General features: G+C 39.6%; 2 protein-coding genes across 2 annotated transcripts; both read left to right on the forward strand.

Annotated features, from left to right (window-relative positions):
* Positions 1 to 17736: 17736 nt before the first annotated feature.
* On the forward strand, positions 17737 to 18214 carry LOC130741041 (uncharacterized). Its single transcript, XM_057593812.1, has 2 exons — positions 17737 to 17992; positions 18051 to 18214. Exons 1-2 carry the CDS (start codon positions 17737 to 17739, stop codon positions 18212 to 18214), a joined length of 420 nt encoding a protein of 139 aa, XP_057449795.1.
* Positions 18215 to 58999: 40785 nt separating this feature from the next.
* LOC130736245 (uncharacterized) lies at positions 59000 to 62004 on the forward strand. The gene is made up of 2 exons (XM_057588088.1): positions 59000 to 60096; positions 60935 to 62004. The coding sequence occupies exons 1-2, from the start codon at positions 59412 to 59414 to the stop codon at positions 61564 to 61566; spliced, it is 1317 nt and encodes a 438-aa protein (XP_057444071.1). The 5' UTR covers positions 59000 to 59411; the 3' UTR covers positions 61567 to 62004.
* Positions 62005 to 72089: the final 10085 nt, after the last annotated feature.

The raw sequence follows: 72089 nt of genomic DNA on the forward strand, positions 1-72089 counted from the left end.
TCACAAAGACGATCTTGTGGTTGTGATGATAAGGATCAACAGTTTTAATGTGCGGCAGGTTTTTTTGGACCAAGGGAGCTCCGCCGACATCATCTATGGGGATGCATTTGATCAATTAGGATTGACGGTCAAAGATTTGGTAGGCTTCTCGGGTGAGCAAGTCTGGGTACGCGGATATGTAGATCCGGACACAGTCTTTGGTATCAACGATAACGCCAAGCTACTCCGTGTAAGGTATCTTGTATTACGGCACACCTGGCGGTGAAATATCCGTTGATAAGTGGAAAAGTGGGAAATATTGTAGTTGATCAAAGGAGGGCGAGAGAATGTTACAACAACTGTCTCAGCTTGTATGGAAAGAAAGGAAATGGTGAGGGACACAAGTGTCATGAGGTTGGGGTCATCCAAGGTAATCAAGGAAGGCAGGGGGGATCGAAGCAGGGGGTTGACAAGAAGATTGCAAGATCAGGGAGCAACACAGGACATGTCAGGGTAGATGGCAGGACGGGTAAGGATGGACAGTTCACGGAAGCTCATGCAGAGGAGCGCTGGGCAAGTGTGATCGCAGACTTAGAAGCGTATGAATTCAGCAGGGGTGTTGGCGATCGAGCCCAGGCTCACGGTTAGTCAGGAGAGACGCTTAGAGAAGCTGGTAGAGGACAACTTTGACCTCTTCAGCTGGAGCTCAAAAGATCCAGAATTCTGGGAATTGCCGATGTTCTGGAAATCGAGTCTCTCGAGTTCAGGGCGAGATGAGGAAAAGGGAAAGAGAATCACGATTCAAGAAATGGACCAGCGAATCATCCAACAGGGCAGTGGCGAGAAAAGAGATGATAAGGCGCGCGAGTTGTAAGACCCAAGATTTTAGAATTAAATAAATAATTAATTTCCAACTCACGCATAGGATTATGTGTAAGCGTGAGAGGAACTTGACTCGTGTTTAATGTTTGGATTAATATTATGAAGAGGAAGGTTCAGGAAATGGTTAAGAATAGTTATATAGTCGCTATAAGCTATAGCACGAGTTTCATTCACCTCCGCCTTAGGGCGAAAACGTTAGTAAACGACTAAATTGCACTTAAAGACACGATGGAAACTAATTCCAAAAATCTTCAGAGAAATGTTAGAACTTCTCTTAATCCTTTCATGACAAGCGTTTCGATACGAAACCCTGGAATGTACGAACGTCCGATTCTAGTTCTCGGAGGTTTGCCGAAACTAAAACCCTGATAGCTCAAGAACCTAAAATAAACGGTCGATGAAGACTTTTTCTATTCGGAGCTTCAAACGAAGATTCCACACGCGTACACCTATTTCTTTCGAGTTTTCCAATCTTTCTTCAGAAAGAAGTTTTCTCATCCGATATCAACTGCAAAAAGTAGTTTTTCGGGTAAAATCGATTTACACCGACTTTGGATCACTTGCTTAAATTACAAGAAACCTAGTTTGAGTTCTGGAATTCTTTCGCCGGATTCTATCTTAGAATTCACAGAGGACGGCACAGGAAAAATCGGAATCGCGAAATTTTCATTTTTCCGCGTTTTCCATTTCCTATAAATAGCTTGAAAAATGGAAAAAAAAAACAAAAACCTCACCAACACACACACCCAAACCCGCGGCTTCAAGAGGAGGAGGAGGAGGAGAGTTTTTCGCCGATACTTGCCTGATCGTCCCACAGTTCGTTGCTACGCGTAGGCCTTAAGGTACTGATGTTAATCCTTACTTCTGATCGTCAATTCTGTCGCTTTTCTCTATGTCTTTATGTGCTCTAAGTTTTGAGCTTTTTGCAAAACTATCCAAATAACTTCATCTTTCTATCTAAACTTATTCCCTGCGTGCCCAAGAGTATGTTTAGCGGATTACATTTCGCCGATTCTCGCCGAACTGCCGCCGAGTTTCAATTCTGCTTGAAATACCCATTTTTGGCTAAAGTTTCACCCTTTAGGCTGAAAAATATCGACTGAGCTTAGCGTTAGTAGGATTAGTCGTCATAATCGTCGTTGGTGTCGACCCCATCAAGTTTAATTTTCGAATTTCCAATTTTGAAATTCTGAGCTAAAAATATTGACCAAAATACCCCAACGACAGTTTTCGATTCGATAATTTTTCTGAGAGTTTCCTTGGCCTAGATATCGCCTAAGAATACCTAGGAATCGATTTAGATCGAAGAAAAAGTTCGGAAACCCTATTTTTGAGAGTGGCCGAAACCTATTGGTTAGGGTACCGTGTCCAAAAATAATTTTTGGGTCTCTATGACCTGAGCTATGGCGTAGCTCTTTCGATTGTCGAAATTTTTGCGCTGGTTTCATGTCATTCCGAGTTCTGTAGCTCGAGTTATGCTCGTTTTAGCGAACGAAGTTCTGTTGTCAATTCGTGCCTATATAGGAACTCCGAAGCTTTAAAGCCTTCTTTACGATTTCGATTAGCGTTATTAGATAGTGTTACTCCTAGTAGGGCTTGTGTTGATGATTGTGTTTCCTTGTTCTAGGTTCACAACTTCCATGCGCAACTTCTACTCACGAAGGTAAGGGTAACTCAGTTTTAGAGCGTCTTTGAGTCTTGCATGCTTTTATCGCACTACATGCGTTTGAGATGAAGTTGTTTTAAACTTGATTGGAAATTGATTGAAATGTTGGTATGCTTTCAATGTTGCATGCTTGCTTATGTTGACTGTTTCTGAGGCTTATGCCAAATGTTTTCTGAAGGCTTCGGCCGAGTGAACTTATTGAGACGTGTGTCTCCGTTTTCTGAGAGGCTTCGGCCGTTTACTGGTTTCTGTCATTACTGCTTCCTAGAGGATGGAACATGTGGTTACTTTGGATTGGTCCTTTGTTGTTGTCTGACTTGGCATATAGGGCTTGGGTCAAGTGGCGATGAGGAGGTGTGTCCTATCATTGTCCCGTCTTGTGTGACGTTAAGTGGAGATTAGGAGGTGTGTCCTATGATTGTCCCGTCATGTATGACGCTATAAGTGGCGATGAGGAGGTGTGTCCTATCATTGTCCCGTCTTGAGAGACGATTTTGATCGATCCATTTTGGTAGCAGCATATAGTTGCATTATAGGAAACTAACACCTGACCCTATGTTGTTGGATTCTAGTTATTGGTTTATTGATATCTGATTTGATGTTACATTGTTGAGGTTATTATTATCTGAGTTCATCTATGTTTAAGTTGTTGATATATGAGTTGAGTTATGTTGCTAGTTATTTACCATGCCAGGTAACTAAATTTGAATAGCATGATTTTCTCTTTTATACATGGTAATTGTATGGAGTTAACCCTTTCTATTTGCTACTTGTTGTTTGGGCGCTTAACGCTATTAGGCGATGGAGATCCTTCCACCGAGGCTTAGCTGCTCGAGTTGGAGATCGAGTTGTAAGCGGTGGAGTAGAGGTGTGAGAAGTAGCTTTGCTTCTCTTCTTGTGGACTGTGTTTGATGTCTCCTTTTCTATAAGAGAACTCTGTTATTAAAGCCTTGCTTCCGCCACTGTTAAAGTGCGCATGTTTATTCTGAACCTTACTTATGGTATTGTAAACTATTATTACTGTATATCGGGAAAAAGGTTATTTAAATAAAGTTATAATATGTTTCCAACCTTTTAGCTGAAGTGTTTAGTTGTTTTTCAGAAAAAAATTCCCTTGGATTTTAGGGTTTGCAGGATAGTCCTTAGACTTTGTTAGGTTACTAATGTGACTCCTCAGTTGAGAAATTGGGGCGTTACACGAGTGGTCTAAGGACAAGAAGAAGGCGAGGAGAAGGAAACCAGTGAGTCGTCGCCCGGGTAAAGCAAAAAGAGAGTCAAAATACTGGGAGCCTGTGGGTTCGGTAGTTTTCAATCCAGGGACGTCCAAGCACGACAAGCAGAAGGGCAAGATGGGAGAAGTTCCTCACCACCACGAGGTGGGCATGGAAGGAAACCAGCCCAAAAATGACGGTGAGTGGCTAGCAAGCACGTCTGGCTCGAAAGATGTGGTGATGGGAATGATACTTTGACCCGAGGGGCTGGGAGCGGAAGCGTGTAGAAGGCAGGGCCGAGGACGCGGCAAAGGAAGCAGGAATGAGGACACAACAACAAAACCAAAAATTAGGACCAAAAATAAAGATGCACTCTTTTTCTCCGCCACGGGAGTTTTTTAATGAGGCATTGATGACCCGAGATTTAAGGCTATTTTTCTAGTTTATTTGCATGCATTTTAATATATTATTTAAGATATTTTAGTCATTTTAGGACACTTTAGGTTTATTTCATGCATTTTAATATTTTTATTAAGTTTTAGTATTTTTCTATATTTTATATTATTTTCTAGATATTATTAGGATTTATTTACTTTAATTTAGGATTAGATAAGTTTATTTTAAGTTGTTATCTTATTTGTATCTTCTATTTATTTTATTTTATTGTTATTTTAGGAGAAGATATGAGAAGAGAGAGAAAATCAGAAAAGAAAATGAAAAAAGAAAAGAATTTCGTAGCAGCAATGGGTTCCGTTCCGTGTGCCGCGTGTCCTCCGTCTTATCACGTACCCTCGCTCGGGATCGCGCCACGTTGCCGCCCTAGTTATCCAACGTCCTGATTCACGCGGGTGCACCGTGTTACGGTGCACCTGACCGCACCGGATCATCAGCTGCTGCAGAAAAGAAAAAACGCACAGATTACGAGAAAGCACTATAAAATCAGTTTTTAACCTATTTTTTGGAATCTTTTTCATCTTTCTTTTCTCCTAAACCCAATCAAAAAACCTTTGGGAGACTTGGAGGCAATTTCTTGGTGGAGAGGAAGGCTAGGCCCTTGAGGGCCGGTGTCAGGGCCATGGAGGAGGTGACAGCTTCTCCGGACGTCCATGGCTCCGTTCTATTTTGGGTTTTACTTTTCTTTTTACCTATTTTTGTGTTGACTCTCTTTTAGTATTTGAGATGATAGAAATTGATTTGTCTCTTATTCAATATACTTTTATGCAATCATAGGTATGGATTTTCATTATTTGGTGTTTCTCTCTATGTTTAATGCTTCAATTGGTTAATTGGTGATTTAAAGAGCCTATATTAATTCATAAATATATTGAGAAATTGATATGAGTTAATGTATGTTTAGTTCATGGAAAGGGGAAAAACACCTATGTCTTAGGTTTAATAATTCTCTTTGCGCGTTCATGTATCTTTTGCCAACATGATGATATTTAGGATTTGCATGACAATTGAGAAGTTGGTGTGAATTTAGTTAATGAGAGAAACCACCCTTGCATCAGTCATCTTAAGAAAGGCATGTCTTAGGTAGGGTTGAAGTTTTCTAGGTGACAATAAGAGACATTAACTCTTAGGTATGAATATCATGAGTTGGAAAAGAGGTCTAAACCGGGTAACAAGTCAGGATACTCACCTTTCTAGGATAGAATTATCTAGTAGGAACTATTAGGATTTATTGAGTGACAGTTAGAGATTCTATCCACTAGGACATGAACTTCTTGGGTTAGGAACAAAGCTTGGGAATGTCTTATCAAGTAGGTATGTGCTATAATGCTCCTTTTATGATCACTAGGGCTTAAGAGATTAAGGCTAGGTTCTTAATGGGTAGATTCGCTTAGCTAAGAAATTAGTGGGTGAATAGCTCTTATCGGCATCTTAAATGTTAATTTCATCTTATAAGAGTATATTGGTTGAGAATAAGTTGTAAATCAAATGAACTCATTTTCGAAATACATTTTCTTCTTTGTTTGCCTCCGTGAAACTTCTTTTATCGCTTTAATTACTATTTTTCTTTATTTAAATAAACTCATATTTCGCTTTCTAAACCGCTTATCCAACATCTAGCTAGTGAGATTAATACGTAGCAACACAATCCCTGTGGAGACGACAAAACCCGATACTATACTACGATTGAGTCTTGAAATGGATTTGATAGTAGTTAGTGGAGGAAAACCTCTTCATTAAATATCCTTTCATCAGGCATCCTTCCCATGTAAAATTTTTACAAATCAAATACAAAAGGATATTCTCAAGTGATACTCCTAGCTGGACTACTATACGATGGTCGCTCGGTGGGAAAAAATCCCCGAAGGTGGCGACCCCAACACGACCTTGATGTCTGGGGATCGCTCCGAGAAAGTCTGACACGAACCGCTGCTACCCAGAGAGCAATTCAACTAACATGTCACGTTCGCCCGGTGGGAAAAATTCCCTGAATGTGGCAATCCCAACACGACCTTGATGTCTGGGGATTGCTCCGGAAAGTCTGGCGCGAATCGCTGACCTCTCGTTGGCGATGTGTGCGGATAGGCTCCTTGTCCAAGGGCAGGCAGTCTATCCCAAAAGTCTCCCCGAAATATGAGCAAACGAGACCTCCCTGAAATATGGGCAACAACAAAAACTAGGCATAAGTCTGGGTAAATCTATATGGCCATTGGGTCCCTAACAATCGTAAGCCCTCGCGCGGGATAAAACCGGCGAAGCCACACCTGCTCTTACGCGAAATATTGGTGCGAGAAGAAAGCCTCAGCCCAAGGCTGAGCTAAAGTCCTAGTTTCGCTAGCACACATTCAAAATCGCTACACGAGCACAAAATGCAAAGCCCGAAGGGCACGAGGGCGAACGAGGAGAAAAATAAACAAACGAAATCACAGCAAATTTTCATTAAATAACGTCGGGCGATATTAATTACAAGAAAAAAAGGGCGTAAGAGAAAAATCAATACAAAATATTCACATTCCACTACCTCGCATTTTCAGCGGCCACGAAATATGCAGCATTGAAGCCCGGGGGATTGTCCGGACCGACCAATCCATGGGGAGTGACCTTCTTCAAGGCTCTCGTTCCGCTGAGGTCGATCCCCTCATAAAGATATTGAACTTGAGCTCTGGCGAGGAAGAAACCGCGACCACGCTCTTCCACGGCCTCAATAGCACCCTTGGCCGCCAACCTTGCCCGGAGAGTTTTGGCCTCAGAATCCGCACGGTATTCCGCGTCCACAATAACTTTGGCCTTTGTTTCCAATTCAGATCTCACCTCGGCGAGGGATTCGTTCGCCGACCCCAACTCACTACGGAGGAATGCCATCTCTTTGTCTTTGACAAGGCAAGCAACCCTGCCCGCGACGATCGCCTCGGCATTTGCCCTCAGTTCCTGCTGCAGATCGTCCCGCTCGTGCTCCAATTCCTCCGCTCTACCTTCACAAGCGAACAAGTCAGCCTCGCGATAGCTCATCTCGATACCCAAATTGTTTAGTTTAGTCATTTGGGCCGCTACCTAGGTCAGCAATTGGTCACGCTCGCCATGCGCTTTGAGCGTAGCGTGGCGATAACCCTCAGCCCTCTGACAAAGCTCTTCAACTTCAGCGGCTGTGGCTGAGTCCTGTGACAGCTTGGCGAAGAGACACCCCGCACGCAAAAGGCTCGAGATGGCTTCCCGCGCCACATCATCAAGGTCGGGATTCTCAATTCCCCTCATGCTGGCAAGGAAAGGGTCAGTTAGCATAAAGTCGACAGGGGAAGGCTGCTGATTTGAAGCAGCAAAGCACGTCTGCTCGTCAACAATCGGATGGCTAGTGATGGGGGAAGAACGTTGAAGCGGAAGCGGGGCGGTGGGGGTTTTATCTCCACTGTCGTGACTCATGGTGGAAACGGGGGAGGCCCTAGGTGAGCTTTCTCCGGCTTGATGACGCGAATGGTCAGGAGAGAGGGTCGTTTGGGGGACGGAAGAGGGAACGTCTTCAGAAGCATGCTGATCAGCGATGGCTTCCTCAGGATAGGGCGAGGACTCCACATCGCCCGTGGGGTTTGGCTTTTCCCCGCCCACCAGGTCTTGGCGAGGGGAAGATGTGTCGCCAGCCCTGGGTCTCTTGGTTTTCATCTTCTTCTTTTTCGACTTTTGAGGCGAGGGAGTCGCGACCCTTGACTTTCCATCTGCGCCAGGGGCGACCCTTTTGGATTTCTGGGGTTTTCTTGTTGGGGAAGGTTGGTCAGTTTCGCCGGTGGACATCAAAGCCGGTTTGTCCATCTCCGGTGGAAGGATGGAGTCTGGTATTGGCTCGCTAGGGATGGAATCCGGTATAGGCTCTCTAGGGATGGAGTCCGGTAGTGGCTCGCCAGACCCCGTGGCAACGACGTTTGGGGCCACCACGACCGTTTCAGGAGGGGCAGCACCAGATCTTCTGGTCCGTTTCTTTAGATGGAAGGCGGTGACCTCGGCATCAGCATCCGCGACAGCACGTTTCCTCTTAATCCCGTTAGTATTAAAAGTGGGAGGAAACTCAAGCGAGTCGGCAGCTAGGGCGCGCTTGAGCGCGACTTCAGTGAAGTTCAACCCTCCTAGAAATGAGCGGAGGGTGTTCTTGCGGGCGACTTCAAGCAGCTATGAGCACTCAAGGATGGGAAGCCCAGCGAAAAAGCCAAGGATGGCTTTATCTTCATCACTCAGCGATGTGTCGGACGACGCCGGGACGTCGCGAGGACTCTCAGTCCAGTAGAAAGGGAACAGAGCAATCTCGTCCAGGCGAGTTGTCTCGGCAATAGACTTATCGGTGGACTGCTCAGAAGGTTCGCAGATGGCCTCCTAAGTGGGGTCTTGAGTTATGGACTGGGGCAAGGTGGCGAAGATTTGATGCCAGAAAACATTCTTTTCATTTTCCATAAGGGGAAATCCCTCGGGGGGGAGGGTTAACCGGAGAAGGAGATGCGGGAGCGGCGCTGCGGGATCGAGAGGATCCTTTGGTACGGCGTTGGGAAGTCATCTTTGCTGAGAGGAAGGATAAGGATGAGAAAAGAAGGGGGTGCTAGTTTATCAATTTAAGTAGATTGTGGGAATTCATGGCGAGACGCTCACTCAGGATTTTAAATTTTAAAGCTTTAAAATTACCAAGCCATGTTGGCAATTGCTCTTTATTCCCGTGCCTTCTGTTTGGCATTAGCTAGTTTCTTATGTCCATCGCCCTATTTCTTTTGTTTAAAGACACACTTAGCTCTCATACTTTGAGCTCGGTGTCTTGTGGACTTGTGGATTGGGCGAGACCCCAGGGTCCCTCGCCTAGTGGCGCTGGCCTAAGGCGAGGAGCGCATCAGGGACTTGGGCCTTTGTCCCGGAGGCCCAACTGGCCCATTAGGATGACTTAGAGGCGCTAGGCCCAACTCCCCCGTCTATAAATAGGGGAGGGGTGCCAATTGTAAGGGACTCTTGGCTCATTTGAGAAATAACAAGCTTGAAATTCAGTTACTTTCTCTCTCTAAGCGGTTACGTTCTCATTCTCTCTAGGAATCTCACATCACGCTCCTTACACTCTAGGCACTACACCTCATCTCAATGTTCATGATGGAACAATCATTCATAAATATACATGCTAATGCTTGCTAGATCACACATATCCCATAATACTGGTGTTCCGTATTCCTTTTTTGTAACACCCCGATTTCGGTGGCGTCACTTTAGTAACAAAAATAAACTTAAGGCGGAAAAACGTGAATATTTTTTTTTATAATAACTAAGACAAGACTGAATTAAATAAAACCCAAATGCGAAAAGCAATAAAACTAATATACAATATATATAACAGCCCCCGCTGTAAGTAGCAACCTCGTCACGAGTAACCTCCAGTGACGGAAAGAAAAGTGTAACGCCCGTAGGCAATATGTACAAACCAAATATAAAGGTGAAGTGTCCGCAACACCATCCCTCAAAACTGAGAATAAGCTGACCCAATGGTCTGAAAATAAGACCTCCTAAGTCCAACCAACTCTCTGTGATTCCCGTAAGGAAACCACACAAAAAGCTATAGGCGGAGCTACCCTGTCCCCAAGGAAACAAATGAAGCAATGACTGTCAGAGCTAAGACTCTACTCCTACACTAATCCTATCTTGAGGAGCTCACACAAGCACACAAAACTATGTGCTAGCATGATCGTCGTCTGAATCAGAATCCAGAACGACCAAGTCTACAAACACTACCCCGCCCCCTCTCGCAACAGCGATGCGCTCCGGTGCTGGACTAACGGGCTTTGGGCCCGATCCATGATCATCAATGATCGCAGCGGTGGGTGCACTAGACTCTGCCGAAGGCACTCCCACTGGCTCCTCCTCTGAGGGATCCTCGTCCTCTGAAGATGACGGTGGTGGTGGTGGTCCTCCTGCTCCTGGTCTGCAATGCACACCCGGTGGCAAGTTGAAGCTAACGGAGCACCTCCTCAGCACTCCCTCTACCAAGAGTCCTCCCCTATCTACCCTATCCTCCATGATCCTCCCGGAATAGGTCGCGCGGTGGCTAGCGGGGTCTACCACCCACGAACCGGGGTCATCCTGGTCAATCATCTCGTATCTAATCCCCCCCGAAGGGTGGACAATTGTGAACCAGTCCGCAATGGACATCTGACAAAAGGCGTTGTCCGCCAAAACACACACAGAAGACGCGAGGGTCAACTCCAAAGAACTATGTAAATATTAAACCCAATAGGTACAGATAATAGAATAACCACTTAGGCTTATAGCTAGGGATAACATCCTAGGGTTGCATATTCCATAATGAATGTAACGACAGTAATAACAATTAGCATGCTCCAAGTAAGATTAACAAGTAACAATCACACCCAACAACTAAGTTAGTATGCATGTTGCATGAAATGCAAATGACGGCTAACCCAGTTAACCACATGCATTCCGGAAAGGGATGGACATCAAACGGATCAGCCCTAACACCAGCCACGGTGGGACCATTTCGGCCCGCGTGCCTCTTACTCCAACAACCACACGTATTCAGATCAGCAGTAAACCCGTAGGTCTGCCATTTCGGTCTGCTACAAGAGACGTCTACAAACGCTCTTACACGGCATTCCGGGTCTTATGACCATTTTGGAAACCGACGAGGTCCAGAGTACGTCCTGTGTTAATACCTCATTAATGTTGCATGAATGCAGGATGATTAGTCAAACAACGTCTCGGAATCTCACTCGACACGTCGCCACGTGTTCTAGGTAAATTAAAGTCTCTAAAAATTACCCTAAGGTAAAGTCGATTCTGCGACAAAAGACACTTCTTCACAACAACACATAACCCACGATGATCTCCAAATCATCCGACTCATCTCAATCCGATGGTCACAACTGCTCAACGAGCACAGAGTATCATACTCTCGGAAACTAACGGTTTCCCGGACTTATCCCCAGGATAGCCCAACAACACATAGATGCTCCAACAGCACAAGAGCATCAACATACTCAACACAGCTGCTCCAACAGCACAAGAACATCAACATACTCAACACTTCTCAACTTCCTCAACGATTTGGATCCGATGACACTTCTCGTTTTCCAAAAACTAAGATTTGCATCCGAAGTTTCCTTTCGAGTTTGTTATCCTTATTTGAAGATTTAGAGGTTGTTTAATGTCTTATGAGTTTTCTTTTCAAAATAATATCCTTTTTAGTCTTATCGCAAATCCTATAAGTTCTCGGGATCTCCAAATCCCCAAATGACTCCAGAGAATGTCTCGATCCATAAACATCATAACAAGGTCCGAATCTCATTCGTCCTATCAAACTTTCTCAAAACTCTCAAATAAAAATCGGCATGACCTGCCCGCTATTCTCACCATTCAGAAACTAAGATTTCATTGCAAAAGCATAATTAACTCAGCACAATCAATCAACATGTCATATATCAACATATTAAGCAATAACCACATAGCACTTAGCATATAAGACATGCATCACACATCCTAAATTACCCAATTAGCACTTAGCATGAAATTCAATCTCAAAAGCATTCAGTAGATGAACCATCTACATTGTCAGCTGAAGCCTCAGAAAACGTTTTTCCAATCAAACACAAACAAGTGCATAAACAGTAAACAATGTCGAAAGCATCGACCCTAATCATTATCTAGAGATTCAGTGAGAAGCCCTCACCTGTAGGTTCTCCAGAGTGATCTTCTAACGCTTCCACACTGTTGTTCCTTTGTTGTCATCAATTTTGTTAAAAACAACCTGATGTCCTAGCCGATGTTGTGACATCTGCCTTGGTGAAGGCCAGGACATCCGCCCCTGCTGGCGTGCAATGTGGGTCCCTTTTGTTATTGGTTTGGAGGATGTGATTTGTTATTACTTGAGATTCAAGTAACTTATTAAAGGGAGATATACGCGGGTTGTTTATTGTTGGAACAAATCAGTGATTGGAGATTTGTTTCTATTCTTAAGTTGTTAATCACTCATATCATATCTTGGAAGATTCTGTGCTGATATGAGTTGGATCAGAGTTGTTCTTCAGCCCAAGAAACCCTAGTGCCGCCTCTGCTGAAGTATAAATAGAACAAAGACCTAAAACGTGAGCCACCAGAGCTAAGATTGAAGATCAAGTGTTTTAGGATTGTAAGTTGTGTTTTGTTCCTGTTATTTGTGAACTGTTCTTGCTCCCTGATTCTATAAAGCAAGTTTCAGTTCTGTGTTGTGTTTGAGTGTCAAACAAACTCTGTGTTATTGTTGTTCACCAATCACTGTGGCAGTGATTGAGAGAAAGTGAGAGGGGCTCTCATACTTAGGTTGAGATTCTAAGTAGAAATACACTGGGTAGATTAGGAAGTGAACTATGAACTGAGTTGTTCATGAGTGTCTGTAATTCCTGAATCTTGAGATAGTGGATTTCCTTTCTTTGGGTGCATGCAAACCCTCCAGACGTAGGTGAAGTTTCACCGAACTGGGTTACCAATCTTCTGTGTTCTACTTTATTATTTTTCTGGTTTTGTTACTGTTAGTCAGTTGTCGAACCGGTTGTCCCAGCATCGCGTTCGACATCTGTCCTGTGCGAGAACCGTATTTTCAATTGGCATCAGAGCAGGCACCCTATTCTGTTGGGTGAGCTCCAGGGAATATATACTGTTCTCAAGGACAACATTATGGATGGAAGAAGATCAATCTATATGCCACCAATTTTGGATGGTACCAATTATGACTACTGGAAGGCTCGAATGGTGGTTTTTCTCAAATCTATGGACAGTATAACATGGAAGGCAATAGTCAAGGGGTGGAAACATCCTGTGATAGCATCCACAACTGAATTGAAGCCTGAAGATAAGTGGACAAAGAAAGAAGATGACGAAGCTCTTGGAAACTCCAAAGCCTTGAATGCCATTTTTAATGGAGTTGACAAAAATATGTTCAGGTTAATCAACACATGTACTGTGGCTAAAGAAGCATGGGAGATTCTCAAGACTGCCCATGAAGGAACATCAAGAGTTCGTATGTCAAAGCTTCAGCTTCTTACAACTCAGTTTGAGACTATGAAGATGAATGAGGATGAATCCATATATGAGTTTCACATGCGTATAAGGGATCTAGCCAACTCTTCTTTTGCCCTAGGGGAACCCATGTCTGAAGAAAAGTTAGCAAGAAAGATTCTCAGGTCTCTCCCCAAGAGGTTTGATATGAAGGTAACTGCCATTGAAGAAGCCCAAGACATCAGTAACATCAAGGTTGATGAACTCATTGGTTCCTTGCAAACCTTTGAGATGTCTCTTAATGGTAGATATGAAAAGAAGGCGAAGAGTATAACTTTTGTGTCCAACACTGAAGAAGATGAAGATCAGAGGGACAAGGATACTGATGCAAACATTGCAGAAGCTGTATCATTACTTAACAAAGCGTTGAAGAGTTTGGGCAGAATGTCAAATACAAATGTCCTGGACAATGTGTCGGACAATGTGAAGAATACTGAATTTCAACTCAAAGACAAACATGAGAATGATACAACCAAGGCTATTCATGTAAAGGCTCTCATTGGGAAGTGCTATTCTGATGCTGAGTCAAGTGATGGTGATGAGCAAGAACTAGTTGAAACCTACAAATTGTTGCTGGATAAGTGGGAGGAATCATGTACGTATGGTGAGAAAATAAGAAAAGAAGTCAAAGATTTGATTGCTGAGAAGAAGCAACTTCAGAGTAATAACTCCAGTTTGCAAGAAGAAGTAAAGACCATCAGCAAGTTGCGTGAGGAGAATGAGAAACTTCAGATCACTAATGTAAAACTGCAGGAGGAGGTAACATTACTGAACTCAAAGCTTGAAGGTATGAAAAAGTCTATTCGTATGATGAATAAAAGCACTAATGTGTTAGAGGAGATTCTGGAAGTTGGGAAAACAGTTGGAGATATGGAGGGGATAGGCTTCAGCTACAAGAGTGCAAAGAAGTCTGCTTCATCTGAAAAGCAAACTAAGCAACCAATGTCAGACCCAATGTCGCATCATTCTGTACGACATGTGTACCCTCAGTTCAGAAAATCCAAGAAATTTACTTGGAAATGTCATCACTGTGGCAAACTTGGTCATATAAGGCCCTACTGTTACAAGCTATATGGATATCCTCAGTCTCATGATCAACCAAGGACTAATCCACAAGTAGCTTCATCAAGGAAAGAGTGGAAACCTAAAGAAGGAGTTAGAGTCAAGTTCTTCGGCGAGGAAGAGATGTCTCCACAGCCATCTAGGGTGAATAGATCATATTCAAAGGATGTTGCTCTTCTTAAATCTCCGAGTTCTGGTGTAGATGTTATGAAGGAATGGAGGAAGAAATTTGTTGCTGCAAGTTCTCTTGAAGTCTCAAATGCACCAGCAACTGTTCATGCAAGCATAGGTGAATCTGTAAGTGCAGATCCTAATGATATTGTGCCTAATGTGATTCATGAGATATCAGTTGAATCTGTTTCTGTTCCCAATGTTGAACCTCATGTTGAGACATTAGTTGAGACTACTTCAGATGAGAATATGGAACCCTCTGCTGGAAATCCAAACCCCATTGTTGACACATCTGAACTTGATCTCCAAATCCATCAATCTGCCTTGGGTTTTGAACCATCTACCGTTTGTTAGAAGTCAGTTATTGAAAGTGTTCATGAATTGTTGTCATTCTGGTCTTAGAAGTGATGGTTTGTTTATGATGTGCTACCTTTGCCAAATTTGTGGTAAAAAGGGGGAGTAGTTTGGTGAAGAATCTGTGTTGTTTCTGTTGCTGTGAAGACTATGTGTGATTTGCAAGTGTTAGCTTTGGTCTGTAATAAGTTGAAGACTCTTTCAAGACAAGGCTAGTAACTGGTTTATGTTCAAGCTGCTACTGTTCAAGTTGCTACTGGTTTTCTAGTTTACACTTATTGGATAGTTAGTGTGTGTGCTGCTATGCATATGGTATTTATACTTCAAGCAGTCTACATGGATGCATCATTTGAGGGGGAGTTTTTTTTTCCGCTGCTGACTCTATGTGATTTACCCTCTCTGGTTGTGAAGTTGTTTTTAGACAAAATTTGACAAAGGGGGAGATTGTTGTTCCTTTGTTGTCATCAATTTTGTTAAAAACAACCTGATGTCCTAGCCGATGTTGTGACATCTGCCTTGGTGAAGGCAGGACATCCGCCCCTACTGGCGTGCAATGTGGGTCCCTTTTGTTATTGGTTTGGAGGATGTGATTTGTTATTACTTGAGATTCAAGTAACTTATTAAAGGGAGATATACGCGGGTTGTTTATTGTTGGAACAAATCAGTGATTGGAGATTTGTTTCTATTCTTAAGTTGTTAATCACTCATATCATATCTTGGAAGATTCTGTGCTGATATGAGTTGGATCAGAGTTGTTCTTCAGCCCAAGAAACCCTAGTGCCGCCTCTGCTGAAGTATAAATAGAACAAAGACCTAAAACGTGAGCCACCAGAGCTAAGATTGAAGATCAAGTGTTTTAGGATTGTAAGTTGTGTTTTGTTCCTGTTATTTGTGAACTGTTCTTGCTCCCTGATTCTATAAAGCAAGTTTCAGTTCTGTGTTGTGTTTGAGTGTCAAACAAACTCTGTGTTATTGTTGTTCACCAATCACTGTGGCAGTGATTGAGAGAAAGTGAGAGGGGCTCTCATACTTAGGTTGAGATTCTAAGTAGAAATACACTGGGTAGATTAGGAAGTGAACTATGAACTGAGTTGTTCATGAGTGTCTGTAATTCCTGAATCTTGAGATAGTGGATTTCCTTTCTTTGGGTGCATGCAAACCCTCCAGACGTAGGTGAAGTTTCACCGAACTGGGTTACCAATCTTCTGTGTTCTACTTTATTATTTTTCTGGTTTTGTTACTGTTAGTCAGTTGTCGAACCGGTTGTCCCAGCATCGCGTTCGACATCTGTCCTGTGCGAGAACCGTATTTTCACACACAATCAAAGCCTTGCTCCGCTGGGAATTCCTCAAAATCACCTTTAGAGCAAAAACACAGAAATACTATCAGAATCTATCGGAAACTAAGCTATCAATACATCACTAAGGTTACACGAAGTAGTACATACTCCGAGGTACGATAATCTAGCGCGAAAGGACAAGTTTTCGAAAAAGGAATTTTCCTCCTCCTCCTCTATAGGGCTCGGCCACTTTTCACAATTGTGGGATTCGATTTTTCTTCGATCAAACTTGGTTCCTATGCTATCATTAGCCGTAACTAAGGGTATTCTAAACTCGGAAAAATTATCGGATCAAAAACTGTCGCAGGGGTATTTTGGTCGTGATTTTTAACTTAGAGTTTCAAAACTGAAATCCCAAAAAGCAAATTTGACAGGGACGTCACCAACGACATTTATGACAACTAATCCTACTAGCACTAAGCTAAGGCGATAGTTTTCAGCCCAAAGGTTGAAGCTTAACTCCAAAAATGGGTATTTAAGGCTAAAATTGATTCCGGCGGAAATCCGGCGACATTACGGAAAATCTAATCCGGCAGAAGTGATCTTGGGCATGCAAGGAAGATGTTTAGAATCAAAAATGGAATATTCAGGATAGTTTTGCAAAAACCTCAAAACTATCAGCTCAGAAAAGTCTATAGAAAAGCTATGGAAAAAGCGATCAGAGGTAAGGATTAGCGACTATACCTCGAAACCTTGAAGTAGCAACTATCGAATCGACGATCAAGCAAAGATTGAACAAAAACTCTTCCTCCTTCCTCTCCTCTTGTGGCCGCGGGTTTGGGTGAGAAAATGGGTATGGTTTTGTGTTTTTTTCTCATTTCTTGGCTATATATAGAGGTTGGCAAAACGCGGTAAAATGAAAGTTTCGCGAATCTGATTTTTCCGGCTTCATTCTCCATGAATTCTAAGATAGGTTTTGGCGAAAGAATTCCAAAACTAAAATGAGGTCTCCTTGTATTTTTGGCAACTAATGCAAAGTCGGTGTAAAACTATTTTACCCGATAAGTTACTTTTTGCATCGATTGTCGGAATAGAAAACTTCCTTCTGAAGAAAGATGGAAATCATCAAGAGAAATGGGTGTACGCGTGTGGAATCTTCATTTGATGTTCCGAATAGAAAAAGTCTTCATTGTCGAGTGATTCTAGGGTTTTGAAATACCAGGGTTTCGGTTTCGGCAAACTTCCGATGATTGGAATCGGACGTTCGTAGATCCTAGAGTTTCGCCTCAAAACGATTGTGATATATGGAAAAAGAGAAGCTCTAACATTTCTCTGAAGATTTTTGGACCAAAATCCTACAGTGTTCCAAGGGTGGAACATAGTTTGATTTTCCTAAGGTTCTTGTCCTAGGTTTTTAAAGCGAATATCGATCGTGCTATAACTTTTACCGACTTTGGTACAATCCTTAGACTTTTCCTGAACCTTCTCCTTCATAAATATATTTCATTTAAATAAACTTTTGTTCAGGTTTCCCTTCACATTACATCAACCCTAATCGTGAATAAGAATTTATTCACTTAGCATAAGTTTAAAAACTTGGGCCTTACATTTTTCTTTAGAGAATGGCTGAGAAAAATAAATATTATGTTGTGTTCAAAGGCAAGAATGTAAGAATTATCAAAGATTGGATTAGTTGTCATGCACAAGTAGTTAGGTACAATGGAAGGCTATATGATGGGTTTGAGATGTTTGAGGAGGCTGAAACAACACGTATGAAGCTCTACAAGGATGAGATTATACCTCAACCCATTGAAGATGTCAAGGAGTCGCAAACATGGAATGCTAGTGCAAGTAGCAGTGAGGAAGTGTCATTTGAAGGTCATTCAATGGATATCGGCTTTCATATGGTTAATTTTCAATTTTTTATTTATTTTAGAAATATCATTGCTTGCGAATTTATCATGTTTTGTAACTGGTTTGGATTACCTGAAAGCGCTTGTAGAGACGAAACAGACGGGCATCCAAGCCATTGAAAAGATGAGGACATCGTGGTTGAAGTTAGCAAGTAGGATTTACTGTATCATGTCTGTCATAATCTAGGGTTGCAAACACCATAGTGGTCACGGTAAGATTTGAAAGAAAGAAATGAGGTTTCTTTTTTCAAGTACACTTTATCAGTGGCATGTGGCTATCCCGGGAAACCAATAGTCATGTTCAGCAAGTATTGCGCCTCACAAGAGGATACTTGCAAGTATGTGTCCTATAAGATGTTGTAGTTCGTACTTCGTATGCATGGAAAGAAGGTGAGAGACTGAAGGTATGAAAAACGATAGAAAGGGGGGGTTTGAATAGCGTTTTCAGAATAAAAACTTCCCACTTAAGATTTTAACAAATCTTTCGAAACACAAGTAAAGTGCTTAAGATAAGAGATGAGAAAAGCACACAAGGATTCTATCCTGGTTTACTTGATGAATCACTCAAGCTAGTCCAGTCCACCCGTGAAGGTGATTTCTTCCTTCTTAGAATGAAGGCAATCCACTAATCAGAGATTTGTTACAACTGCACTTGAAACCTACAAGTGACTAACAATTCACTGACTTAGCTCACACTAAGATTCACTCTCTTAGTCTTCTCTAGGATCCGATCAACCTTGATCTCCTAAAGGTAAACTAAACAACTATTTAAAGAATATTGTTTACAAAGAAATTGCTTCTGAAAAGCTTATAGTAAACAAAATGAATTCGATGAAGAAAGATTGCTTAGAAGATTTGAATATTGCTTGCGCGTATAAGTTTCTTCCAACTGCATCTTTTAGTCTTCAGCCTCTATATATACTCAAAGGATTAGGGTTTGAACATTGCATGAGAATGCTACCGTTGGAGGGCAGATATGGGATTTCCAGCTTCTGTTGTGGTTGAGAATGTTAGGTTAGGTCGTCGGGATAGTACACTTGCTTTTGTACTTTGGATAGTGACCTGACCTTTAACCTTGTTGACTTCTGATCAAAGGAATACTTCGTGTTGGAACTTGTGAAGCTTGTTGATCAGAGTTAGAGGGAAGCATGGATCCTCTGACCGTTGTACCTTTTGATTCTGAACTCAGAGGAGAAGTACTTGGTCTTCAGAGCCATTTTGCTTCTAAACTTCAGAGTCTTCACTTTTCAGCTTCTGGATCTTCAGAGTCTTCTACACCATCAGAACTTCTGAGCCTTCAGAGTGTCTGGGTTATTAGAACGTCTGGATCTTCAGAACTTCAAGTGAGTTGAGTCCACATCAGAGCTTGATTAACTTCAGATCTTCTGAAGCTTTTCTACTGTTCAGATTGAACATAGATATTGCGAAAGCGTTGCTAGGGTCACTCTTTAAGCAAAGTGCTTCTGATTTGTGTGAGATTATGTTAAGGTCAGAGCCCATTAAGAGCACACTCAGAAAACACGTTAGAGTACCATAATTGTTCATACTAAAAGGTTAACTTGTAATCATCAAAACATAGAGTTGTACTACATGATCAAAACTTGATCTTACAGAGACTACAAGTTGCAAGTATGTGTCCTTTACTTTGATCATACTTTAGTTGTGATGTTATCATTTGTTTTCCTATCCCATACGTGTATCCACTCATGCATGCAGTTATTCAAGTGGTTTTGGGTTTTGTTTATGATCTACGAATGGTATGCAAGTTGAATCTAATTTATGTTTCTTTATTTGTAGCTGCAACTTATTATAGTACCTGGAAAATTTTGTCACCCTAAAGCCAAAACAAGTGATTGATTGTATATTACTGTTAAGTTCAAACGCATCATAACGTTTTAAAATCTTATTTTGATCATAACAATTTTATAGTAGAAGTTTCATTGAAAATTTATCTACTGATAACGTTCTCAATTTCAGGAGAAACTTGGCGATATGTCACACGCTTCAACGTTCTATCAAATATTAAAAGGATATTTTCCTCAGAAAATAGAAGTAACTCAATCTCTACTGTACCCCGGTGAAGACTCAGACCGTTCAATGCCACGTCATCAGTCAGATATATCAAGAAGTATTTTGAGCGCCAAAGTCATAGTTTGATTACAACAGGTTGTTCCACATTCAAATCCAATGACAACTATTTGAATCTCATTCAAACTAAAACACATGAAGACAAATTACTTCAGCAAAAGGCACGCTGACCAACAAGGGAAAGTACAAGCCGTCAACGTCAAATTGCCAAATTGTCTCATGTCTGAAATGTAGCCCAAAGTCTATCACCACCTACTAGTTGACAAACATCACCTTTTAAGCTAAAGGATAGACTTGCTTCAGAAGTAACATTTAATGAAGCTACCAACCAAGCCTTTTTAATCAACGATCCGATATCAACCTTCAACAGCTATCTCAACGGTTGGATTTTATCTCACAACGGCTACAACACTAGCAAGCAAGTATTTAAGACACACTTGAAGATCCGAAGAAAGCAGAATTAACTCTGAGAATTCAAGTATTCAAGCATTCATTTTCAAACTTTTCAACAACATTCAAAGCTGAAGCAGATATTCCTAAGCGTCAAACACAAGCTATAAATTCTGCCAAGTGAAAGAGAAAACCTCGTACCTTAAAAGAGTCATATCTTTTTATTCTCTTGACACTTTTGTAGTAACTCTCAAGTGATCCAATAGTTAGATCTGAACCCAAACACTTAGAGTTCCAGTGCTTTAAAGTCTCTACCTTTACTCTTGAAAGAAGAGAATCTCCGTAGAGTGATATAAATCTTTGTAAAATTTTAGGAGAAGTTCGGTACAATACTTATAGGAGGAGTCCTGCATAATACTTGGAGAAGTCCGTGATAATACTTGGAGAAGTCATGTCTAATACTTGTATTGGAGAAGTCCTTGATACTTGCTAGTGAAAATCTTGGTGGTGGCAAAGTACTGGACGTAGCCCAATCGTTTAGGGTGAACCAGTATAAATCTCTGTGTGCTGATCGTTCTGTCTTACTTACTGTTTAACTTTCGCTGCACGGAACAGTTTACGAAAAGTCATACATAAACATTTTCTTAAAAGAACTAATATTCTTTTCATAAAACAAAGTTTTTAAAATGTAAATTTCAAGAACACAATTCAAACCCCCTTTCTTGTGTTACTTATTTGCAACTCAATTGGTATCAGAGCATAGTCTCTAGAAACTAACATCTTAATAGGTGTAGAGTAAAGATCCATGGCAGAAGATTTAGCAATAGCTACTGGCTCATCCACCAACAAGCCTCCATTCTTTGATGGAACTGTATCCTTATTGGAAAACTCACAAGCAACCATTCATTGAATCTACAAACTACAAGCTCTTGGACATCATTGAAAATGGCAACATCGTTCACAAAGATGAGGCTGGAGAACCAATAAAGAAGGATCAACTGACAGAAGCACAACGCAAGGATTATCAACTTAATGCTAGAGCTAAGTTATTCCTACTGTGTGCTTTAAGCAAATCTCAGTTGGATAAGGTTGATGGCTTAGCAACGGCCAAAGAAGTCTGAGAAGCTCTAGGGTTGGCATATGAAGGTACTGCAAATGTCAGACAAGCCAAAGTAAGTTTACTCGTGGCTGAATATGAAACCTTCAAGATGAAGGAAAACGAAAGCATTGATGACATGTTTGGAAGATTCCAAACCATCGTCAATGGCTGAGGAATCTTGATCGTAAATACGAAAATGTTGATCAAATCACGAAGATTCTAAGATGCCTCCCCAGAAGATGGAGACCCAAGGTCACAACCATTCAAGAAGCTAAAGATCTCAGCACCTTGAGATTGGAAGACCTCCTGGGATCTCTGAAGGTTCATGAAATAGAGCTGGCTCATGACGAAGGATTGAAGAAGCAGAAGAACATTGCTTTCAAAGGCCATTCAAACAAAAGAACAATCTGAAGAAGAAGAATCCTCAGAAGAAATGTGTAACACCCCGATTTCGGTGGCGTCACTTTAGTAACCAAAATAAACTTAATGCGGAAAAAACGTGAATATATTTTTTTTTCCGATAATAACTAAGACAAGACTGAATTAAATAAAACCCAAAAGCGAAAAGCAATATATAAACAGCCCCCGCTGTAAGTAGCAACCTCGTCACGAGTGAACCTCCAGTGACGGGTAATAGAAGAGTAGCGCCCGTAGGCAAAAGTACAAACCAAAAGAAAAGGTTAAGTGTCCGCAACACTATCCCTCAAAATGAGAATAAGCTGGCCCATCGGCCTGAAACAAGACTTCCTAAGTCCAACCAACTCTCTGTGATTCCCGTAACGAAACCACACAAAAGCTATAGGTGGGAAACTACCCTGTCCCGAATGAAACAAATGATGTTCAGAGCTAAGACTCTACTCCTACACTAATCCCATCTCGAGGAGCTCACACTAACACTCAATCCTACATGCTAGCGTGATCGTCGTCCGAATCTGAATCCAGAACGACTAAGTCTAGGTACATCCTCCGTCCTCCGCTCGCTATCGCGATGCGCTCCTGTTCCAGCATCCCAACTCTAGTTTCCCCCGAAGGGTGAACCGTCGTGAACTAGTCCGCTAAAGACATCTGACAAAGGGCGTTTGTTCGCCAAAGCACACACAGAAGACGCGAGGGTCAACTCCAAAGAATTATGTAAATAATAGCAAGGATAGATACAGATAATAGGATAGCCACTTAGGCTTTTAGCTAGGGATAACATCCTAGGGTTGCATATCTCATGATGAATATAAACGACGATAAATCACAGTTAACATGCCTCAAATAGAATTAACAAGTATCAAACACACTCATCACTAAGTCAGTATGCATGTTGCATGAAATGATATGCAGGTTAACCCAGTTAACCACATGCATTCCGGAAAGGGATGGACATCAAACGGATCAGCCCTAACACCAGCCACGGTGGAACCATTTCGGCCCGCGTGCCTCTTACACCACACAAAGGTAGCCAGATCAGCAGTAAACCCGTAGGTCTGCCATTTCGGTCTGCTACAAGAGACGTCTATAAACGCTCTTTCACGGCATTCCGGGTCTTATGACCATTTTGGAAACCGACGAGGTCCAGAGTACGTCCTGTGTTAATACCCCATTAATGTTGCATGAATGCAAAATGATTAGTCAAACAACGTCTCCGTCCTCACTCGACACGTCGCCACGTGTTCTAGGGAAGTTAAAGTCTCTAAAAGCTTACCCTAAGGTAAAGTCGATTCTGCGACCAAAAGACACACTTCATAACGACACATAGCTGCTCCAACAGCACCACAACAAACGCTGCTCCAACAGCACAATAACAAACGCTGCTCCAACAGCACAACAATAAACGCTGCTCCAACAGCACAACAACAAACGCTGCTCCAACAGCACGACAACAAACGCTGCTCCAACAGCACAACAAACAAACGCTGCTCCAACAGCACAACAACAAACGCTACACTTGGATCCGACGACACTCCTCGTTTTTCCAAAACTATGATTTGACTTCCAATGCCTTCCTTCGAGGTTGTTATCATTACTTAAAGATTTTGAGGTTATTTAAGGTCTTATGAATTTTCTTTATAAAAATAGATTCCATTTTGTCTTATCGCAAGTCTTATACATTTTCAGGATCTCCCAATCCCAAGTCGCTTCCAGAGGATGTCTCGATCCACTAAACAAAATTAAGGCCCGAACCTCGTTCGTCCTATCAAACTTTCTCAAAACTCTCAAAATAAAATCGGCATGACCTGCCCGCTATTCTCACCATTCAGAATCTCAGATTCCAGTACAGAGCATATTTAAATCATCACAATCAAACAACATGTCATATATCAATAAATCGCATCATAAACACTTAGCACTTAGCATATAAAGCATGCACCACACATCCTAGATTACCCACATAGCACATAGCATGTAAGACAATCTCAAAAACATTCAGTAGATGAATCATCTACATTGTCAGCCGAAGCCTCAGAAAACATTTTCCAATCACACACAATCCAGTGCATAAACAGTAAACAATGTCGAAACATCGACCCTAGGCATTAACTAGAGATTCAGTGAGAAGCCCTCACCTGTAGATTCTCCAGGACGATCTCCTAACACTTGTTCACAATCAAAGGATTGCTCCTCTGGGAATTCCTCAAAATCACCTTTAGAGCAAAACCACAGAAATACTATCAGAACCTATCGAAAACTAAGCTATCGATACTTACTAAGGTTACTCGAAGTAATCTATACTCTAAGGTACGATAATCTAGCGCGAAAAGACAAGTTTTCGGAAAAGGAAATTTCCTCCTCCCCCTTTAATAGGTTCGGCCACTTTAGGTAATTAGGAGACTCGATTTTTCTTCGATCAAACTTGGTTCCTATGCTTTCATAAGCCGTAACTAAGGGTATTCTGAACTCGGAAAAATTATCGGATCAAAAACTGTCGCAGGGGTATTTTGGTCATGATTTTTAACTTTGGATTTTTCAAAACTGAAATCCCAAAAATAAAATTTTGCAGGGACGTCACCAACGACGTTTATGACAACTAATCCTACTAGCACTAAGCTAAGGCGATAGTTTTCAGCCTAAAGGTTGAAGCTTTACACCAAAAACTCCAAAAATGGGTATTTTAGGCTCAAATTGATTCCGGCGGAATTCCGGCGACATAACGGAAAACCTAACCCGGCAGAAGTGATCTTGGGCGCATAAGGAAGAGGTTTAGAATCAGAAATGAAAGATTCAGGATAGTTTTTCAAAAACCCATAAACTATCCGCTCAGAAAACTCTACAGAAAAGCTATGGAAAAAGCGATCAGAGGTAAGGATTAGCGACTATACCTCGAAGCCTTGAAGCAGCAACTAACGGATCAACGATCAAGCAAGTAATGAAGAAAATTCTTCTTCCTTCTCCCTTGGATGAACTCGCGGCCTTGAGGAGAGAAAATGGAGGAAAATTTGAGTTTTTCTTCCTTTCTTTGCTATATATAAAGGTTGGAAATTCGCGGGAAAATGAAAGTTTCGCGAATCTGATTTTTCCGGCGTCATTCTCCGTGAATTAATAGATATGTTTTGGCAAAAGAATTCCAAAACTATAAAGAGGTCTCCTTGTATTTTTGGCAACTAATGCATAGTCGGTATAAAACTATTTTACCCGATAAGTTGCTTTTTGCATCGAATGTCGGAATAGAAAACTTCCTTCGGAAGAAAGATTGAAATCATCAAGAGAAATGGGTGTACGCGTGTAGAATATTCATTTGAAGCTCTGAATAGATAAAGTCTTCATCGTCGAGAAATTCTAGGGTTTTGAAATACCAGGGATTCGGTTTCGGCAAACTTCCGATGATTGGAATCGGACGTTCGTAGATCCTAGAGTTTCGCCTCGAAACGATTGTGATATATGGAAAAAGAGAAGTTCTAACATTTCTCTGAAGATTTTTGGAATTAACTTCCGTCGTGCCTAAAAGTGAAAATTAGCTATATACTAGGGTTTCTGACCTAGGTTTAAGCGTAAAACGATCGTGCTATAACTTTTATCGACTTCAATACGAACCTCAGACTTTTCCTGAACTTTCTCCTTCATACATTTATTTCATTTACTAAACTCTTGTTCAGGTTTCCCTTCGCCATGCATCAAACCTACTGGTGAATAAGAATTTATTCACTTGGTATAAACTGAAAAACTTGGGCCTTACAAAATGTCAGATGATGAACAAGCCCTCTTCAATAGAAAGTTCAAAAGAATGTGGATCAAACAACAAAAAGGAAAAGGAACATCAAGGAAGGACAACAAAAGGGATTCAAGCATGAAAAAGAAACCGTTCACTCAGAAAAGTGAAGGTGGCTCAAACTTAGATAAAAGCAACATCACCTGCTTCGAGTGCAAAAAGCCAGGACACATCAAACCGGGCTGTCCAAGACTTGCAAAGAAATCAAGCAAGAAACCCTTCTACAAGAAAAAGAAAGCGCTAGCTGCTGGATGAGATGAATCTGAGGACAGTTCAGAAGATGAAGATGAAGACGAAGATGATGATGCACTCTTTGCTCTTATGGCATCTGCAGAGAGCTCAGACGATGAAGATGATGAGGTAAAACCTGAAAATCTCAAAGAAGAATTTAATGAATTACTTGAGCATTCATATATTCTATCTGAAAAGTACAAAGCTTTGAAGAAACAGTTTGCTAAATTACAACTTGAGCATGAAAAAGTTTTAATAGAAAAAGATCATGTAGTTAAAGAAAATACTGCTTTAAAAGAACAAGATTCTGTTAAGGAAGTAACATCTCTAAGGAAAAGAGTTAAAGTATTAATAGATGATTTATCCACGTTCACTATAGGACATGATAATCTGGTTAAACTTTGTGGAAATAATCGTGAACTGTATAACAAAAGTGGACTAGGATTTGATAGTGAATCAACCTCATCCAGTGAATGCATGTCTGATATATCTTTTACATCATCTGAGTCTAGTCAAAGTAAGTTTGTTGTAAACTGCAAGATTGAGCGAAATGAACGAAAAACTTCTTATGAGAAGAACGTTCCCTCAAAAGTTACTGCTAACCCCTCAGGACCCAAGAAAATCTGGTTACCTAAAGAATCAATTATCTCTGTTGCAGATCTATTTAACAGAACGAATGAAACGCCAACAATGGTACCTGGACAGTAGATTCTCGCGTCACATGACGAGAGAAAAGTCTATGTTCCCAAAGATCCAAACTAGAAGAAATGGTGGATCGGTTACCTTTGGAGGAAATCAGAAGGGACTCATTATTGGGGAAGGTAATGTTGGTAAGGAACCTCTTCCTGTGATCAATAATGTTCTGTTAGTTGAAGGATTAAAACACAATCTACTTAGCATAAGTCAATTATGTGATAGTGGGTTCACTGTTTCCTTTAATAAAGTGAAGTGTAGTATCACTGATACCGATGACAAGATCATCTTTGAAGCTCAGAGACAAGGGAATCTCTATAAGACGAACTTGGAAAACCTAGAAAATCAAAATGTAACATGTCTAGTATCATCAGAGGTCAATACATGGCTTTGGCACAAGAAGCTAGGGCATGCTTCCTTAAGGACCATCACTAAAATCATAAGTAATGACTTAGTACGTGGTCTGCCAAAACTTAATATCAAATCTGATGTTACATGTTCTGCTTGTGTTCAAAGCAAACAGCATCGTACCTCCTGTCGTGCTAAAATCTTTGTTAGCACCAGCAAACCTCTGGACCTGTTACACATGGATTTGTTTGGTCCTACTAGAGTAGCTAGTATTTCTGGAAGAAGATACTATCTTGTCATAATCGATGACTACACGAGATTTTGTTGGGTATTCTTCCTAACAAGTAAAGATGAAACCTTCCGAGCATTTAAGATATTCAGCAAAAGAGTTCAGAACGAAAAAGGATACTGTATCACAACCATTCGCAGTGATCGAGGAGGAGAATTTGTAAACGAAGAATTTGAAAAATTCTGTGAACAAGAAGGCATTACTCATCAATTCTCTGCTCCCAGAACTCCTCAGCAAAACGGAGTTGCTAAACGAAAGAACAGGTCACTTCAAGAAATGGCAAGAACGATGCTGAGTGAAACTTCTCTACCCAAATATTTTTGGGCTGAAGCTATTGAAACTGCATGCTACATTCAGAACAGAATATCCATGCGGCTCATGCTGAAGAAAACTCCTTATGAACTCTGGCGTGGAAGACGTCCTACGGTTTCGTACCTTCATCTTTTTGGGTGCAAATGCTTTATACTCAATACTAAAGACAACGTTGGAAAATTCGACAACAAATCTGATCAAGGAATTCTCTTAGGATACTCTACTCATTCTAAAGCGTACAGAGTTTTCAACTCTAGAACGAAAGCAGTAGAAGAATCCATCAATGTCAAGTTTGATGATCACTCAACCGAATCAACTGATCATTTAGAAAGAGACTTTCTAAACCTTGACCTATCTGATCAAGAAGATGATGGTATCTCCAAAGAAGTTCAACCTTCAGACATCTCACCTACAGTACAGTCCACTGCTCCATGTTGGTCAATCTGCAAGTGCACAAATATCTCCGGGTTTTAAAATATCGAACCACATGGATTGTGAGTGAGAATTGTTGATTTAAGTCTAAAGTTTGCAAGTTCTTAAAAAGTAAAATTCAGAAATTGGTTTTGGTTAATGGTGACAAAAGTTTTGCAAAAGAGCAATGTTGGAAAATGTTGAAATTAACAATTGATGGAAAATTGCCTTGGGTTGTTGATCATCTAATCCACTTTAGTTTACCTATCCTATGCATGTGACATCTTGATTTTTCTCTTGTTGCTTTAGCCTATGTACTTACTAGTTGATTCTTCACAAAAGTAATTCTCTCAAACTGAAAGTTAAGCCTAATTCCTTGTGTACTTAATCATTCATAAGAGGTTTTTAAGCATACATATTCAGGCCAACAAAACCCTACCCTCACTCTATGCCTAGAAGCAAGTATAGAAGGACCTATTCCAATTCATGTCCCTAAATCATAACAAACTTCCATTTGATTATAATCTAGCCTATAGCAAGGGTGCACCAAAGCTAAACATGCATAATGGAATTGAAATACAAGGTAAATCAAGAACTCATGCATAGAGATAGGATTTAACAAACTAAAACTTCATAGAATCTCTTAACCCAAAGCAATAAAGGGAACTAGCCACTCATGGCTAGTGAATTCATAAAGAAAATGCAAATAGAACCTGAGAAAAATACAAGTTGGAAGCCTTCCTACAGCCCCAAGGTTCTCCTCAGCTCTCAAACTTGATCTAAAATGAGTAAAATGACTAAGTGTTCTAAAGAAATTGGCCTAAGCCTTATTTATAGCCACAAAATACGAGTCTGGGCGCTCAGGCGCCAATTCAGAGCGCCTGAGCGCCAATTGCATGCCCAAAACATGCTCTCTAGAGCTTATTGGTGCCTAGGCGCCAATTCCAAAAACCCTCTGAAAATTGTACTAGCGCCTAGGCGCCAATTCCCAGCACCTAGACGCTCAAGCCACGCTGGAATGAACTTTTCAGCTTCTTGTAACTCCTCTTCAGCCCTCTTTAAGTCCTCCTTCAATTCCATGCTTCTTGGCCTTCTATTACCTTCAGTTTCTGCTCTCCAAACCTAACCAACAAGTCAAGGAAGAATCTAGAAGCTCAAAGAGCTCATTAGCACAAGAGGTCCTTCATGTAACACAACAAAACCATGCAAGTCCTAAACTTACTTAAAATGCAAGAAAAGTCCCTATAAAACTACAAAATTACCAAAATAAAGTAAAGACTCCAGAAAAGAAAAAAATGCATGATAATGCATGAAACACTACATGAGACTCAACAAAAAGACTCAAAACAAACAAAGAAATGACCCTAAAAACACTACTAAAATAGGGTCATCACTCCACAATCAGAAGCTCAAGAACAATCCGATCAAGTCATGACCTCAAGTGGTATTTCTCTACCAAGGGAGTGGAAGTACAAAACAAATCATCCACCAGAGTAGATTACTGGAAGAGTCTCAGAAAAAGTCAAGACAAGGTCAGCCTTTAGAGAAGAATCCAACAGTGCATTCATTTCAGAAATTGAACCCAAAACTGTAAAAGAAGCCCTACAAGATAAAGGATGGATTCTAGCCATGCAAGAAGAACTGAATCAATTTGAAAGAAGGGAAGTCCGGACACTTGTACCCAAACCAAAAGGAAAATCAATCATCGGTACCAAGTGGGTTTTCAGAAACAAGATGGATGAAAATGGAAAAGTGACAAGGAACAAAGCAAGACTGGTAGCTCAAGGATATAATCAACAAGAAGGAATTGATTACACTGAAACCTTTGCTCCAGTGGCCAGAATTGAAGCTATTTGTATTCTCTTAGCCTTTGCATGTCAACACTCCATTAAACTATATCAAATGGATGTCAAAAGTGCTTTTCTAAATGGAGTAAAAGAAGAAGAAGTCTATGTGAAGCAGCCTCAAGGCTTTGAGGAACCATCCGAGCATGTGTTCAAACTCAAGAAAGCCCTCTATGGACTAAAACAAGCGCCAAGGGCTTGGTACGATCGCTTAAGCAGCTTTCTCATGAAGAACGGTTTCTCAAGAGGACAGATTGACAACACCCTATTCAAAAAGCAACTGAAAGATGACTACATCCTTGTACAACTATACGTCGATGATATCATCTTTGGAGCTACTAGTGATAATCTAAGCAAAGAATTTTCAACTCTCATTGACGAACGCACTGTCGCGGGTGCGTGTCAAAGTATTCTGCTTTGAATACAGTACAAGGTGTTGAACACCAGGATCGATCTCACAAGGACTCGGTGAAGTATTAATTGATATTAGAGTAAAACAAAAGCAAATCAATAAAAAGGGGTTTGGTTGAATTGATTGAAAAGTAAGCAAACAGAAATTAAAAGAGATTTAAATCAAATAAAAGAAAGTGTTAGTCATCGGATTATAACATTCAAGTGCAACAAACCTTCATTGGTTACAAAAGATTAATTCTTCCTTATTGTTTCCCTAATTCGTGAGAGTTGATTAACTAAGCGAAAATCAATTCACAGTTTCCTAAACTAAGCGATTAAGAAACAGTTACGAACTAACATGAAATAAGCGAACATGCATCAACTCTTATTTCTAAAACTACGGAATTAAGCAAACCCTAGATCAGAAATAGAGATGAAGAGAATTAATAAAGAAGGAATTTGCATTAAGAACAGAACCTCAAGTTTGCAAACACAAGAATATTAAAAATCCTAAGACTAACTATGGAGTTCAGCAACTCATACTAGAAAAGATGGAAAGATATGAGAGGGGAGGAGGTGAGGTGGTGTAATGGTGAGGTGGTGAGGTCTAACAAAAGCCTAAACTCACTTATTTATACTAATAAATAAACTTGTTCATCAAGTAACAATATTTGTTATCTAAATCTTTTCTAAATCTTCACAAAATCGGGCCCACATAAATGAGTAAGCTGCTGAACAATCAGACATTCGCGGGTCCCACAAGAAGTCTGAATCTTCAATTGAGGTAAACATGAGAGTTGTAGCTCTTTAAGTCAGCTCCGTGGGCCTTCAATCGGATCCTAATTCGGAGTTCTGTAACCCAAGATACGATCATTTTAGTGCAGATTGTTCCAGACTCGCAGGATTAGCGACAGCAACTTTTCAAGGACATTTTGACCATGTTAGAGACTTGTTCTTCAATTATGCTGAACATGAAAGTTGTAGGGCTTCGAGTTAGCTTTCCAACGACATATTATGGGCCTTATTTCGATATTTCTAGCTCCATATTCAATCTGTTCTAGCAAAACAGTCATAGAAACTAAAAGTGTAGAATTAAGCTCTTTTCCATGAATAATCCAAATAAACACTAATGGTCAAAACATGGCTAAGTCATAAAAATTAAGCACAAAAATGTATATAATGAAGCTTAGAAAGACACACGTAAAGTGTATCAATTATGCACTTATCAAATACCCCCACACTTAACCTTTTGCACTCCTGGGCAAAACTTAAATTCAAAGAAGATTCAGAAAATCAATTATGATAACAAGTACTTCCTAAAACATAAAAACTCAGCTCACACTTATCTTTGAGAGGTAGAAATTCAGATTTATGAGCAAGAAAACAACCACTTCATTTTCCACAAACATTGGACAAATTAGATTCCATCACCTACATTCCAAGCCAACAAGAAATTTCAAATTGAACATCAAAGTTGGATGCAAGTGTTATACTCTCTACTCTCAAGTGTTTGGGCTTGTGTTTAATCATGCTTAAGCAACTCTCATCATCTCATGAAAACATGCATCTATCATAGGCTTGACAAGATTCTAACACACCAATTAAATCGAACAAATGCATACAAAGATCAAAGGACTTTTGAAGGTTGTAATGAGGTTAAGGTCAAGGAAGGAAAGATTTATGAAAGATATTCCGAGTTAAAACCTTAGGAAAAATAAGAGCAATGGGGAAAAATTTAAATTAAACTCACTCACAACCCCAAGAATTAACACATTCTTCCTTTTACAACTTCATTTTTTTCAACTTCCACTTCCTTTTCTTTCTTTATTACCTTCCTTTACTTTGTAAGTTCTTTTTTTTTTTTTTTTACTTTTTTTTTTGACATTTGCATATTTTTCTTTTTTTTCTTTCAACTTCTTTTCAGCTTGCTTACAATTTATCCTCAAGGAAGGCACCTATTTTGAGCAACTTAGACCATGCATTCAAATAAATCACCCCCGCACTTGTTGAATACTCATTCCCAAGTCAATTCCAAAGCTCTTACATTTCCTAAGGTAAGGTATCATCATTGTTTTTCACTTAGGCTTGTAATGAGCTACAAAAGAATAGAGATATTAGGCTCAAAGGGGTTAAAACAAAGGTTAAAACATGCAAGGTAAGCTTTTTAGGCCAATAGCTTATTGAAAAAGAATGCCTTATCACATCAAAGTATGAAAATGAACAACAATTTGAGTTAGAATCAAGTCAAGTTCTGTAGTGCATATAAACATGAGGAAATCACACAAGAAAGAAGAGAATCATGTCAAAGATATTACCATTCAAGTGTTTGGTCCAAAATCTCACAAGGTAGTCTCACATGGCAAGCATATAACACAATGAATCCAACAAATCAATTCTCAGTGCAAATCATGAGGAACTCAAAATGCAAGCAACTTCATCCAAGAGAGACATGAAACTTAACAGAGAAGTGGTTACATAGCTCACAAACTCAGCATCTCTAAAACTCATTGAAAAAGTGTGAACTATTTTATTGAAAAGAATAAAAACAAAGCAAATAAATTAAAATAAAATTGCAAACTATCCTAACTGAGGTTCTACTACTCCTAAATAATATTCCCACCCCCACACTTAAATCACACATTGTCCACAATGTGAGGCACAAATCATCAGATAAATTAGACAAGTGTAATAAAAGATAAAGGTTAGGAAAAACCAAGGATCAAGGGAGCTAGCGAGACATGAAACCTGGTAATGCTCTGAAAATGCTATCACCTGGGTCCGGTGGAGGCCTTGCATTAAGCGGAAGCTCATAGTCTTGAGGCACAACAACAACAATCCACAAGTCAGGTGGTTTTGGAGGGATCTCATCTACAACAATCTTAACAAACCCAAACTGTTTTCTAGCACCTTCAGCATGACTCATGACAATGCTCAGCTTGAGTGAAAACGTTTTTCGAGCATGTGTCCAACCTGAAATAAGAGTAAATGAAAAATCAGTACATTCAACAATCAACTCTTTGTCTGGGGGCTTCGGTAGAGGTTTCAAAACATATTCCTCCATGGAAATTGACTCCTTGCAATCAACAAAGTCTCCAATAAGCACGACTTTTTCAAAAATGTCTAGATTAATTAAAAGCGGCTTATGTGGAAATATTGCTAATTTAGATCCACGCTCTACATCCATCTTCTTAACTTCATCCCTTGCAAAACATTTCTTGAAATAATCCAACAACTTATTTTCTTCTTCACCATGATACATCTTCTCACTCTCATAAGTTCTCTGTGGAAGAGGAAGATGTATTGCTTGTTGGTTGTCTTCATCATTAGAATTAGCATCAGAAGCAACATTGGCTTCAAACTCATTAACATCACAAGAACCATCAGTGCTAGCATCAAGATGAGTATCAACACAAGGATTAACTTCATCATCAATCTCCGCATCAACTTCATTTTGCAATGTGGGAGCGTGTGCAACTAGCTCGTTAACTGGAGCTTGTGAATTCGCAGTATCTTGCAGGTGTTGATTAGCATTTGCATTAAGATTTATAGACATTTGGTTCAACATGTCTTGAATTTCTTGCAATATGGAAGGTTCCTCGTGTCGAGGTTGTTGAAACTGGGCTTGGTTTGCTTCATATTGCTTTGAAAGGTCTTCCAAAAATTGGGGTGGATCATTCCAAGGTTGATGAAATTCCTCTTGTGAATGATGTGGATCATGAAATGGATATTGAAATTCCTCTTGCAGGTAGTAGCATGGTGGTGCATAAATAGGCTGCTGGAATTGCCCTTGTGGATGATAGCAAGGTGGGTCACACCAAATATTTTCCAAATTCTTTTGTGGATAACATTGAAGTGACTCAAACTGTTGTTGATGACACTTGAGCAACATTTGTATAACAGAAAATTGTAGCTCGTCGAGTCTGGCTTCTAGCTTATCAAGTTTAGCTTCCATCACTGCAAAAACTCCACAAACGAACACTTGTGTTCGGTTTTTTTTTTTCACCACAACAAAAAAAAAACAAAACAAAAACACAAACGTTAGTGGAAAAGAAAAAAAATCAAGTTAGTAAAAAAAAAACGAGTTCAACGTTATTAAAAAAAAAGAAATAAAGAAAACAAAAAATTGAACGAGACCTGCAACAATAAAACAAAGAAAAAAAAAGTTAGTAAAAAAAAATCTAGTACTAATAATAATAAGAATAATAAAGAAGGGAAAGAAGTTAGAAAAGATATCAAAATAAAATAAAAGATAGGAAAAAGAATTAAAAGATAAGAGATTGGGAAAGATATGAGATTGAGATAAAATATATGAGATAGATATAAAAGAAAAGATATAAAATCAAAAACAACCTATAATCTAATAAATAAAATAAAATCTAATAAATAAAATAAAATCTAATAGCAACCACTGGTCTTTTTTTTTCTTCTTTTTTTTTTAAATAAAAACGAAAATAAAAATATAAAATATAAAAATAAAATAAATTAAACTAAAAACGAAAAAAAATACTCTAAGAACAATTAATAATCACCGAAGTCCCCGGCAACGGCGCCAATTTGACGAACGCACTGTTGCGGGTGCGTGTCAAAGTATTCTGCTTTGAATGCAGTACAAGGTGTTGAACACCAGGATCGATCTCACAAGGACTCGGTGAAGTATTAATTGATATTAGAGTAAAACAAAAACAAATTAATAAAAAGGGGTTTGGTTGAATTGATTGAAAAGTAAGCAAACAGAAATTAAAAGAGATTTAAATCAAATAAAAGAAAGTGTTAGTCATCGGATTATAACATTCAAGTGCAACAAACCTTCATTGGTTACAAAAGATTAATTCTTCCTTATTGTTTCCCTAATTCGTGAGAGTTGATTAACTAAGCGAAAATCAATTCACAGTTTCCTAAACTAAGCGATTAAGAAACAGTTACGAACTAACATGAAATAAGCGAACATGCATCAACTCTTATTTCTAAAACTACGGAATTAAGCAAACCCTAGATCAGAAATAGAGATGAAGAGAATTAATAAAGAAGGAATTTGCATTAAGAACAGAACCTCAAGTTTGCAAACACAAGAATATTAAAAATCCTAAGACTAACTATGGAGTTCAGCAACTCATACTAGAAAAGATGGAAAGATATGAGAGGGGAGGAGGTGAGGTGGTGTAATGGTGAGGTGGTGAGGTCTAACAAAAGCCTAAACTCACTTATTTATACTAATAAATAAACTTGTTCATCAAGTAACAATATTTGTTATCTAAATCTTTTCTAAATCTTCACAAAATCGGGCCCACATAAATGAGTAAGCTGCTGAACAATCAGACATTCGCGGGTCCCACAAGAAGTCTGAATCTTCAATTGAGGTAAACATGAGAGTTGTAGCTCTTTAAGTCAGCTCCGTGGGCCTTCAATCGGATCCTAATTCGGAGTTCTGTAACCCAAGATACGATCATTTTAGTGCAGATTGTTCCAGACTCGCAGGATTAGCGACAGCAACTTTTCAAGGACATTTTGACCATGTTAGAGACTTGTTCTTCAATTATGCTGAACATGAAAGTTGTAGGGCTTCGAGTTAGCTTTCCAACGACATATTATGGGCCTTATTTCGATATTTCTAGCTCCATATTCAATCTGTTCTAGCAAAACAGTCATAGAAACTAAAAGTGTAGAATTAAGCTCTTTTCCATGAATAATCCAAATAAACACTAATGGTCAAAACATGGCTAAGTCATAAAAATTAAGCACAAAAATGTATATAATGAAGCTTAGAAAGACACACGTAAAGTGTATCAATTATGCACTTATCACTCATGCAAAGCGAATTCGAGATGAGTATGATGGGGGAACTAAATTTTTTTCTTGGTCTTCAAATCAAGCAAGAAAAGGACAAGATCTACATACATCAGACCAAATACATAAAGGATATGCTCAAGAAATACAACATGAAAAACTCAAACAAAATGAGCACTTCTATCTATCCAAACATTGTTCTTGACAAGAATGATGAAAGTTCACCGGTTGATCCAACATCGTACCGAGGAATGATAGGATCTCTACTGTACCTTACCTCAAGCAGACCGGACATAATGTTCAGTGTTTTCCTATGTGCTAGATTCCAGGTAAATCCTCAACAATCTCATCTCAGTGCTGTTAAACGAATTTTTAGATACCTAATAGGTACTGCTAATGGAGACCGGACATAATCTTGGTCTATTGTATGAGAAAGGTAGTGATTTCAGGTTAAGTGGATATTGTGATGCTGATTATGCTGGAGATAGAGTAGAACGAAAAAGCACTAGTGGAGGATGTCATTTTCAAGGAAACTGTTTAGTCTCTTGGTCTAGCAAAAGGCAAAGCACCATATCCCTATCCACTACTGAAGCTGAGTATGTAGCTGCAAGTTCTTGTTGCACTCAACTTCTATGGATCAAGCATCAGCTTGAAGACTATAGCATTCATGAAGATCACATACCTTTACTATGTGATAACACAAGTGCTATAAATATTGCGAAAAATCCAGTTCAACACTCTAGAACAAAGCACATTGAGATTAAGCATCATTTCATCAGAGATCTAGTTGGGAAAGGGCACATTGATATGTCTTATGTTCATACTGAAGATCAACTTTCTGACATTTTGACTAAACCCCTACTGGAAGGCAGATTCTCTGATCTAAGAGAAAGAATCAATATGCATTATACACACTGAAGGTATAGAAATGCAAGTCTACTATTTTGCAGGTACCGTTCGATGAATTAACGGAGTACAGTTCAAAAGCCATCTCAGAACGAACTGGGCTAATTGCATGCATGATGTATCGTACTATGAATTTACCATTGCTACTGTTCAGCCTTTCCTGAAAAATGATTGTCAAAAGTTCAACGTCATCATTTCCGTGGCACGTGTTTCAACAGTTCTTTTCTGAAAAGTCACATCACATTCAATGCTCAACAGTTACCCTGTCAGCCTTTATCGCGCGTGTAACCCCAACACAATTGTTTAATATTTTCTCTTTTCAAGAAAAACTGATTTTTCCACTTCCTTCCAAAACCGTCATTCCATATTCCAAATCAATATATCTCTTAAAGATTTTGTAAACCTACCTTACGCTATCTCATTTGCAAAATACACTCTCTCACCTCCAAGAAAAGCAACTTCCTTTCTCTGCAAATTTTTTCTCTTTTCAAGTTCAAATGGCCGGAGTTCTTGCAACCGCTTTTAAGGCTCCTTCCAAGAAAGGAGGAAAGTCACCCTACTCAAAGGATGAAATGGAGATTCTGAAGAGAAGAGCCAAGAGGATTAACCAATATCGATCTGTTCAAAACCAAGAAATTGATGCAGTGAAGACTGAGAAGTTGGGTGATAACGCTCTGGTTTCACCAAGATACCTTGATATGAAGGTATTTGCTTTTGTGAAGATGGATGGACTCAGTGACCTCTTCTATCAAGACTGGGAGACTGTGTATAACGTTGCACAGCGAGAGGTCTATGTGCCTCTGGTCAAACAGTTTCATGATTGCGCTGTGGTGAAGAATCGTGAAACCATTCGGTCAAGGGCTTTCAACAAAATCATTGACGTCTCCTTGCAAGATGTCACTGAAGCTCTTGGTGTAAGTTTGAATCAAGGTGAGAAGTATTCTCCTTCCTGGTGGTCAAAGACTGTAAGACCCAAATTTTTAAGCTTAGAATAAGTGAATGAAATTCCTATTCACGATTAGGTTTGATGTATCGTGAAGGAAAACCTAAACAAGTGTTTATCAAATGGAATAAATTTATGAAGGAGAAAGTTCAGGAAAAGGCTAAGGATTGTATCAAATTCGATATAAGTTATAGCACAAGTAGTATTCGATTATACCTAGGACGAGAGCGTCAGTAAACGACTAATTTGCACTTAAAGACACGATGGAAACTAATTCCAAAAATCTTCAGAGAAATGTTAGAACTTCTCTTAATCCTTCCATGACAAGCGTTTCAATGCGAAACCCTGGAATGTACGAACGTCCGATTCCAATTCTCGGAGGTTTGGCGAAACTAAAACCCTGATAGCTCAAGAAACCTAAAATAAACGGTTGAAGAATACTTTTTCTATTCGGAGCTTCAAACGAAGATTCCACACGGGTACACCCATTTTTCTTGATGTTTCCAATCTTTCTTCAGAAAGAAGTTTTCTCGTCCGACATTCACTGCAAAAAGTAGCTTTTCGGGTAAAATAGATTTACACCGACTTTGGATTGTTTACCTTAATTCCAAGAAACCTCTTTTGAGTTTTGGAATTCTGTCGCCAGAACCTATCTTAGAATTCACGGAGGATGGCACAGGAAAAATCGAAATCGCGAAATTTTCATTTTCCCGCATTTTCCATTCCCTATAAATAGGAGAAAAACCAAAATATCTTCACCATTTCACCATCAAACCCGCGAGCTTCAAGGAGAAAGAGGGAGAAGAGATTTTTTGCCGATTCTTGCCTGATCATTGCATCGACAGTTGCTACGGTAAGATATCGAGGTATAGATGCTAATCCTTACTTCTGATCGTCAATTCCGTCGTTTTTCTCTATGTCTTTCTGTGCTCTAAGTTTTGAGCTTTTTGTAAAACTGTCCAAATACATTCATCTTTCTATCTAAACCTCTTCCCTGCATGCCCAAGAGCATGTTTAGCGGATTACATTTCGCCGATTCTCGCCGAACTGCCGCCGAGTTTCAATTCTGCCTGAAATACCCATTTTTGGCTAGAGTTTCGTCCTTTAGGCTTAAAACTCTCGACTGAGCTTAGTGTCATTAGGATTAGTCGCCATAAATGTCGTTGGTGACGTCCCCATCAAGTTTGTTTTTCGAATTTCCAATTTTGAAATTCTGAGCTAAAAATATTGACCAAAATACCCCTGCGACAGTTTTCGATCTGATAATTTTTCCGAGTTTTGATTCGCCTTAGTTACGACTAATGGTAACCTAGGAACCAAGTTTGATCGAAGAAAAATCGGCGCACACAATTAGTGTGTGTGGCCGAGAACACTACAAGGGGAGGAGAAAAATTATTTTTTCGAAAACTTGTCATTTCGCGTTAGATTATCGTACTTCAGAGTATATGCTGCTTCGTGTAACATTAGTAAGTGTTGAGTGCTGAGTTTCTGACTGATTATGATGGGATTCTGTGGTTTTTGCTCTAAGGTTCGTTTGAAGAATTTCAAGGAGAGGAAGGCGGAGATTATGAAGGAACGTTTCAGGATAACACTGGAGGAGCTACAGGTGAGGGCTACTCACTGAATACTAGTTAATGCTTTAGGTGTCGACGATTTCGATTTGATTTATTGTTTATGCACTTGTTTGTGTTTGACTGGGAAATGTTTTCTGAGGCTTCGGCTGACAAAGATGATTATTCATCTCTTGATTGTTTTTAAGATTGATTCACATGCTATGTGCTAAATGGTTAATCTAGGATGTGTTGATATATGTGCCATGACTGTTGGATTGTGCTAATTTGACTATGCAATTACACATATATCTATTGTGCTTCAGAGTGAGGATAACAAGCAGTTATGCCAAATTTATCATGAGATTTTGGGAAAGTTTGACGGGACGAACGGAGGTTCGGGCCTTGTTATTGTTTTAGTGGATCGAGACATTCTCTGGGAGTTACTTGGGATTATGGGATCTTTTAAACTCATAAGATTAGCGATAAAACTAAATGGAAACTATTTTACAAGGAAAATTCATAAGACACTAAACAACCTCTGAACCTTTAAATAATGATAACAATCTCGGATGAAAACTTAGGGTTCAAATCTTAGTTTTGGAAAATGAGAAGTGTCGTCGAATCCAAGGTTTGGGGAAACTAATAAGTTTCTGAGTATGTTGACACTCCTTTGCTCGAGGAGCAGTTTTGTTGTTGGGCTATCTAAAAGATAAGCCGGGAAACGGGTAGTTTCCGAGTATGTTGATACTCTTTACTCGCTGAGCAGTTTTGACCATCGGATGGAGATGAGTTGGATGATTAAAGAAATCATCATGAGATAATACATTTTTATAACTAACTGTCTTTTGTCGCAGAATCGACTTTTGCCTTAGGGTATTCTTTTTAGAGACAATAAGTTAGTTAGAACATGTGGCGACGTGTCGAGTGAGGTCAGAGACGTTGTTTGGCTAATCAATCTGTATTCATGCACACATTTCTGAGTTTAATACACGGCGGGATACCGGACCTCGGTGGATTCCAAAATGGTCATAAGACCCGGATTTCCACATATAAACACCGCGGTGATTCTTAGTAGCAGACAGAAATGGCAGACCTTCGGGTTCACTGCTGATCTGACTACCTTTTGTGTTTGGTATAAGAGACACGCGAGCAGAAATGGTCCCACCGTGGCTGGTGTTAGGGCTGACTCGTTGATGCCCAACCCTCCGGAATGTATCTTGTTCCTCGTCATCTCATTCATGCAACATGCATACTGACTTAGTTGCCGAGTGTGATTGATACTTGTTAATCTTACTTCATGCATGCTAATTGTTATTATTGTCATTTATATTCATTGGGAGATATACAATTTTATGATGCTATCACTAACTTATAAGCCTAAGTAGCTATCCCTTAAACGTTATCTATTGGAGTTATTACTTATGTAATTGTTTGGAGTTGACCCTCGCGTCTTGTGTGTGTGCTTTGGCGGACTACGCCCATTGTCAGATGTCCCTGGCGGACTGGTTCACGATGGTTCACCCTTCGGGGGGACTAGATTCGAGATGCTTGACTAGGATGACCCCGGCTCATGGGTGGTCGACCCCGCTGGCCACCGAGCGACTTACTCGGAGAGGATTATGGAAGACCGTGTCGACAGTATGGGAGACTTGACGGAAGGAGTGTTGAGGAGATGTACCGTCAGCTTCAACCTGCCACCCGGCGTGCACTGCGGACCCGGTGTAGGAGTACCACCACCACCGTCATCTTCGGATGATGAGAACCCCTTGGAGGAGGAGCCCGTGGGAGTGACTTCTTCGGATTCTAGCTCACCTACTATTGCTGTCATTGATGACCTTGGCTCGAGCCCTAAACGCATGAGACCAGCACAGGAGCGTGTCGCAGTAGCGAGAGGAGGAAGGATGGTGTACATTGACCTAGTCGTTCTGGATTCTGATTCGGACGATGATCACGCTAGCATGTAGTTGTGAGTGCTGGTGTGAACTCCTCTAGACAGGATTAGTGTAGGAGTAGAGTCATAGCTCTGGACGTCATTGTTTCATTTGGGGACAGGGTAGTTTCCTGACCGTTAGCTTTTTGTGTGGTTTTCTTTATGGAAATCACAGAGAGTTGGTTGGACTAGGAGGTCTTGTTTAGGCTGTTTTGGGCTGACTTATTCTCGTTTTTGAAGGACTGTGTTGCGGACACTTGACCTTTCATTTTGACTTGTACATATTGCCTACGGGCGTTACTTTTGGTTACTTCCCGTCACTGGAGGATACTCGTGACGTGGTTCACTACTTACAGCGGGGGCTGTAATTTTATATTGTACATTAGCTATGTTGTCTTTTGTCGTAGAGTCTTACTTCATTAAGTCTTTAGTTTTATTCTTTAAACAAATCGAAAAAAAATATCACGTTTTTCCGCTTTATTTTCTTTTTGGTTACTAAAGTGACGCCACCGAAATCGGGGTGTTACAAAGACAGAAGACTACCGGTGCATCTGGAAAAATCAAGAAGATCCCTTGATAGTAGAAGTGAGCAATCTCAGGGACGAGCTCAAGTTCAACAATGTTGTGATCAGCAAGGTTGTACTTCCCAAAGATGGTGCAAGAGGACATGTTAACGCACATGCAAGGTATGCCCTTTACAAGATTGAGAAGAAAGCAAAGGTAAATCCTGCTCATTTGATGTGAAATTACTTGATAAATTTCCTGGATATGGGAAAAGGGTTTCTTCCCTTTGGGAAAAGGGATTACTTGATAAAGGACTACGAGTTTACGCTACAATATCACCCTGGGAAGGCAAATGTAGTTGTTGATGCTCTGAGTAGGAAGATGCATGTCTCGTCAATGATGGTTAAAGAGCTAGAGCTGCTGGAACAATTTCGAGATATGAGTTTAGGTGTGACACCGTCTTAGGGAATGTTGAAGTTCGGAATGATCAGAATCGCCAGTGGACTGATGGAAGAGATTAGAGAGCGACAAGTGCAAGATGCGTTTCTGCTAGAGAAGAGGAACTTAGTAATTTAAGGGAAAGACCCGGAGTTCAAGATAGGAACTAACAACATCCTACGATGCAAGGACAGAGTTTGTGTACCCAACAATCCAGAATTGAGAAGACTGATCATGGATGAAGGACACAAGAGCAAATGGAGCATTCATCCTGGAATGACAAAGATGTATCAAGACTTGAAACTGAATTTTTGGTGGTCGGGAATGAAGAAACAAGTGGCCGAGTATGTAGCTGCATGTTTGACTTGTCAGAAGGCTAAGGTAGAGCATCAAAACCTGCTGGTATGTTACAGAGTTTAGACGTGCCAGAATGGAAATGGGATAGCATATCCATGGATTTCGTGGTGGCTTTGCCAAGAACACAGAAGAGACACGATTCGATTTGGGTAATTGTGGATCGTTTGACCAAGTCAGCGCATTTTCTACCAGTGAGAACTACCTACAACGTGGAAAAGTTGGTTGAGATTTATGTGGCTGAGAATTGTGAGACTACACGGAGTTCCGACGAGTATTGTGTCTGATCGTGATCCAAAGTTTACTTCGCACTTTTGGGGAGCACTTCATGGGGCGTTAGGTACCAAGCTGAGTTTGAGTTCGGCGTATCATCCACAAACTGATGGGCAGACAGAGAGAACTATTCAGTCGTTAGAGGATCTACTGCGTGCTTGTGTGTTAGACAACAGAGGACACCGTTGTGGATGGCACCGTATGAGGCTTTGTATGGTCGAAAGTGTAGAACACCGTTGTGTTGGTATCAAGATGGGGAGAGTTTGTTGATTGGGCCAGAACTTCTGCAACAGACGACTGAGAAGGTTAAACAGATCAGAGAAAAGATGAGAGCTTCACAGAGCAGACAGAAGAGTTATGCCGATCAGAGGCGCAGAACCCTAGAGTTTGAAGAAGGCGACCATGTGTTTCTACGAGTAACTCAGACTACGGGAGTTGGACGAGCTATTAAGTCAAGGAAGCTCACGCCAAAATTCATAGGACCTTACCAAATCACTCGATGTGTTGGACCAGTTGCGTATCAGATTGCGCTACCACCGTTTCTTTCCAACATTCATGATGTTTTTCACGTGTCGCAGTTGAGGAAGTACATTCCAGACCCGACACATGTAATCGAGCCAGACAACGTGGAACTGAAGGATGATTTGACTTTTGAGGCACCACCGATTTGCATTGGGGATAGAAGAATGAAACAGCTGAGAGGGAAGCAGATTGCATTAGTGAAGGTGTTATGGAACACCGACACGGGAGACGCTACATGGAAATTAGAAGACAAGATTAAGGAACAGTATCCCGGACTTTTCGCAGAACTCTGAGTTTCGAGGACGAAACTTTCTTTTTGGAGGGGAGTATTGTAAGACCTGGATTTGCAGAACTAGTTACTTTTCCGACTCACGCGTAGGTTCAGTGTAAGCGTGACAGGAGTTCGCCGTTTGAGAAAGTTTAATGAAGAAGAAAGTTCAGGAATCGCTTGAGGATTGTTTCATAGTCGTTTTAGGAGTTAGTACGAGTCGTCTACACACCTACCTTATTGTGAGAGTGTCCATAATAGGCTAATTTCGCTCTTAAAGCAACGTTTAATTGAAATTTCAAATCCTGGGGAAAATAAGAAGTTCTCTTTATTTTTCCTTCGACCAGTGTTTCATTTCGGAACTCTGGACTGTACGTACGATAGGTTTCAATTCTCAGAAGTCCGACGACGCTAATTTCTTTTCTTTAAAAACCCTAAATTCAATCGCTAAATGAAGACTTTTTCTATTCGGAGCTTTTAACGAAGTTTCCATCCGCGTTGCCAGATTTTTTTCGATGTTTCTAATCTTTCTTCAGAACGAAGTTTTGTCGTCCGACCTTCACAGCAAAAAGTAGTTTTTCGGGACAGATTAACTTACACCGCTTTTGGATCGTTTTTCCCAAATGTTAGAGATTTGTTTTGAGTTCTGGAATTCTGTCGCCAGAATCTCGCTTAGAATTCACCGATGAACGTACTGCAAAAATCGGAATCGCGAAATATTCATTTTCCCGCGATTTCACTCTCCTATAAATAGTAAAAAAAAATCAAAAATATCTCCCATTTCTTCCAAAGAGGCCGCGGGTTGAGGAGAGAAAATAGGAGAGGATATTTTCGCCGAAACTCGACCGATCTTCGAGCTGTTTGTCCCTACTTCAAGGTATCGAGGTAACTAGCTTAATTCTTACCTCTGATCATTGTTTCTACTGCGTTTCTATATCTCTTTCTGAGCTCAAAGTTTCGAGCTTTTCGTAAAACTATCCGTTTTTCCCGATTTTTCGCTTGGGATATCTTCTGTACTTTCCCAACAACCTAGAACACTCGTCGTTGTTCGCCGATTTTGATCGAGTTGTCAAGGATCTGAAAAACTGCTTAAAAACCCATTTGTGCACATATCGAAACTTTAATGTCGAAAAGTCGCAATCCAACTTAGTGCCTTTAGGATTAGTTGCTACCAATGTCGTTAGGAACATCGCTATCAAATTTGTTTTCCGAAGTTTTAACTTTGAGTTTTTGAGCTTTAATTTTGGACCAAAATGCCCCTAACTAGCCGTAATTCGATCCGATCGTCCGAAAATTTTTCCGACAATTTCTTTACCCTAGTTTTACCCTAAAACTACCTTGTAATTAGATTAGATCGAAGAAAAAGAGTCGGAGCCTTTTTCCTCTTGTGGCCGAGAGCATGTTTGTGTGGGGGGGGGGGACTTTTTCGTTTGCGAAAACTTGTCCTTTCGTACTCGATTGTTGTACTCTGAAGCTTCAATGCTTTGTCTATCGTTAATGAGTTGTATTGTGGTCGAGCTAATCGATTTTGTTTGGATTTCTGCTTTGTTTTCTCCGAGGTTCAGTTGAAGGAACTTTGGGTTTCTCAGAGCAATTGTGTGAAGAAAACCTAGACCACGAGGCTGGAGCAACTCGAGGTTAGGGCAACTTACCTATTAGCTAAGATTGCATGATAGGCGTCGATAAATTCGACTTATGCTTTACTTTGATATTGATTATGATGATGAATTAATGTTATGATGTTTTCCATGACTTATGATATTGAGATGTTATTGAATTGTGCGTTTTGACGCGACTTCGGAGTGGAGAATCACTGAGTTGATTACTTTTGATCTTTCAGGTTGGGGAAACAACCCTAGGCAAGTCCAAACAGGGGGTTTGAGACTTAGCCATTCGTTTGTATACTTAGACTTTCCCTGGGATTTATATTTGGTGGGTTTTTGGAAAACTTAGAATGAATAGAATTTCGAAAACTAAAGACTTTAGAGAATTTAGTATTCAAGAACTAAACTCATAACTTGACTAATTCAATTCGAAACATTTTTATTAACGAATAAAACATAGGAAAACTAAAGGGAAAATAATTGCGAAAGACGGGGAATAGTCGACTTTTGTTGTGGGTTTTGGAGAATTGCTTGAAACCAGGGGGTGAGCCACGGTGACAAGGGGAAGTCACCGAGTACTTGGGTACTCTTGTTGTTGGAGTTTGTGTTGTATTGACCGACATTAAACTCTTGGGTTTTGAAATTGGGTTTTAAGCTAAACACTTACGTTGTGAGGATGATTCGATGTTTGGCTAACCATATTGCATCATGCATCATTCGAGGTTTGTACGATCGAAAGATTGGGCCTCGGTGAAGTCGGGAAAGCTTCACGAAGGTTGGGAAGGCCTTCATCGAAGAACACCTGGGTGTATCTTCGGCATAGCGGGCAGAGTGGCACGACCGAGGGTGGTTGGGGCTGATCCGACTATGCATGGGTTTGTAAGTGACACCCGAGCGGAAATGGTTAAACACTAGGCCGGTGTTAGGACTGACTCGATGGTGCCCATCCCACTTGAACTATCCGGATCATATTGAGTTGCATTTCACGCATACATTCACTCTGACTGGAATTGTATGCTGTTTGAATTATTGAAGCATTGTTAGAGCCAATAACATGCTAGGATTATTAATATATATATATATATATATATAAACATATATATCTATACCCCAATCACATGTTGAGTGTATAATTACTTATTTCCGTGAGTTGACCCTAGCGCCTTGGCTTTGGTTTCATATTTGTGTTTGGGCGGTCGGCCTGCTGCCAGATGTCGATGGCGGAGTGGTTTTCGATGGTCTCTCCCTCGGGGGGGATCAGGTTTGAGTTGGTGGACCGTCATGCCCCCACCGCTTGGGTGATCGATGTTGTGGATCATCGGGCGACGTACCGGGGAAGGGTCATGGAGGACCGGACAGACGAGCGTGGACGTTTGACGAGGGGAGTGCTACGACGCATGGAGCTGAGCTTTGACTTGCCGCCTTCAGTTCGTTGTGGACCAGGTACTGGTCGAGGACCACCTGCACCACCTCCGACTTCATCTTCTTCCGATGACGAGGACCCATCCGAGATCGAGGCTGATGTAGCTGCACCTGTTGCGCCACCTCCTGCTACTGCTGTTGATCCTACCGACGTGGCGTCGTCCTCGAGGCTCGTGGAGCCGAAGAGGGAGTCTGTTGTTCCATCTGCCTCACGTCGTTTTCCTTTTACTCCACCGCGCGGCTACCGTGTGGAACCCCGGGTTCGGGTGGTGGAGGAGGATGTTCTTACTGGAGAGGTTGATGTTGAGACGGGCTTGACTAGGACGGTGCACAGGACAGTTAGGAGGGAGGTCGTGGACTTAGACACCGAGATGATCACGGTGGATTCCGACTCTGACTCCGACAGCGACGTGGACAGCTACTCGCCGAGCGACGAGGGAGAGGAGGAGGAGCTATGAGCGGTACTGGGAGGGTAGGTTAGGAAGCGTCATATTTTGTGTAGAGCTCTGATTCGTCTTACTTTTGGGACAGGGTAGGTTCCCGATGCATGGCTTTTTGTGTGGTTCTCTTGCTGAGGATCACAGAGAGTCTGTCGGACTATTGGGGTCTTTTGTTGAGGCCATTTTGGGGCCGAATTTCTCATTGGATGACTGTACGTATGACTTTTACTTACATTACTGGTTCTGTACATATTTTCCTACGGGCACACTACTTTGGAGTCACTGCGAGTGCGCGTGACGTTGGCGTGCAGCTGAGGCTGTACATGTATATATGTTGTACATCGGTTAGTTTAGTCGATGGGTTTTGTCTTTATTTTCTATCGCTTTAAATTAAAAGGAATCGAACGAAAAAAAAATATACTTGTTTTCCGCGTAAAGTTATTTTTAGTTACTTAAGTGACACCTGGAAATCGGGGTGTTACAAAATCCATAGATTCCAACTTTCCACACCAAGAGGTAACCACTGAAATCTCCAATCAAGAATTTGTCAATTCATTGTTTGATGATTCATATGATCCACACCACCATAACACACCACAAGAACCACACAATTCACCAAAACCACTTTCACCCTCCTCAAACAAAGAAGAACTCACTGTGAATCCCACTGATCACAGTTCACCAAAATTCTCTCCTGTCACCACCTTGGATTCCTCTGATGAGGAACGCACCGTTCAACAGTCCAAGCCAAACTCTCAACTGTTCAACCTCTTTCCATTAAACTTGACAACCCAAATTGATCAACCCTTCCAAAACAACCAGCAAGCTTCAACACTCGAAAGCACCCCAAAACCTCAATCAAAGCCCGGTACCGTCTGCATCCTTTCTCAAGCGAGAAAGAGGCGTCTTCAGACGCTAGTGTTCTCTGCCATTAAGCGCAGGCGCACTGCAGGGTCAACCAAGGCAAACTTCAAGGCCTTTCAAGAAAAACTGATTAAGAGAATTGAGAAGACTCCCGACCTTACTGTGTCTGTATCTTGGAAGAGATCATCAGATGTTGGCTACAAATTACTTTTGGAAGCACGCAAAGTACCGGACTGGGATGAATGGCAAGTTTGTGCAACTGAAGGTTATGCTGGCACACTGTCCTACTCTCTCCTGAATAGGTTAACTGCTTTAATTGTTTACTTGGGCAATTGGGTCTACATTTTGCTGCCAAGGAACATTCCAGACATCCTTCTGCGTCCAGAGAAACTTCATGTTGTCAAAGGCAAAGGAAAACTTCAAGAAGATGGTGAATGTTCAGCTCCGCTGAACAATGCAGATGTTGAAGAACAACTCATAATTTCTGATGCTGATGATGGTCAAGGGCATGAGCAAGAGAACATGGAGCAACCTTTGGAAGCGCAATTTGTTCGCCGGAGCGACTTTGAAGATCATAAGACTCAAATGAATAATCTTTTCTATGATCTGGCCTCCAAGATTGATCTGCTCCTGCATCGTTTTGGCTAATGACCACTCTCTACCCTTTTCGTTCTATGTCATTTAAATTCCTGACAATTTGCACTTTAAATTTCTGAACCTTGTTATCTCCGTACTTCAATTATCTTTATGGTTCTTATGTTACCCTATATGCATGTCTCTTTTTAATAATGCCAAAGGGGGAGAAGAGAGAAAGAGATAGGATGATGGAGGATATTGTAGGATATAGTGCTTAATAACTTAATAACCAAGTTTTTAGATAAAGAGATAGGATGATGGAGGATATTGTAGATAGAGGGGATGATTGTAAGGCCCAAGTTTTTAAACTTATGCTAAGTGAATAAACTTCTTATTCACGATTAGGGTTGATGTAATGCGAAGGGAAACCTGAACAAAAGTTCATTAAATGAAATACATTTATGAAGGATAAAGTTCAGGAAAAGTTCAAGGATTGCATTATGATCGATAAAAGTTATAGCACGATCGTTATACGTTGAAACCTAGGTCAGAAACCCTAGTAAATAGCTAGTTTTCATTTAAAGTCACTATGGAAGTTAATTCCAAAAATCTTCAGAGAAATGTTAGAACTTCTCTTTTTCCATATATCAAAATCGTTTCGAGGCGAAACTCTAGGATCTACGAACGTCCGATTCCAATCATCGGAAGTTTGCCGAAACCGAATCCCTGGTATTTCAAAACCCTAGAATCAACCGACAATGAAGACTTTTTCTATTCAGAGCTTCAAATGAAGATTCTACACCCGTACACCCTTTCTCTTGATGATTCCAATCTTTCTTCAGAAGGAAGTTTTCTATTCCGACATCCGATGCAAAAAGCAACTTATCGGGTAAAATAGTTTTATACCGACTATGCATTAGTTGCCAAAAATACAAGGAGACCTCTTTATAGTTTTGGAATTCTTTTGCCAAAACATATCTATTAATTCACAGAGAATGACGCCGGAAAAATCAGATTCGCGAAACTTTCATTTTCCCGCGAATTTCCATCTTCTATATATAGCAAACAAGTGAGAAAAAAACACAAAACTCCTCCATTTTCTCTCCTCAAGGCCGCGAGCTTCACCAAGGAAGAAGGAAGAAGAATTTTCTTCATTACTTGCTTGATCGTTGATCCGTTAGTTGCTGTTTCAAGGTTTCGAGGTATAGTCGCTAATCCTTACCTCTGATCGCTTTTTCCATAGCTTTTCTGTAGACTTTTCTGAGCAGATAGTTTATGGGTTTTTGCAAAACTATCCCGAATCTTTCATTTCTGATTCTAAACCTCTTCTTTATGTGCCCAAGATCACTTCTGCCGGATTAGATTTTCCGTTATGTCGCCGGAATTCCGCCGGAATCAATCTTAGCCTAAAATACCCATTTTTGGAGTTTTTGGAGTAAAGCTTCAACCTTTAGGCTGAAAACTATCGCCTTAGCTTAGTGCTAGTAGGATTAGTTGTCATAAACGTCGTTGGTGACGTCCCTGCAAAATTTGGTTTTTGGGATTTCAGTTTTGAAATTTCTAAGTTAAAAATCATGACCAAAATACCCCTGCGACAGTTTTTGATCCGATAATTTTTCCGAGTTCAGAATAACCTTAGTTACGGCTAATGATAGCATAGGAACCAAGTTTGATCGAAGAAAAATCGAGTCTCCTAATTGTGAAAAGTGGCCGAACCTATTAGGGGGGAGGAGGAAAATTTCCTTTTCCGAAAACTTGTCTTTCGCGCTAGATTATCGTACCTTAGAGTATAGATTACTTCGTGTAACCTTAGTAAGTATTGATAGCTTAGTTTCCGATAGATTTTGATTAATTTCTGTGGTTTTGTTCTAAAGGTGCTTTTGAAGAGTTTCCCGAGGAACAAGGCTTTGCTTGCGAGGAAGCGTTAGACGATCATTCTGGAGAACCTACAGGTGAGGGTTTCTCACTGAATTCTCTAGTTATTGCTTAGGGTCGATGCTTTCGACATTGTTTACTGTTTATGCACTGGATTGTGTGTGATTGGAAAATGTTTTCTGAGGCTTCGGCTGACAATGTAGATGATGCATCTACTGAATGCTTTTGAGATTGAATCTTCATGCTAAGTGCTAATTGCCTTAATTGCTAAGTGCTATGTGGTTATTGCTTAATATATTGATATATGACATGTTGATTGGTTGTGCTGAGTTACTTATACTTCTGTAATGAAATCTGAGATTCTGAGTAGTGAGAATAGCGGGCAGGTCATGCCGATTTTATTTTGAGAGTTTTGAGAAAGTTGATAGGACGAATGAGATTCGGGCCTTGTTATGATGTTATGGATCGAGACATTCTCTGGAGTCATTTGGGGATTAGGAGATCCCGAGAACTGATAGGATTTGCGATAAGACTAAAAGGATATTATTTTGTAAAGAAAACTCATAAGACATTAAACAACCTCTAAATCTTTAAGTAATGATAACAAACTCGAAAGGAAGCTTCGGATGCAAATCTTAGTTTTGGAAAACGAGAAGTGTCGTCGGATCCGAGTGTTGAGAAAATTGAGAAGCGTTGAGTATATGTTGTTGCTGTGCTGTTGGAGCAGCGTTTGTTGTTGTGCTGTTGCAGCAGCTATGTGGTTGGGCTATCCTGGGGATAAGTCCGGGAAACCGTTAGTTTCCGAGAGTGTGATACTCTGTGCTCGTTGAGCAGTTGTGACCATCGGATTGAGATGAGTCGGATGATTTGGAGATCATCATGAGTTACTATGTTGATGTGAAGAAGTGTCTTTTGTCGCAGAATCGACTTTACCTTAGGGTAAGTTTTTAGAGACATTAATTTAGTTAGAACACGTGGCGACGTGTCGAGTGAGGTCGGAGACGTTGGTTGGCTAATCACTGCATTGCATGCACTCATTAAGTGGTTTAAACACGGCGAGATATCGGACCACGGCGGATTCCAAAATTGGTTATAAGACCAGGATTTCCGCGTAAGAGCGCTGCTAGGTGACTCTTAGTAGCAGACCGAAATGACAGGCCTTCGGGTTTTATGCTGATCTGACTACATGTTGTTGTTGGAGTAAGAGGCACACGGGCCGAAATGATCCCACCGTGGCTGGTGCTAGGGCTGATCCGATGATGTCCATCCGTTCCGGAATGCATATTGGTTGACTGGGTTAACCTGCATTGCATATCATGCAACATGCATACTAATTTAGTCGTTGAGTGTGATTGTTATTTGTTAATCCTATTTGGAACATGCTATTTGTTATTGTTGTCATTTACGTTCATTATGGAACATGAAACCCTAGGATGCTATCTCTAGTTATAAGTCTAAGTGGCTATCTATTACTTGTACCTATTGGGTTTATTATCTACATAGTTCTTTAGAGTTGACCCTCGCGTCTTCTGTGTGTGTTTTGGCGGACAACGCCTTTTGTCAGATGTCCATTGCGGATTGGTTCACAATGGTCCACCCTTCGGGGGGGATTAGGTACGAGATGATCGATCAGGACGACCCCGGGTCGTGGGTGGTTGACCCCGCGAGCCATCGAGCGACGTATTCGGGGCGCATCATGGAGGACCACGCAGATAGTGGAGGACTCTTGAGGTCAGGAGTGTTGAGGAGATGCTCTATCAGCTTCAACTTGCCACCGGGCGTTCACTGTGGACTAGGACTTGGAGGACCACCACCACCACCGTTGTCTTCAGACGAGGAGGATCCCTCAGAGGAGGAGCCAGTGGGAGTGCCTTCGGCGGAGTCTAGTGCACCCAGCGTAGCGGTCATTGATGATCAGGGTTCGGGCCCTAAGCCTGTGAGTCCAGCATCGGAGCGCACTGCGGTTGCGAGGGGAGGACGGATAGGGTTGGTAGACTTAGTTGTTCTGGATTCTGATTCAGACGACGATCATGCTAGCACATAGTTTTGAGTGTTGGTATGAGCTCCTCGAGTTAGGATTAGTGTAGGAGTAGAGTTTAGCTCTGACAGTCTTGCTTCATTTGCTTCTTTAGGGGACAGGGTAGTTCCGCCTATAGCTTTTTGTGTGGTTTCCTTATGGGAATCACAGAGAGTTGGTTGGACTTAGGAGGTCTTATTTTCAGACCATTGGGTCAACTTATTCTCAGTTTTGAGGGATGGTGTTGCGGACACTTACCTTTTCAGTTGATTTGTACATATTGCCTACGGGCGCTACTCTTCTATTACCCGTCACTGGAGGTTCACTCGTGACGAGGTTGCTACTTACAGCGGGGGCTGTTTATATATTGTATATTAGTTCTATTGCTTTTCGCATTTGGGTTTTATTTAATTTAGTCTTGTCTTAGTTATTATCGAAAAAAAAATATTCACGTTTTTCCGCATTAAGTTTACTTTTGGTTACTAAAGTGACGCCACCGAAATCGGGGTATTACAATGATGGAGGATATTGTAGGATATAGTGCTTAATAACTAAATAACCAAGTTTTTAAATAAAAACATAGCCTACTAAAGTCAGGGGGAGTAACGTAAAAGAATTTTTTTAAGCTCAAAGTATTTTGAAACTCTACTAAACTCAGGGGGAGTTTATTATTTTAATTACCTCTTTCTATAAAAATTGTCATGATTTAGATTACTGCTACACTGCACTAAGGTTACATCCTTATAATTTTGGTACACATCCACCACAATCCATTACACACGAAGCCATACAACCACTACAAACAACATAATACATGTCAAAATTGCCAAGTTCTTCTTCTAAATTTCCCATTTAAGGTTCCATTGCAGATTGACAATCTTCAACTGGCTATCCTCCAATTTGGTCTTCGTGTCCTCCAATTTGGTCAAAGTGTCCTCCCACTTCCTCTTCGTAGCCTCCAATTCCATCTTTCTTTCTGCCAATATCCTTTTCATGTCCTCCAGTGAATGAAATTAATATGTTGGATCTCACCCTTGTTTCACATCTTTATTTTGGATCTCGTCCCTATGAAGGGATTATAAAATGGATCTCATCCTTGTAAAGATTTAATAAACTTGGTATTAATCCCTCAATATAAGTTTTAATTTTATTTAAATTTAATGAAAAAAAGAAAAAAAAAATCCAGTTGGGCTCATTAATTGACGTGGCACCGGCCACGTCAGCCGACGGAGCTCCGGCGTTGACCCAACCGGCCGGAAGGACCCAAGCCAACTATTTTGCCAAAAACTGGGGACCTAGCCCCACCTTTGCTCCGGCGAGGGACTAAAACCATATTTATGACAAAGGATGGGGACCAAAAACTGGATTAAGCCATAGATAAATCACGACATTGAACTTTTGTTATTTTCTCCTAGACACAAATATGTTATCACGTGAGTGTATTAGATAATAGATTTGTTTTGTTACATTCAAAAATTAGTTAACTTTATTGAAAATAACTTTTTGGTCAACTTTTTCTCATCTAATTTATATTCTTTTCTTTTATATTACTGTATTTCCTAACATTTTATCCTCTAAATATAAACAAATTAGTCAACTAAAAATGACCTAGTCAACTGATACAATGAAGCGTTTTGGTCAACTGTATAGTGAAAGAAAAAACCGAGTATTTTCCTTGGTGATGAGTATTTGCCATTGTCAACTAAGTACGACTTAGTCTACCGATTATTGACTGCGGTCAACTGAAAGATGACTTAGTGGCCAAGAACTATAGTCATAAAATGAACGATGACAAATTCTATCAATGAATGTCTCTAGTTAAGTTAATGATTACTTAGTACCACGTACTCTACCAATGAATTGCTCTGGTAAAGTGAACGGTGACTTATGGGAGATTTGGGTTTTGATTATTTTAACATATGGTTAAAGTTGTTTTTGGTCGGTGTAATTTTGCTGAGATTTGAATATGATTCTTGAAAAACTTCATGGTTTTTAATACCCAACATTAAGTTTAAGTTATATAATGTATCTATTAGTTTAAAATTTGGAAAGATCAAATTCTTTCCTATTTTTATTAAAATTGTTCTTGTTCCTTTGATATGGATGATCTATCGGCAAAAAGCGTCGGTGACAATCAAAAAATGATACCTTCTGACCATGCTTAAGCCATTTGGCGTTGGATTGTTTCATACAATAAGGACAAGATAATTTTCCAGCAGTCGACCAAGTTGATAACATTGCATATGCTGGAAAATCATTAACGGTCCACATCAATGCAGCCCTCATTGAAAGTTTTGCTTTAATGAGACATCACATGTAGTAACACCCACCTCCCATAGCATTTTAAGCTCGTAGAGCTCCTCATTTTTAACAAACGGTGGTGCCCGTCCTTAAATTTTCTCACCATGTACCGACATAGGTCGTCAGTAACATTTCCCTCCAAATCTTCCCACCACAAGCTGCCGAGTATCGACAGTATATATCGTCGATAATTATTTCCAGAAGAAAATTAAAGGAGGTTTTGCCAAAAAAAAAAATTACCGACAGATATGTGGTAGTCAATAAAAAACCGTCGGTAAATGACCTTTTTTTTGTAATGATTGCATTGGCCAAATTAATGGCCGAAACCAATTTAAATTACCGTCACACAAGCTAACACTTTGATGGTCGGTGGCTTTAGTGTCTGCCAACTCAGCGCTTATGGTTGGTAAGCCAACGCTAATTAGAGTACGCTTGACTGACACTATTTTAAATAACTCATATTTGAATATTGACACTTTTGTGCCAACTCAGACGCTTATTAACATCGGTGTTAGCTGACTCTACATTTTAACGCTAATTCAAATATTTCTTGTAGTGTCTATTGGGTTGTTATTAATACAAAGCATGACTTCTTTTCTTCTATTGTTAATATTACTACTTAATGTAATTTGTCAGTATACTACGATCTATCTGTCGTTCAAGGTTCTTCTGTTGTCCTCATCAGTCTCAACAGATTTCTCCTTACTCACACTCTCATTTTTATTTTCTTAACTTAAACCAATGGATGTGATATGCTCCTAGCTAGAGGCTACTCGAGTAACATGAATTATTATTAATTTGTTACTTGTAGTCGTCACCTTCTCTAATGAACAACAAGGTACTGTATTACAACAGTAAGAAGAAGAATGATTCATTCACGCTACACTTTCTTTTTCACCTCTATTACTTTTTTCTCATCTCTCTCTGTATATCTTATTTCATCTTTTGTATCACTCATTTCTCTTTCTTTTCTTCTTATCTAACCTTGGTGTAAATGAAATTCAAGTGTGAATCATTCATTACTCCAACAGGAAAGCTAACCACTTTTCTCAATGACAAATTTCCTCTCTATAAAAACTTAAACTCGTGTATTGAACTTCTCTATTCACGGTAAATTTGTCCATTTAAAAATTGCAAATGCACCTTAATTGACAAATACTCATACCATACATGCTCAGGTTATATATTTGGTTATTTTTTATTTGAACCACATGTATCATCCACTGAGATAATCTTGTTAAAGTCAAATAAATGTGAGTGATAAATTTTCTTCACCAAATATATAATTTAGTTACATTTACCTGGATTTGAATTAAGATAAAAATTAAATGAAACATTTTTATCTATTAGAAACATGATATCCAAACTCACACTAAATTGAAGTTCTCCGCTACTGCATGTGTAATTAGTGTACGTTGTGAACTCAAGGCTCAAGCCAGCAAATGATAAAGTTCTTAATTATCTGAATGCCCCCCCAAAAGAAGTGAAAAGTAAAGCAACGTGACATGCTACCGTCAGCTTTCCTGAGTAAGTTAAAAAGAGTGTTCATTGTGTGAATCACAAGCTTAGTGTGTAAGATGAAACTGTGAATAATAATCACACATTCTAAGGCCTTACCATTGCTAAAAATGATTAAAGGGAAAACAACATGTAACCACAAAGTCTTATGGCAACAACTTTATTATTATGCCGAAACTCCATCTTACCATTGCGAAAAAGGATTATCGGTTCAAAATTAGATTAATCTTCTAACCTCTTCTAACGGAAAACAATGTGATCTCAAGATCTAAAGAAACTTTATACAGCAACGGCTATGTACTGTGCCAATGCTTTTGCAATACAAAAACAAATTCACTAGACAAGTAGACATTATCATGCAGCATGTTCATTCTTGAGTTAATTGGAACAAAAATGAATGAGCGGTTAAACCAAATTTTCAAAACTTGCAAGGTGAATTAGTGAATTTTAGGTGAGTTATAAAGTAGGCTAAAAAGCACTTTTGGCCCCTGATGTTTCAAGTTTGTGCAAATTCTGCCCCTACTCTATTTTTGTCGATGTTTCTACCCCTCATGTTTTCAAACAGTGCATCGTCTACCCCTCATGTTTTCAAACAATGCATCGTCTACCCCTCCGTCAGGGGTAGACGGTGCACTGTTTGAAAACATGAGGGGTAGAAACATCGACAAAAATAGATAGGGGCAGAACTTGCACAAACTTGAAACATCAGGGGCCAAAAATGCTTTTTAGCCTATAAAGTACTACTCCTTCATGACTTTATTGATTCCATTGCATGATTTTGAGGAAAAAGGAATCAAGTAAGCAGCTTTTCACTATAGTAGGCACCATTATGGGGTAATTAGTGGAATACCTTGCAAATGGTGCAATGCGTTTAGCCCGAAAAAGTCCACCTTGGGCTTAGAATAACGACAAGCTTATTTAATTACTCAACTCTCTCCCCACAAACTTATGCTGGTTTAGGCACATTATCAAATGATTTTAAGTTTTTAACTGATTGTGTTTGTATGCATTTTCTAGCTGTAATAAATGCTTTGTCCTATCGAGTAATATTTAATGTGTTAAATTAATACTAGTAGCATGTCTGTACCGGTTTTTCTAGAGTATCTACATCCATCATATACACTAAAATATCTACACTTTATTTTTTACCTTCCCTATAATGTTACATCATCTACATCACTTTACTAACTTTTCACTCCAACCCAACAACTCTTAAAAATTTATATAGTGGATCTCACCATCAACATCACATTTGTATATTTTATTATTTATCTCCATTTTAATTTAATTATATTAATTCTAAATGCTTATCTCACTTTTCAAGTCTAGTGTAGAGTATTTATTCTCACATACTCATTTTTGCTATATTGGAATTGAATATGTACTTCAATGGTAATAGATACTCATATGAATATGTATTTAACATTATATACTATCATTATCATTAGAGATGGTCTAAGAATCAATTCTGAAATTCATGGAATAATAGAATCGATTCAAAATCAAGAGTTTTCAAAAATGCATTAATTACATCAGTTAAAATAGGGAACGAGTCGGAGATTATGGCCTTGGTTCTTAAAGCTTAAACTAACATTTTCCAAGGTAAGAAGGTTCATTTAATTTATCTGTCAGAATAATGTTGAGTAAAGATTTTAGAAATCACATAAGATTGGTAACCAAGGAAGGCAGTTCCTAGATACAGATTTGTTCAAGATATGTGCATGTAAGATTGTAAGTACACATGGATGATGGAAGAAATGCTAATGAAATTAACAATGGACAGATTTTCAATGCAGGGCAAAGACAACCCCAATGTATTCGATGCATTGCATTAATATATTTTTTTACATTTGAACACCAACATGATCCACTTTTTATTGAACCGTGATTGTCTGCTGAATAAAAAAGTGAAAACAAAATTAGGCCGAAGACTATCATGTTAATTTCTACTTTTGGCTTAGTTTTCACTGTTACCATGACCTCCTTATATCACTGAATAATACCAAATACACATCAAATGTCCATTGTCCAAAAACGTTTTTCTGATGGAAAGTCTAAGGAGGACATGGAGGTAGTAATATCTAGCTAGTTACCTAGCCTATGGAAAGTCTAACACAACCTTCATTCTCTACTCGACTTTATGATCGACTATGCAAACATTGGTGGAATTATATTTTTAGTTGGGAGCAACCCAAAATGTGCATTAGAGGTTAACTTTAATAAATCACTCACTTTCACTTCCATCCAAATTCCACCTCTTTTTCTTTTTGGACCAGCATGTTTGGATTAACATCTCTTTTACTAAAATCAATAATGAAACACAAAAGCTGCTCACAGAAGTTCCTCTCTATAATTGATTGTGGTTTCAGAATTAATTGTGAAAAAGTTTCCAAAGATGCACTTACTTCCCACATGTCTCTTTTCTTATTAAATCACCATTCACATCTCTCACTTCTTTCTATATTTTTGTTGTTATTTTTGTCTGTAAGTAGAGGTGAGGATAGTGGTTAACAAAACATTAGTGTTAAAGATTAACCTGTAATTAACTATCAAATTGAAGTACTTTACTCATGGTAGGAACTAGGAAACTCATAAGCCAATAAATTAAAAAGTTCAGCATGATAGTTACAAAATACACACACAGAGAGAGCAGACCAGGCATAAAAAGGAGAGGGGGCCATGGGCCACATCTCTTTACTTTCACAGCAGATTAGAATAAAGGACTCTTCAATCTAGATAAATCAACGGTGAGATTCTCATCCTAAAGTCATATATGTTCCCTGGAGGAAGAACCACAGTTTCTGATAGAGCTTCATTCACATTTTCATCAAAGAGCTAACAAGTTAGAACTATAAGAGCCCCACTCACATTCCCAACACCCAAATTTAGAATCACATATGCTTGTTAGTAGCTGTAATTCTACTATAGATAGCTCCATGTCATAAACACACCGTTCAAGTCTAAAGGTGCATCTTTTGCTTCAATCCCTTCTAGTTTCTAAAATGAGCAAAACCCAAACCCAAAGAAAACCAATCATCACCAAGCATGTCAGAGAAAACCAAAAGCCACAGAAATCAGAGAAACAACCTTCATGGGTAAGAGGGTTATTGGCTTGTAGAAATGTTGAAGTCCAACAGCAACATCACCAGCAGCAGCAGCAGCAGCAGCAGAAGGAAGCTAAACCGCAACCGCGACCGCAGGAAGCGAAACAACTAAGGAAGAAGGAGGAGCAGAGGAAGGTGAAAGAGGAACGCGCCGCCCCGGAAGAAAACAGCAACAAGAAATACAAGAAGATGAAGTGTTCAGGTTCATTATGTAACAACGCTGGGGTCATGGCAAAGCCTGTAACAGGAACAGGAACAGCAACAACACAAGATGTTCAGAAGAAAAAGAACACTGATGGTTCTAGCAGATCCATGAAGGCTCCTCTGGCTGAAATCAATGGACCTGTGTCAGCTTCATCTTCTTCATTGTCAGCAGCATCTTCTAATTCTTCTGGTGGTGGGTCTTTCAGAGCAATACCATTCAGGAGGCTCTCCGGTTGTTACGAGTGCCGAATGGTTGTAGACCCTGTTCTTGGTTTCACAAGAGACCCTTCTCTGAGGAGTAGCATTTGTTCTTGTCCTGATTGTGGTGAGATCATGAAAGCTGAAAGCTTGGAACATCACCAAGCTGTCAAACATGCAGGTACATTCTTCCCCGAACCAAAAAGAGATACTTTTCACATTTCAATAACTGATAATTTGCATGTTTGGAAATCATTTTACAATTGCTTCTGAAGCCAGAATCAATTATGAGAAGAAGTTTTTCGATTTCAGAATTGATTCTTAAAAAAGAGAAATTGATTCCAATATGCTAAACCTAGTTGGTAGTACCAGAAGTACACTTTAGTCTGAATCGTGCAGTTAGCTTTCTAACTAACCTAAATCACCCCTATGATATGTGCTAACTTATTGCATTTTAACAAACTTTTCTACAATAGAAGTGGACAGAGCAACTTCTTTTGACTTTTGGGGTTGTCTTCTGTGATTTTCACTTCACTGTGGCTTTCTATCAAATATCCAAACATGCATTAGTAGTTCATAGTTCCTAATTTTCAGAATTGATTCTCATAGATATGCTATTACATTAACACCACAGTAGACATGTTATTTCCCCAAGTTATCATGGGGTCAAGTTTATAAATCATGGCATGTTTCATTGAGCTTATTTCAAGAAAAATCTTACAAATGTTTATGAATGAATAAATTTTTTTGACAAACTTTTATGTGATACAACTCATGTCTAGTTTCAATTATACCAATGCACCATAAGTTTGGAAGCTCGTTTGAAAACCATCCAAAATTATGGTGTATAATAGCAAAAATTAAGAAAAGTTGTTTATGTCCACTAAGATTTTCGCCCTTGTCGTGGTTTTTGAGGAATTTCCAAACACGCAGTAAATTGAATGATTTTTAGTATCCTCTTATCTATCAATTTAAGAAAGTATAAAGTTACTCTAACTGAATACATGTTTTACTATCAGTGTCAGAGCTGGGACCAGAAGACACAAGCAAAAACATAGTTGAAATCATATTCCACTCTAGCTGGCTAAAGAAGCAATCACCAGTGTGCAAAATCGACCGCATCCTGAAGGTCCACAACACACAGAGGACAATCACCAAATTCGAAGAATACAGAGACTCCATCAAAGCTAAAGCAACGAAGCTCCCAAAGAAACACCCACGTTGCATAGCAGATGGCAACGAGCTGCTACGCTTCCACTGCACCACTTTTGTCTGCTCCTTAGGCCTCAACGGCTCCTCCAACATCTGCAACTCAACGTCGCAGTGCAACGTGTGCAGTGTGATCAAGCACGGGTTCAAGTTCAACAGAGGAGGAGGAGGGAGCGGGATCTTGACGACCGCGACCAGTGGGAAGGCCCACGACAAAGCGAGCATTGCGCCGGAGGATGATAATGACAAGAGGGCAATGCTGGTTTGTCGGGTGATAGCTGGCAGGGTGAAGAAGAACACGGAAGGTGGCAGCGGCATGATGGAGGAGGAGTATGATTCTGTTGCAGGGGATGTTGGAGCCTATTCTAATTTGGATGAGTTGTATGTGTTCAATCCTAGAGCTATATTGCCTTGCTTTGTTGTCATCTATAGGGACTATTGAGTCCGTTTTGGATAGCACTTCCGTGCAATATGAACGAACTTTCATTGAGTGATAACTTTGAACCGCTGCTAACAGGTATCCGGACACAACATTGTATGCCTTGGATTTTGTTGGATTAGGGGTGTGAACCTTCTTTTCACAATGTGACTTGCTTTGCCCATTTTAGTTAGCTCTTTCAAGTTTTAGCATCATCTAGTTAGTGTTTGTTTGGAAACCAATGAATTTCTGACATTAGGAGTAGAACTGATTTCAGGAGTAGTTTTTGTTGGGGAAGAAGTGATTTTAGGAGATTTAATTGTGAATCCAAACATTTTGTGAATCTTAAATCTATGGTGTTTTGTAGGGGAAGTCAGTTTCAGTTTAATTTTGTATGTGTTATTGGGTACCACTCCCTCCCCAATCAGTGGCAGACTTAATGTATATTACATCAATTATTTACCTCATAATAAGCTTACTTATGTAGCAGTATTTGAAACTTCAGTTCTTTTTATCATTATTATTTCACAAGAATGATACAAAGAGTGGTTCTTCTTTTTCCATTAAAAACATGGGTGGACTGAAATATTTGTTTATCGGTATTGAAATTTGGGAGAGCTAACTCAACCTAAAAGATAACTCAAAAGTTGAGGGTTGCTCTACTTTATAAACGCTTGTTTAGCCATATCTCTAGCCAATGTGCGACTTTTAACACACTCCTCACGCCCCCGAGCTGAACATATGGAGCGTGGAATGAACATCAACGGGTGACCCAATTATGGGAGGTCTCCACAATTAAATGGATCTAAGATACGCTCTGATACCATATTAGAATTTAGGAGGCCTAAGTCAGCCCAAAAGTTATATAAAGAGCTGAGGGATGTTCTACCCTTCATAAACGCTTGTTTGGTCATATCTCTAGCTAATGTGAGACTTCTAACAATCAACTCGATGCTTCAATCAACTTCTCTTTCATCAGATTTCAGTATGACAGCAGGGTGTTATTCAAAGAAGCTTCTCCTCAAAATTAATTATGAAATCACTATCAATTTTACAAAGATATATTTCCGAACATGAACTAAGAGCCCATTGAACAATTTGAATTTTGAAACAATCATATGGGAAATTTAAATAGAAATATAAATAAAGGTGATGCTAAATTTAAACTTGTGCTTGCAAAATCTCTTTACAACGTAAAGGGATTTATGGAAGGTGATCAACAATCTGATACACCCTGAAGGCTCAAGATTCATCCGACGAGCACAAATTAACAAAAAGAAGGTAGATTTTCAGAACTATCCTTATGTTTTTTACTTCATTTTGTCAACTTTACATAAATTTGAGCAAGCAGAAAGTACTTATAGTTTAACCCATTAGCACAAAAAGCTATGATTCAGGTCAATGGCTAATTAGTTACTACTACTATCATCCTTGTAAGACTAAGAGAGAACCCTCTATTTTAATTTAATCCTTTGTTCTTGAAACTACAACTTGTTTTTGGCTTATTGTTTTAACTTTTATCGAAATACTCGTTTTCCCTTTGAAGTTGAATCCTATGAAACAGAAACAGCTTCGTAACTCTTAATAATAGCTCGATGCACGTAGCAACTTTTTTCAGTAAGCTACTTCCTCCGTTCCTATATAACTGATACTTTAAGGTTATGGCACAAATATTAAGAAGTAGCAATTAATATTATTGTTTTACTAAAATTACTATTTAACTTCCCATTATATCCTCTATCTCTCTTATTAATTTTAACTTTTCAATTTTCCTACCAACAATAAATGAAGGGCACAATTGATAAAGTAGCATTAATGTTCTCTTGAAATTGTAAAAGTATCAGTTAAATAGGAACAAAAAAAAAGAACCAAATTAGTATCAGTTATTTAGGAACGGAGGGAGTAGTATTATAGTCCATTAATGGAATGGAAGTCCCTCGTGTTTATAGGCATCCAACTACCTTTATGGCCATGCGCATCATCATAGTAATGGTGTTAACAAGGACCCCACGGTCGCGCGTGTGATCTAGATTTGTGTGGTGAGTTTCCATTGAATCCGGAACAAGTAGTGCTTAGTTGACTCTTGTTTTGTACTCATTGTATTACGGTTAAGATCACCTCGACAACTGTTACTCAAAGTTGAGCAACTCAGCATGGTCTCATGCCTCAACATTCAACCAGAATGGTGAATATTAAAGCATAAGTTTCTCATCATACTAAATCCAACCAATCACTCAGGACAAAAGTTAAGTCATGAATGGTGAAAGCTTGATAGGGGGACTTTGGCTTTGCAACTCTGGTGGGTGGTTGAGACCTTACACTTGCGAGAACATTACGACGCCCAAGTCAGTCTAGGGAAGTGGAGATAACTCTTAAGAACGTGCAAACTAGAAAACATAAATTTCACTCCCTTCATCTCTTTAAATAGGACAAGGTTAGGGAGGCTGAGGTAGTGTTATTGTCTCGCTCTGCCTCCCTTGCACCGCCTTTAACTGTGGCCCCTGTGATATTCTTAGGGTTCATATGATCGCACGATAAGGACTATCTAGGTTGGGGTGCCTGCTGAAGGTGCAATGGTTGAGTCAATGTCTCTCTTCTGCTTAAGCGTGAGGGTTGAGGGGATCAGGGATGAGTTGATGTCACCTTTTACTGCAGGCAATGTGCTTTACTGCTGACCCTTTGATCTTGTGCGTGTTCCTCAAGTTTTGAAGGATGGAGGGTGAGGATTTAAACCCGCTGGCTGCCATCCTATCCTCGGGTGTAGTGCTCGGTCTTTGTCCGACATCTTGGGTCAACGACTATGACAGAGTAGTGCCCCCTTCATCAATTGTGTCGGTTTCCTTACGTAATTTCGCTAAGGTATATATTGTACTGTACCTGTGGGCTTCTTATTGTCAAGGTGTTGTTCCTATTGGACCTAGTGACCTCAGTTGAAGACATGGATGTCTACGACATCAGCTAGATGTCTTGGCTTCTCCTTATCTAGGGTGAGGCAGGATTTGTGGACTTCATGCATCATTATCTTGATGGTTTAAAGGGAAATTTCGAGATGAGTTGGGTTTGTTTATCTATGTCTCGACAAATCGGGGATATCAAGAGATATGTTGGATTCACCCCTTTATGTCTTGGTGGTTTTGCAGGCGGTTGACACCGTGGCCTAGCTGAGGCATGGGAAGGGACAACAATGTGATTAGCAACTGTCGAAACATCAGTACCCCCAACTTTGGCCGTCCTAGAGGGTGACAGTCAAACTACTGGGCGTCATGTGGACGAAAAAGCTATAACCGATCGTCAGAACAATCCCATAGCTCTGGCCATTACCCAAAGTGCCAATCGAGCTACAAGTGTTGTGAGGATGACAGTGATTTAACCGACCGTCAAAACATGTAGTTCCCTAGCTCTGGCCATTGATGAAGGTGACAACTGAGCTATTTGGGTCGTGGGGGTGGGGGCGATGAAGGTCTATCCGATTATTGGAACAGTTTCCATAATACCCAAAACCATAACAAAAGAAATAGTTTGGAAACTTCATTCAAAGCTACGTAACACAAAAAAGGCTTATAGACACAAGCTGCTTAGAGCAGCTTCCAGTACATCTAATACGTGATTCTGAAAGTCAAAACTCGCAAGCAAAGGTACACTAATAAGAATGTTTGGAAAATGACTATATCCACGTTATCATTCATTCAAATAAATACAAAAAATGAAAAACACAAAAATCAACATTAAAATATGAAAGCAACAATTCTGCTCAGTGAACTTAAATAAGTACTTATATGTTTAATAAATCAAAACACACACTAAGAACTGTTTGCTTTGACACACTATAGCTTTGGTACCAATCAGAAGCCACTTAAAATGTTGCTACTGGTCCATGCAATGGTCAGAACAAACGTGGTCTGAAGTTCAGTAAAGTTCAAGTAAGCATATATCTTTAGCTGTTACTGTTTGGCTCTTCATCATGGCCAACTAAATAAGGCGCGAAAAGAGTACAGCAAAAAGAATTTTGGCGTGGGAGTTTCGCGGTAATTTCTACAGTGTGGTTCTAATCATTGGAAACTGTGAAGGAATCAGAACTTGCCATGCTTAAGATCGAAACAGAAAAGAAAAGCTTGTAGGAAGTCAGAATAAAGACTGAGTCCGGAGACAAAGTGGAGTGGGTGCAATGATTTCAGAAATGAGGATAAATTCCATACTTGTTTGGATGAGTGATTTATAAAATGAATTTGATTAACATTGAACTTGGAGTGAATAATTTATGTTGGGAAGCTCTTGTTCAAAATTTGAGTTTAAAGTAAAACGTAATTTAAAATATATATTTTTATATTAAGGTAACTTCAAAGCCGATAGTAATGAGACTAATCCTCTGAGATCATATAGATAAGTTTCTCCCAACAAATCATTCTCCCAAAACACCGCTCAGGGTTCGCACCGTTGACTAAATGCTTAAGGAACTCAATTATGTATCGAATTTTCAATCTAAGTCCAAAATCTAAATTTTATCACTTATACATAAAAGTATATCCATGTTTGGATACATGGCGAAATCAATATTATGGTGGACAACCGCAAAAGTAAAGGATAATTGTTTCTTTTCGCCGTGATTTTGGTTTTACCGTGTATCCAAACCTGCACTAAATTTGAATGTAAAATCAATTTTGGTCGAAAACAAATAAATAGTTTGAAATTTTTCTCTAAAATCATGATGGGATTGGGAGCAAGTAAAACTTGACTTCAGAACTCATCCAAACATGGTAGAAGACTTCACTAAAAGATAAATTCCATGGAGAACACTTTTTATGCTGGAAACTAACATAACCTTACCCCAGTGGGACCTACCCATGTTCTCTTTTCTATTTCTTTTCCCGAAGGAATTCCATACTCCAAATGTTTGCCCAGGCCCACAGCCCAGGGCCTCCAAAAAGAAGGGGCAAAAAAAAAATATCATTAAATTTTCCCCTAAAATAAAATTAAATTATAATAATTAATGTTCAAGGTATTATTAATGACTTGAGTTGGTCTAGTGGTTAGTAACTGTATATGTTACTTTTATGTACCGGGTTCGAATCCCACCTTTTGGCTTTTGACATGTTTTGAAAGAATTTAAAAATTAAAGCAAAATGTCATGTTGTTTGAATTCGAACACGCGACCCTTGGGCGGGTTGCAAGAGGTCAATTGCCAAACGAACCAACATAATGGTTTTGAACAAATTTCGAACGTTAAAATTATTAGGGGTCCATTTTTATTATTCGTCCAGGGCCTCCAAAACGCCGGGACCGGCCCTGTGTTTGCCTATTGCTAACTGTCAGATGAAGGGTCGGCCTCATATGGTCTGGACTTTGGACAGGACTTAGTTCCTAGGACCACTTTACGACAGCTTCAGTTTCAAAGAATTTAAAGAACAGGTTACTTTGAGTTGTTGGCTTTTCAAAAAAAAAACTTTGAGTTGTTATAAGCTGGCTTAACAAGAACACATTGTGCTCTCCCAATTTAGGTGCCCCCCATTCACCTGCTCTGTTAGGTTTTTAGGGAACCTAACAGCAGCAGTAGATCTAAGAAGAGGCAATAGAAGTATTATTTTTGCATTTTTTATATCTAAAACTGAAATTGAAACGGAAAATAAACAAGAAGGTAAACCTTCTTACAAGGGTGAAACGCTGCCACAGGAGAATCCCTTCCAAAACTCTAATAATCAAATCCAATCCTAACCTAATGCAAACACTCCTATTAAATATAAACTAACCCTACTAAGCAATGATATTGGTCCAACATATGCCTAACTCAAATAATAAAACAAACTAAAAGATAGACTAAAGATGAAAAGATAAACTATAGATAGACTCAGCCGTGCCCATATACCCACTAATAGTAACATATAACACAAGCCCAGGGTCACTCAGACTCAAACGCTTCAAGCCCAATCGCCCGAGGCCCACTCTTCTGGATCATAACATGCTCAAGCTCTACAAAAATATTGACCAAAAAAAAAAAGCTTTACAAAAATGTTTTTGACACATGGGAGAGGAAGTGAAACTGAACTAACATCCTTCGGATCTGCCTTTCTGGAAAATCAGTTTTCATTTCTGTTTCAAGCTTTAAAACCCGCAGGCTTTTCGGTTTGCACCTTAAAGCTATGTTTGGATTGATTGTACATAATGGAGCGGAGCGGAACGAAATATAATGGAACGGAATGGAGCGGAACGGAACGGAGTAAAGATCACATTCCACTGTTTGGGTATTTTGTTATGGAACGGAACAAAGTTACCACTCCACTGTTTGGATAACGGACGGAGCAGAATGAGTTCATAACTTTATTATTCTTATATTACCCTTATTATAAAATATTAATTTTCTTTGAAGTTCAAAATTCTGTCATTAAAAATTTTTCAACCGACAGATTTGCATTTCAAATTTGTTTGCTTAATTCATGATAATGAATTTAGATCCATTCAGACTTCAGAGACTTGTACTAATAGCTGGTTGTATTTTAATTATTATAGCTCAAAGATGCAGAAGCCTTGTTCATGTAGGTACAAAATCAACATCTGTTTTTCTCAAAAAAATAACATATGAATGCTAATTTTTTAACAGTAATTGATTGTGAATTCTCAGTGACCAATACACATTGCTTTAACTTTAACAAAGTATAACAAATGCATTTGAAAACTCTTGTTTTCATTCAACGTACGACTGCTAAGACAGGGAGAATGAACATAAGTGCAGGAAAGATTACATTTCAATTCCATCAACGTGGCTGCAAATCTTTTTCTAACGTGGAGGCAGAAAATTAGGTCACAACTTGGAGGAGTTATGAAGGGAGGTTACCAGGGGTAAAATAATATTTAATAATTTAATTAATGATCAGCTTTCCTTTCCATTCATTTCCATCCAATTTTGGGGGGAGGAAATATGAACGAAACCAATGGAGCATGATGGAACTTAGACCATTACTTACCACTCCCTTCCATCCTATTTTAAATAAAACAAACAATGGAACCTTCTCTCCTTCCACTCCACTCCACTCCACTCCACTCCACTCCTTCCCCCTCCCCCAATCCAAACAGACCCGAGTTTGGTTATGAGGTAACTAGGTAAGGGAACTTCATAATTAGTTAGTTCTAACCAAAAGTTAAAAATGTAGCTTTTAAGATTGTAGTCCTTTGAATTGTGTGCTCTCTGTGAATCCAAACACATTATTAATGTTCTCCTTTAGGTGTCTTGGGAGGACATATTCTTCCATTTAGGTTCACTGCAATTTTATACACTTGAATGAAATATTCTGATTGATTATTCCATGAAGCTGAGTACATATATATATATATATATATATATATATATATACATACAAGAGTTTAGAGATAGCTAAATAAGGAAAAGATCTATCCTAATAAAAGGTAAAATATACTAAATATATTTATCCCTATTTATTTTATCTACATATCTCAACACTCCCCCTCAAGTTGGAGCCTATAAATCGTATGCATCCAGCTTGTCACATATATATTTTATCCCGGGACCCCGTAAAGACTTGGTAAAAATATCAGCCAGCTGATGTTGAGAGCAAACAGAAGAAGTCTTGATAGTACCACAAAGAATCTTCTCCCTAATAACATGACAATCAACTTCTATATGTTTTGTTCGTTCATGAAAAACCGAATTAGAAGAAAGATATGAAGCTGACTGATTGTCACATACTAAGTTCATAGGAGTAATTGCACAAAACTTCACTCCTGAAGTAAGTGCTTCAACCACAAGAGCTCACACGTAGTATGAGCCATAGCACGATACTCAGCTTCGGTGCTTGATCTAGCAACAACACTTTGTTTCTTACTCTTCCAAGAGATGAGACTTCCACCAATAAAAACACAATAACCAGAGGTGGATCTCCTATACTAGAAATTGGGAGGCCTATACTCAACCACAAAAGTTAGCTCCTCCGATGTAGGAATATTGGGATTAGTAAGGGTCTGGTTTCGAACAGATTCCAGATCCTTATGGAGACCATGCAAAACAAACACCATGAACATATTGTCAAGTTTCTCCCACAATGGTAGATTGTGCCTTATTCAGGTAAGACAGCAAATTAAGATCAGTCATCTGGAGATTTGCCAAATTACGTACTGAATCGTACAACTGCTGAATATCATTAGCATAGATGTCATGTGCCATTTTCCACACATCATAACATGTTTTGTAGGGACGAAAGTGAACAACCAGTCTAGGTTCAATTGCTTGGTATAATAAAGAAACAAGTTGATAATCAGCCTTCTCCCATTCCTTCTTCTCAGAAGCATCATTATCAGCACACTTTTTAGTAAGGTGCTCTGACAAACCTTGACCCAAAAACCAGATCTCAACAGCATTGGACCAATCTAGATAATTTGCCTCATTCAACTTCTCAGAAGTGATAAGAGGAGTCCCAGAAAAAAAGTGAATGAGATGAGACTCTTCTTCTCACCCTTGGGAGACTTATCCTTCAGCAAATCCTCCATGAAAAAAAGAACAACCAGAAACAAGGAAAACAACCGCAACCAAACAAATCCAAACACACTTTAAACGAAAGGCTCACCGACTGAAACAGGCCAAAAAACAGAAACAAGAGACCTCAAACACAGAAACAAACCACAGAAGAGGAATCCTGGAAGAAAAACAAGCAAACCCAGAAAAATTGTAAGCGGCGACCGGCGGTGGCAGCAGAGGCGGCTGATCACGGTGGTCGCAGCAGTAGACTATGGTAGCAGCAGCCGGCAGCAGTGGTGGCGGCCGGTGGTTGCTTCCGGAAATCTAACCGGTAAAAATAAGGGTTAGCCTACGACGGCTGGAACCCTAAACTAAACTAGTAAACCAGAGGGAGACTTGAATCAGAAAGCTCTGGTACCAACTTGAATGAAATATTCTGATTGATTATTCCATGAAGCTGAGTATATATATATAGGAAGCTAAAAAACATGATGGAAAAGTACTTACAGAAAAGCTTTTCTGTAAGTACTTTTCCATCATGTTTTTTAGCTTCCGTAGAACCTGGTATCAGAGCCTTCTCCCGTGAGGGAAGGGTTCTGGAATCAGTAGTTAGTTTTTGTTGGATTCAATCTTTTGTTTTTCTGCAACTTTATTTCTTCTTACTGTTTTCATTAATCACCTTGTTATTATCTTCAAGTCCTTAAGGCTTAGTGTGAGGTATCCCTGGAGTCTAGTGGTCCCGGCAGTAAAGCCTGAGAGGTTGTGAGACCGTTGGTTTAGCTAGATTGGGAAGAAACGTTATCCTTCTTAAGTTACTTAAAGCATATAACATGGCTAGATTAATCAAAACCCTAAGTGAAATGAGTTTGGGAAAGAACAAACAGATCATGATTCCATCAACATCCAACTCTGGTTCTGGTAACCAAGATCAAGAACTCTCTAGGGTAGCCCAACAAGAGTTAGAAATAGCTTCAATAGAAAGAGCACTTCAAAATTGGTCAATCCCTATAGTTAAAAAGAAAGAAATATATAAACAACACACTTTATTCAATAGAGCAGATGATTCTATCTTCACAATAGAATGTTGTCAACATAGTTCTGATCACACAAGTACTATAAAATTATTAAATGAAGATGTTCTAGATCAACACATTAAAGATGGTTTTAACTTCATCCATGTAGGTTTAATACAAGTAGCTGCAAAACCTAACTTTCGTTTAGGAATCAATTCTCCTATAATAGTAATGTTAAGAGATATGAGGCTATTAAAGCCACAAGATTCGTTAATTGCAGTCTTAGAATCAAACCTTCATGATGGTCCTGTTTTCTTTAACTGCTATCCAAACTATGCTATTTATTGGAGGACTAATTTCCTTTTTCAAGGTTTCTTCCTTCTTGACCAAAAGATTTAGTTGTTGTAGAAATTCGTCCCTTAAGGGGGAATCCTCCATTTTGTCTATTATAGAGATTAAACTCATAGTTTGATCTTGGGTTAGCATATTGACGTTTTGTCCTAAGCATCCTGCACAATCACAGAATCCTGAACTATCTTTAACACATTCTCTTTCTTCTTCTGAAGAGGAATGAGAATCAGATGAGTATTCGACCAGATTTACATCTTGGTCTTCATCTCCTTCATATTCATATTCTGAAGAGTAGTGAGGATCTTCACTATTAATGAGAACACTGATTAGACTATCTTTGAGTTTTTGGTCTAAATTTAATTCATTAATTTTTTGTTGAGTTTTGCATTTGTTTGCATAATGTCCTGGCTTTCCACATTTCCAGCAGACATTTTTCTTTTTATTAGGATTTACAGCTTTTTTGTTTATAGGTTTTTGAGTAGTAGGACTTTGTTCATAAGGTTTCTTTTGAAATGGTTTTCTCTTTTTATATCCCTGAGAAGGCTTTGTTTTGGCTCTATTAATCCTTCTAGCTTTTGAACTAGGAGCTTGTAAAGGTTCTACTCCATATTGTTCACAAAAGCTACCTACTTCTTTTCTTGAGATTTGCATATCTCTTTGCATTTTGTTTTGAAGTTTGAAGTCAGTACAAACTTGTATTCCTGTGTGTACTATAGTGTTAT

This window comes from Lotus japonicus, chromosome 1 (genome assembly GCF_012489685.1).
Source record: "Lotus japonicus ecotype B-129 chromosome 1, LjGifu_v1.2".
In the NCBI taxonomy this organism is placed as follows: domain Eukaryota; kingdom Viridiplantae; phylum Streptophyta; class Magnoliopsida; order Fabales; family Fabaceae; genus Lotus; species Lotus japonicus.

Bases quoted from the DNA above. Each gene is read 5' to 3' on its own strand.
- LOC130741041 (XM_057593812.1), top strand. From the start codon at position 17,737: ATGGCTGAGAAAAATAAATATTATGTTGTGTTCAAAGGCAAGAATGTA. The intron at 17,993-18,050 runs GTCATTCAATGG...TATTTATTTTAG, and splicing joins TGAGGAAGTGTCATTTGAAG to AAATATCATTGCTTGCGAAT.
- LOC130736245 (XM_057588088.1), top strand. From the start codon at position 59,412: ATGAGCAAAACCCAAACCCAAAGAAAACCAATCATCACCAAGCATGTC. The intron at 60,097-60,934 runs GTACATTCTTCC...TTTTACTATCAG, and splicing joins CCAAGCTGTCAAACATGCAG to TGTCAGAGCTGGGACCAGAA.